The sequence below is a fragment of the Amblyomma americanum genome, chromosome 9, assembly GCF_052857255.1.
Source record: "Amblyomma americanum isolate KBUSLIRL-KWMA chromosome 9, ASM5285725v1, whole genome shotgun sequence".
In the NCBI taxonomy this organism is placed as follows: domain Eukaryota; kingdom Metazoa; phylum Arthropoda; class Arachnida; order Ixodida; family Ixodidae; genus Amblyomma; species Amblyomma americanum.
Genome location: NC_135505.1, coordinates 112336210 through 112407926, shown reverse-complemented (window position 1 = coordinate 112407926; position 71717 = coordinate 112336210). Strand labels below are relative to the sequence as shown.

Below are 71717 nucleotides of genomic sequence, written 5' to 3'. Positions count from 1 at the left end.
TCTTCGCTCAGTTAGAGAAAAAAACAACCGGGCAGATTTGTTGTGAAAAAAAAGCGAAAAGCGAAGTCTGGTTTTGGGCATTTGACAACGACACCGTCGCCGTTATCACTTGCGACATTGTGTGCGTCACAAGTGCTACCGCCACACTACTACATGCTTTGCTCAGGGCGGCTAGCACCAAGTTTTTTCTCCTACTGCACTCTGGATCCCACTAAAACAATACCCGTATAAAGCAGGAAGTGTAAGGAACAGGGGCCCTAATTCTTTTTCTGGGGGGAAGGTGGAAAAGGGGTGGGCTGTATCTCGGTGTTTTCTGCAGCAGTGAACGGGGGGAGGGGACTGGAGACGCCACTAACGAGAAAGAAGTTCGGCCGATTACATAGTTGCATAGTCCAGAAGTTCGTCATGCCGTAGCTTCCACCTCACTCTCGAAGCATTCGTCATGCTTTTGGCAGGCGTCCGCGCCGTTGCTTTTCGACCCAGCCGCCCTGGTTGGCCTCAAAAAGTGCTGACACATACCTACTTCGGGGGAGTGGCCAAGACACAGGCGGTTAATTGCTGTATACAGGAACGTTTTGACGGGAAAAGGAGTAGTTATAGTATGTAGGCTGGTAGATTGGGAGACGCAAGGACAGGGGTGCTGTTAACTTGGAGATCGAAGGCGGGACAATGACTTAATATGCATAATATTATACAATGCCTGTAATGTTTCAACTTCGTACTGACTGAGAGCGGGAAAAGAAATTAGAATGAGAGTCGCTGCGTATCTTAAAAGAAATTTTGCACCGCAGAGCTTACACTCATGTCGCTTGGTCCAAGCAAAGAAGTGTCAATGGAAAGAACAACCGCAGAGGACACAGACAAACCCAGTTGATGACACGAAATTTCCAAAAGACGCTTCCTCAAATGAAAGAAGCGGCGGCAGAACAGCAGGAAGTGATCCATTGTCTCAGGTTCGGCACAAAAAAGGCACAATGAGGAAGCCGGCAGGGCAGATCTGTGAAGGTAGAAATTTAGAAAGGGGTTGCGGCAACGCAAACGCATGAAAGAGACCTCTAGTCTGCGCGAGCGTCAGTCTTTGGTACTCTTATGGTGCGGAGGATGCTGATATTCGGGAGATGATGTAAGAGCCGAGACAGAAAACTCCTGAAATATTGTGTAGCTGCGAAACCTCGCCGCAGCTGTATATGCACAGGTTGGCAGAACAGCAATAATTGTGTCGCAGAGAGAGGCCCTTGCTAAGGAATCTGCAACCTCAATTTAGTGAAAGCCCATGTGCCACGAACCCAAAGCAACCTTACCGAACTTAGATGGAGCAGGACCAGGAACTTAAAGAGGCGTAATGGCCGAGACTCAGTGGGTGAGGATAAAGAAGAGCAAATGTACAGAGAGTCTGTCATAAGCACGACTTGGGAAACGGTAGTTTCTGATTTTCGTAAGGCTAAGATTACTGCTAATAATTCAGCCAGATAAATTTTAGTGAAGTCAGGAAGACGGAGAGAAAAAGACCAACCCAGTGAAGGCCAAAAAAATTCCCACACCTGGATTTTCGCGATGCTGCGAGGCATCGGTAGCAATAAGAATATGCGAGGGAAAGGACCCTAGGTAGTCCTGGAACAAACCCTGTAGAAGAGGAAAGGACTGCAGCTTTGCATTCAATGGGAAAATGTCATCGAATTCAATCTGAACAGAACATCAGTTCTTATACATTTGGCGGACATCTGTGAAATGAATGTTTAAGGCCGATTCACACCAAGATCCGCGCATCATGTGTTCATGCGCCACTAAAAACTGGCCTGCGATCCGACGACGTCAAGCGGTTGCGACGCGACAAAACAGCAGACGACGCGCTGGGTGTATCACTGTTGCCAGATTATTTCAGAGTGTTTGGCAACGCTGGTCAAACTGGTTTTTCCTCCCCACCCACGACTGCGATTGAATGGTGCAGGCGTGGCCCTTTGTCCGATTTTTCAATGTCCTGGGCCGTCTTGCTAGCCCAGTCGATCCCTTTGTCATGGTAGTGAACGCAGTGCAGCTTGTCAAAACAGCGTGCCAGCTCAGCGTCACTCAGCGAAATGCGGCAGCCGAAATATTAGCAAAAGCGGTGGTTGCCAGAGCTAGCGTGCGCATCTTCGCAGGTCGCCGCTAATTCCCGGGAGGGGAGAGGCACTTGAACTTCCTTGGTTATCCAGTCCGCGGGCCGACAGCACGCCTTTCAATTTGGTGACGCACGAACACGTGATGCGCGGGCCGCGGGCGAAAGGTGCGTCGTGTGAATCGGCCTTTAAGACATCAAGGAGGGACTGCAAGGGATGCAGACGAGACCAGGCGGCACCCAAAAAGACTGCAGGTTCACTAAGAAATACTATACTGGAGATGTGAAGAGGTTAGTCGCACAACTTTAAAAATGTTTGAATTCTTAAAAAGCGAAACCTAGCTGATAAAGATGGGATGATAAAGATAATAAAGATGAGCTGCGAATCATATCTATTATGATTGCGCACATAAGCCTGGCTTTGGTCACAAGTGTCGTAGTCGTCGGCGTTGTCGGCGTATTCGTCGCCGTATCTGATCCTCCAAGTAGATGAGCGAAGCGCAACCTATAAGGCGGCTGACGGGAAGATCCTAGTTGTGGCTAGCAGCGTAATACGCCACCTACCAGCAGTGAGGAGCTGCACTCATATTTCACATTACCGGCTATCGTAATAATCTATAAACCTTTTCTTTTATGTTAATGTCCACAGCGAACATATCTGTAACGAGTTTTTTGTCGGGAAGCGAAATGAAAAACTACCTTTAATGGATTTGTAATGTCGTTGCTGGAACAGGCCTGCACAGTAGAAACGGAATTGACCAGTCCTGAGTCTCAACTCAGAAAATTAATTGAGGAGACCCAGTTTATGTATGATGGGACCCGACCGCAAGAGGAATAGTTTAAACCCGGAATATTTGGAAAGAAGTAATAGAACATTATCGAAACCTATGAACGTTGGCTGTTCACTTTAGAAGGGGCATGACAGTAGAAATCGCCTGAGAATTCAGCATCTATCGCCTTCGGCCTGATTATTCCTAATCTCTTAAACGTGCTTCCTTAATCTGCACACTATGTTTTAGTGCTTTTAAATTTGATTTTGTTGCTGAAAGCTAGCATTGCTTACCTGGCCCCGAAGTATATTTCTCTCCGAAGGTCATTTTTTCGTCCTAACTTCCGACAGCATATAATCTCCAATCCGAGTTACTCTGTATCGGTCGCACAATTCTACCTCATTTTTCTTCGAAGCGATTACTGTTGCGCCTCATAGTGTACTTTATTCACGGAAGTTTCTGAACATCGATAACATTCCCTACATAAGAAAGCTTTCCCGTGATACGGAGGAGTTTTAACTCTGGTCTTTGGAATTTCGCCACACTTTCACAGATATTTCGAAACAGCATGGTAACAAGGTCAAAAAACGTCACAGGCTAGCGTTATTTCGAAGGTCCCGCGCCTTTTGTGTCGCTAATTTTTAGTCTTAAATGCTCGAGTACCATGCTGAATAAAATCAATGTATCGATACGATGGAATATATTACCAGACAGGTAGCAGGCGACGGACGGACAGAATTAATGTAGCCAATGTTATGATACGGGGTATCACGGCATCCTGTATCCAGCGAGATTTACGTCCTGTCTCTGGACTTGCGCTATGACAGAGGCTATAGTTGTAGACTTCGGAGAAACATGCGTCCCTCTGTGGTTTTGCATTCCAGCGCTTAGAGCAGCAGCTGCGACTTGAGATTACTTGGGCTTGCAGCCAGGGTTTGCACGAAAGACTACTGCGCTCTTCCCACAGTAATAGAATGACTACACTTGTGACAAAATATTTTTATTGCTAACTTTACATTCAGCATTGAATCGGAGCAATGAACATTCGTCAATAAAATATTTTTTTTCATAAAATCAGCGATACATAACTCACAGGAATGAGGTAGTCAGCGCATGTAAGCTTCAGTGTTCCAAAATTTCAGCTGTGTCCACTACATGCCTGAATCGACTCGACAGCTGCTGGTCATGACAAGTCGCTTCTATTTCCCCCTCACAAAAAAAAAACAATGTTTGTTCTCACGTGAATCATGGAAGGAGCTGGAACATTATTCGCAGCTGATCATTTTCCACGTAGCCCTCTCTGATAAGATGTTCGAGAGTAAGGGACCGCCGAGCAAAGGATGTGTTGCTGCGGTTGCTGCATGCTGTTGGTCTTTGAAAACAGCGCAAGAGAGGGTTTGCGATGACTTGAAACACAATGTCTGGGCCGTCTTTGGGATGCACCACACCAAACTCGATCTTGTGCCCGAATGGCCACTGCAAAAGATCATCCATGTTGCCCTTATACATTCGGAGCCGCGCGTACAGATTTAAAGATCCGCCCTCTTTCTCGATCGATACGCCCGGTGACAGGTTGTAACCGCGCAGGTAGACGAGCTCGCTCTCATACTTAGCCGCGCCTGTCTTGATCGCGGTCTCCTGCAGCGACTTAACACCTTTGACAAAAAACACGCAAATCGCCTTGGCTAGTTCCGTGTTCAGCAGAGCGCTTTTGATGTAGTCCATTGTATTGCTACCGAGATCGCCCTTTTCTTGGGATTCAGCTTTTACTGCTTTCAAAGCGGCTTCAGTCTGTGGCAAGTTGTGCCCAGTCTGACTGGCTACATCACCCATTTCAGCCTTCGGCGTTTCCTCTAAGTTGGGCACTCCTGCGGAAGGATTAGATGTGTCAGAACCAGTGGCCAAAAGCCCTAGCTCCTCATCGGAGGCGTCTATCTCTGACATGACTCCTGTGAAACTGTCCTCACGTTTCTCAACTTCAGCCACATCTTCGCGTTCGTTAGTTTCTTTGAAGTCCTTTATCTCCTGAGAAATCTTATTAAGTGTGTCACCATGGCACTTAATATCAACAAGTAACTGCGCAAGTTCTTCTTTGGCCTCGGCAACTTGTTCTTTGAATGTTCCTTTCGACGAAGAATCAAAAGCTCTTGTTTTCTTCTGTCCTGGATGCCCTTTGCCGTGGAGTGGAAGACGCGCTGCCAAGTTGCAAAAACAGACTTTCAGGTGCTGAATCATGCTACGCCATGGGACGGCGCCAGAGCACTTGGGACAGAGAACGTAGTGGAATCGACAATCGCCCTGGAAATGCTGGGCGATCCGTGACGCAGCAGCCACGTGATCGCATCCGTTCTCTTCATTCCAGCACTTCACCTGCAATGATAATACAGCGCGTTGAACTTACTATTAACAAAGTATGTACTTAAGCGAAGCAGTTTGCCGTAGATGCACTATCGGCCGCAACGGCAAATGGACCGCGGCTCCGGCGGCAGGAGCGGCGCTGCTGTCTGGGGCTGCTCGCTGTAGCGGCCAGAGTGCACCGACTGACAACCGATTTAGCCCCCGCTGTCGCACCGGTGCTTCTCACGTGGGTAAATGCCCAGTGTGGAGCTCGGATGCTCATCTGTTGACGGCGGGACGACGAAAAAACGCTTCGCCACTAGTCGAGCATATGGCGCTGTCGCGCAGTAGCGGAGCAAGCGGGTGGCAGCATGGCATCAGACCGCCTCCGAACTGTGACAAAACGAAGCCTCGTATTGTTTTGCTTTCCCGATTTATATTCCTCCTGATGTAAAAAAAGGGGGGCGTTTTGTTGTCTTCCCTCTTGAGATGCGAACTCGCTTCCTCATCACTCGAAAGCATAAGTGCTGAACGCGCATCTGAGTTCTTTCCAGCCACGCGCAACGAAAAGTTTTACACTTACAATTAAACGCCTTTCCTATTACCTTTTTTTTTTGCTCTCGTGTTGTGTTGATAGCCTTCCGACTTCATGGCTCTTGTCGCCTAAACACGGGTCGGTGGGCTGCGTACAACAACGGATCGGAAATGTTCGCAAATAAAAAAAACCTCATCGCCTATGAAGTTCTCACGTCTGGTACGTAAACATAATACTGTGCGCTTTGCAAAGAACGAACTTCGATGCGCCCTGGGCGTTTAAGCTTTAGGTCAATGAGGAAGCAATCTCGCATGTCAGGAGTGAAAGTAAAACACAGCACTAATTTTTAACATGGAGGGCGGGGGAGGACATAAAGCAGCAACGTAAAGCAAAGCGGCTTTATTTGTTCACACTGCAGCGTTTTAATGCCTATGGCCACCCGCCAGCTCGGCTAAAGCGCGACAGAGGCATGCGCTCGACCAGTGGAGACGCGCGCTCTTCATGGCAGCAGCCCTGAACAGCCGCTCCAGCCGCCGGAGCCGTGGGCCATATACTTTTCAGGCCGATATTTCAAGAAAAAAAAGTACATCTTTATAATTTAAAACAGTGACGTGAGTTTAACGTCGCCCTGTCTTCAAACATTACTTCGATATTAGTGCGGGACCGACAGGAAAAAAAAGATACGCCGCAGTGCCTTTGCTAACAAGCGAAGCGCAAAACGAGTCGCGGGGTTTCGTGCAAGCTCTTTAAACACGCAGGCTGCGATAGGTGTGAGCAGAAGTCTGCAGCGCACATCAAGCCGACGAGACCGTGCTGTCATCCCATATGCTGACTTGAATGGCGTGGGAAATTGGTGACTATTTGTTCACAGTCATTGAAGTACAACTTAAGCCGGACATGCTAATTTTGTCTGCGCTCGCACGTTTTACAATGCTACTAGATTAGTGAGGCATTCATTGCTCACATCCAGCATCATTTTGTACTTCTGGATGTATGTAATACCCGCAAATAATTTCGGCCTTAAAAGTATATTTAAAGCAAGTCACATCCTTTATCAAAAGATACTGGTATCATCATTTCTTTCGCTAAAATACATTGAACAAAGTACTCTTGCAACGCCTGTGCCAGTCTGAAGCACGTGACAACTTCCAGACATGGCTTTCTTTGGAAAGAGCACGAATGGAATTGTTAGCGTCAGTGGCGCAAGTAGCAGCAAAGATGGCCCTGATGTGAGAACACGGGGAGGGTGCGTTATTATTGAACTACTATATTTAAATTGTCACGCACAATGTCTTTAAGGACCCTCGAAGTCTTCCTGTTCACGGTGAAGTTTCTCGGCCTCTGCTCTTGGTAAGTCACGGCCGTTTGGAACCTTTCGTTCACAATAACTGGAATGTCAGTCAAATGACAGTAGACACTCGCAAGCGTTTTTCTTCCCGTTTGGAAGCAAGAAATTAACTACTACACTGCAACTATTTTTCTATCCCAATTAGCGCACGCTCGCTAATCCCGGCTGCTCCTTTGAAGACTATGCAGTCTGTGGCAAACATCCTTCTTTCCAGGGCAGGTCCTAATAAATAAGCACTCTTTTTCGGCACCTTGTGAGAATCACACTGACCTACAGCCTGCGTCGAAAGTACAGAGTCCGAGGAGTTTGCTTCTAAGCTGTTTAGCGTGGCTCCCTAGCACATCAAGCAGTCCGAACCTTTGGGGGATTGAGGACGCGAAGCCATTCTTCTTGCGAGAGGTTAGGGTCGCTGAGGACGCTTAATTAACGAGGCATGCTCCAGGCCTCAAAAGCAAACGCCTAGGGGGCTGTATAGTTTTGACGAGGGGGGGGGGGGGGGTGTATTGTGATATTGCTCAAGGAAGCCAGCTACATTCTTTCCGTACTCGCTCACCTTTCTCCTGAAGAGCTCTTCTACGCGGCACTCCGTCCAGTGGAGGTCTTCGTCCTGGCACTGATAGGCGTCGAGCGGACAGGCCTGTGGTCCTCCTTCAGGGCACCGCTCGTAGCAGGATTCGCACATCCTGTGGTCGCACGGAAGCAATACTGTCTTTGGGCACACCAATCCACAAGTACTGCAGACCATGTTCGGGGGAAGAGGCTTGAGGAAATTTAGACGCCTCCAGTCGAGCTCCGTGGAAAAGCCGGCCAGAGTGTAATGCATGGTTCCAAGAAGCAGCGTTCAACGCCCGCACAAAGTCAACTGAACTAGGTCGCGAAGGCGAAGCTGGTTGCTGCCTAAGATCAAGTGCCAGTGAAATCAGCTAGGAGCAGTGGAACTTCAGCATCAATGTGAAATCGGTGGACGAATATAGTACTGGAATGCTTCAGCATATATTTATGGCCGATAACGTATAGCACAGCAGAAGTGATTGCTATTTCGAAACTCATTAGTCACGTCAACTTGCTTCCAAAAAACACCGCTTTTCTTATCACAGATACATATATTTATTCTGCTGGCGCCCTCTATGAGCAACGGCGGTTATGCCACTAGCTGCCGGGCTTTGCCAGCTAGTGCACGCGAATTCGTTGCGATGGGCTGCCCGACTTTTATCAGCGTTAGATATAATACCTTGGTTATTTTTGTCCTCGTGTAACGTTAAGGTTGGCAAGGTGCACGCGCTTGTTCTTTTTTTTTGCGGTACTAGCCATAGTTGCAGTTATAAGATTTTATGCGGCTGCTCTCAGATATACGATGTGTTGCGAGTCCAAGAGCCCCACGGGACTCGAAGAACTTATGCTGAGCCTTAAAGTGACAAAGAGTGAACTGCTCTGCTAGAATTGCAGTGTGACAGTACGGGACAAGTGCAGTCACTTTGTACTGGTACGTCGTCTTCCCTAGGTGCCTGTAGACGGAATTTGATAACGCCTGATCGGGAATTGCCAGATGTGAATTTCGGATGATCTCCCGGTATTTTGCAAGAAGAAGGCTATGCCATTGTGAATTGTGCTCATTTCTTGGCACCTGCGATAGGACTGAATTAATAAGCGTGTTTTCAGTGCACCGGACGATGTAACGCAAAAATGCTCATGATGAAGTGACCGCCGCGGTGGCTCAGTGTTTATGGCGCTCAGCTACTGACTCGAAAAATGCGGGTTCCATCCAAACCCCGGCCTTCGCATTTTGATGGAAGGGAAATGCTAGAGGCCCGTGTACTGTGCGATGTCGGTGCACGTTAAAGAACCCCAGTTAGTCGAAATTTCCGGATTCCTTCACTATACGGCGTCTCTCATAGCCTGAGCCGCTTTCGAACGCTCCCATAAACAAAACCAATCATGATGAAGCAGTGCCATGACCAACGTAAAAATGGCAGTTCTTTAAATAAAAAATATGATGCACAGGTCTGGCGTGGTGCTGCAATTGGGTGAATCGAAGTGCAGTGCATATCTCTGTAAATGTGGGAAACAGTTTGGTTGAGCAGATAGTCCGATCTTTCCTAAACGCTAAGCGCATACGCTAGTCACAAGTGACTAAACACTGGAAACTGCGATTGAAAATATTTTTGCAAATATTCAGTGTTGAATATATTTTGTTTTCATGGCATCAGCCGTTGATACCGTCTTATTGTCGCAGAACAGGGAAGTGTGTGTTGCATGTCAGATTTCACTGTGTGCTCCGTTTGTAGAATCTAGATGCTAAGATTTTATTTCTAGTTCTGCGTTAGAAACAGAACATTCTTGTGGCTGCATCGTGCGAAAAGACACGCGCTTTCGAAAGCATGCAGGTAAAGGAGCCCCTCCCGTGCACGTAATCGTAGTCTAAAAAGCGAAATTTTGCCGAGCCACAGCGTCAAGGGTAATCATGTTTTCTATTGATAGTTATTAACGCCCGGCTACAAATCCCTACTAAACACTAGGCGCCGAACTCTACTAGTTAAAAGTTCATTATTAAAAATTAGCTAACTAGCTTACTACTAAGGACTATTCACCGGCTTTCTGGTGTCCGCCAACGCGGGTTGGAGCAAAGCCCATATTTTTACACCAAAAAAGCCAATTTTGGAAATTTTTCAAACTGTTCGCTGAAACACCCGGTATAGCCACACGTGAACAAGTAATAACATACATGCAGCTGTCCGCATGAACAAGTTGGCGATACTGAAACGCTGCGAGGATTTCTTGGCCTACACTGCCAAGTAAGTTACCCCATGACGTCATCTGACAGGTAAATGAGGTGCAGGCTTGCTCTGTGTATACACAGCTAAGCCAGATTGCATGAATGCGCTGTTTCTGTATAACCGCGACCAGAAAGCGACACCGCCTAGAACGCAGTAAAAAGCATGAACAACGGATACATTAAAGCGCAGACGGTCTTAAGTTTTTGTATCCAGAGATCAAAAGTAGAAATCCTCAGTTCATCTAAAAATGCCCCCGAAAGTGCTGCAGCTGCGTTAACGTTGAGAACTAGAACAGCCGTATTGCACAGAGTGTTGTGCATGTGCCAGATTACATAGCTGTGCAATGTCTTTTCCAAAAACTGCGTTCTGTGGTTCCACGCTGCAAGCAAAAGTGCAGAGAGCAGTTGCCACAACCGACTCTCTTCATTATGAGAAAAAGATAAATTTTTCAACCCGGGACCCAATCAAAATGTGAGGTCTAAACTCCTTGACTTCCACAAACATTCTTAACTTGCCATAACATCACGTCCTATGATATTGCCGTCTGATGGGGCAGCAACTTTCGAAGTTCGCCGCAATTTTGGCTTGGCAGTTTAATGGATGTTGTAACGGAAGAATGAAAATAATAAAATTGCTTTCAAGCAAAGTTTTTAATCCCAGAAACTACAAATTCCAGCTGTATACCTTCAGACTGGAGCAAGAGTTCCGACGGTTGAGTTCAATGGAAGCTGCAACGATCGCGAGGGTTAAGCGCCGCTCCTTCTGCGCATTTGAACGCCTGAGCGAAACGTTTCTCGTTCGACACAGGCTGGTTGCATCGCAGCACGACTGCAGGGTACAGTCCATTCTGTTCGTAACTGTACCCTTCATCGGTGCAGAACTCGAAGCAACCCGCGACAAAGAAAAGCTGCTCTTGGGTGTACCCCAAGATTCCCGGACCAGGAGGCAGGGACCCGAATGTGAGGCGCGCTTTCTCTGTGCCCGCTGAGTCGGCAAACGCTTCCGACAGGGCGCTCTTGGCGTGCTTGCGATCGCCGGTGTATGTGGCCAGCTGGTTCTCCAGGCATTCGAGTCGGGCAGCCAAGTTCTTGAACGACTCTTTGCTCCACCACGCCGCCACTTCACCTGTCCTGGTTAACTCGCTGAACAACGGGTCGAATGCGTGCGTCAACTCATGGCCGAGAACCTTACCGATTGCGCCGTGGTCCACTGCCCGGGGCATATTCGGCGAAACGAAAGGAGGGGCCATGATGGCCCCAGCTACTCCCATGATGTGGGTGAGGGGCACATAGAAGGCGTTAACGCCGATCGAGCTTGGAAAGAAGTCTTCGCGATGCACGATCACGTTGGGGTCTTCGCGCAGAAGCCGTTTGTACTTCTCCGATCGCTGATGGAACGCTTCTAACAGCCACTCAATGAATGACTTCGAAGACGGCGTTGGTAGGTAGTCGTGGAAGGCCTCGAGCGCGTCGCTGGTGTTGAGGTGTGCTGGAAGGGGCATGACGGGTATCACGCTGTCCACGTGATGCACGGAGCCCGCGACTGTTTTCTTGTCCATCCAGGAGAGCTGAGGAAAGCTCTCTTGCGTGGCGTTTCGCACAGCGTCCCAGGTGCTGTGGGTGGCTTGCACGGCCCTGGACAACTCCAAGGTGTCCAACAGAAGGCGGGCCATGGCAAAAACGCCGACCTGCGTTTTGAATCACATTTCGCTTCAGCACTTCACCAAACGTGCGTGTATTTGAACTGATCAACACTGCACTAATTGCTGTGTGAATTCTTTTGCATACATATACAATGTAAATATGTTAGTTATAGTATGCAATGCTGTTAGAATATATTATATGAGGTGTTGAAGACCGCCCCTAAGTTTAAAATATAGGCTTTTTAAGATATGAAGGCGCTTTGTGCACAACAAAATAATAACTCATTTCTGGTAATTAACAATTTAACAATTAAAGTTAGGTACCTCGTTGCAATGGAAGATAAGTAGCCGGTTGTTAGTAATCAGGAGGTCGGTTTTTAGATATTTGTAAACTCTCGTACCCTCAGCGCTGTGGCTTGACAAAATTAGGCTATTTCGACAAGGTACGTACACTGGAGGGGTTGCTTTGCTTCAGTGGTTTTCGAAAGCGCATATATTTTGGCGCGATGTAGCCAAAAATTGTTCGCCCACAGCGTAGAAGGTAATTTCGTTTTCGAAATTGTAAAAACTACATGGCTATTACTGACGACCAGCTACAAAACTCTAACTGCAACCTGTTCCCTTTGATAGCTGTAAACTTTTTTATCAAAATTTAGCGAACCGTCTAAGTGATCTTAATTCACGCCTTTTCTGATGTAGGGCGACGCCGGTATTGCTCTGCATCAGAAGACGTCTCATCTAAATAATACTAGTGATAAAAATTAGTTGCGGAGTTCCTTGACACACAGAGTATATTACGGGCTGAGTCACATAGCTTATTAGATCAGAACCTTTGGAAGTTTTTGAAGATAAAAGGCGCTTCCTAAAAGATATTCTTGATTTCAAAGCCTACTAACACGCCGATGACAATTCCTGTAACTCTGCATGGATTTATTCTACCCAGTTAACGTCCTATCCCAAGCAGCACAGGTAAATGGCCCAATGTTGGAAACACATTCGCAAATGCCGGTCCTACAAAGGACCAGTGTAAAACCATCCATCTGCAATACTGGGTCGATTACCTATGCTGCTTGGGATATTGGTGTGAAAGCACTTATACGATCGCCAGAGCCCAGCGAGAATCTTGCTTGCGAGTGGCCCGTTACCATGGAAACTGTGACGCCACGCGGCCAGAGTTTGGCATGGGCGACCCCCGAATTTGACCCTAGGCGCTTTGGACCACTATCGATGTCCGACCATAATTGACCCTGCCCGACTCGATGCCGCCCTCCAAATTTGACCCGTGTCATTTCCCAAAATTTGGTCTTGGCCACCGCCAAAAGTAGTTCACAGCTTTGGGATTTACGCGATCTCTTTGCTATGTTGTCGCTTGTGGCGTCAGCATTTGCGCCACCAGGCTTTCTCACGTCGCACATAGGTTTAACGGAGTTAAACGCCGGTTAATTTTTTAATGAATACATACGCGAGCTAATTATTGAACCCATTATCCTAAAGCTATAGCCCTGACGAATAGTAACGAGGCTGAAATTATGAAGTGGTTAGGCGAGCCCATTTTGCTTAGTGATTGTTCGGCTGAAGCACTTAACACGGTATTAGGAACGGTATACACAGGCCAGCTTCTCCGCTGAGTACAACAGGATAGCTGGAAAATGGAATGCAATGTGACGTAGCAACTTCAAATGCAGTGCCTCAAGACACACTAAGACCAGACCAGCGCGCATTCAGTGTACGGCGAGGCCGTCTTAAAGCGAGGTGCACTATCCTCCGCTACTTTCCGCAACCTTTCCGAACCAAGCATCACAGGTGATCGGCTATATTAAAATTGCATTCGCAAATGTCGGCTCTACAAAGGACCACAGTAAGACCACCTATTTCGAGTACTGGGCTGATACAAAAAAGCTAATTGAGAAGCTGACAAATACTTTTGTTAGGCTCCATCCTTGCGTTCCAGATAACAAGCACACAACATTTTCGGAAAACTAAGCTCTGATTAGGCGAAAAGACAAGAATTGAAGTACAGCATTGCCGCTACAGGCGGATTTAAAATGTGCACAGTACCTTAAGATAACCCCGGATTTGTCCATATCTTTGAGACTTCAAAACTGCATGATGGATATGCATCTTAGTACTTTGTTTAGCAAACCTTAATGCAGTTTTATGACACACTAAGGCGAACAAAAGAAAGTACGAATATTGGAAATTCAATTACGCCTCTGGCTGGTGGTGCCGCAGGTGGTCAACTCAGTTCCAAGGTTTGCTTACGTGCTTTTCGTGCTCGAATTTCTATCCTCCTTGCGTGCTCGATTTGCGCGCCCCAACTGAAAACAAGAAGGAGCCTAAAGGCATCTAAGCGCTGCTCAGACGAATATGTGCACTGCCACACGACTGCGACCCATTTTCTGCTGGTTTTGCACCGGAGCTGTTAACAGCACATTTTCACAATTCTGCTACGTGGTTTCCATCTGCGTTATAACTCAGTACCACTTTTATTGGTCAGCATACAGTGGCGTTGGCCATTACGCGCCAACGCCACTGCATTACGTCAGTGCAGAGCGCCAGAATTGCTGTTCTGCATACAGCTATGTCTCGCGTGGCATCACCCCAAGCAGCACAGGTAATTGACCCAACATTGAGAAGGGGTGGTTTCACATTCGTCGTTTGCAGGACCAGCGTTTGCCAATACTGTCCGAAACGTCGACTCAAATATATGGCTAAATGAAGCGTTTTCAACTTTGAATTATATATATATATATATATATATATATATATATATATATATATATATATATATATATATATATATATATATATATATATATATATATATATATATATATATATATATATATATATATATATATATATATATTCTGACGTTCCACGTCACACTCGCGGTAATACAGGACGTGCTACGTCCACCGCTATGGACGAGGGTGGCGCTGGTGAACACTCTCAAGTTTCGCTTAAACCCAATAAACATAAATACCCACGAGAGCAGCAGATTGGGCAGCCGTCGCCGTAGCTCAGTTGGTAAGAGCACCGGACGCGATATTCGGGGGTCGTGGGTTCGGATCCCACCGGCTGCATGGTTGTTTCTTCTGCTGCTTTATAAGCGATCTTCTTTAAGCGATAGATTAATCTAAGTATTGTCCCACTGATTAGCACTACACATTAAAAAATGTAAATAAATAAAAACATTCCCCTATGCACCTTGGTTTCGGTGACTGTCGGCTCCCTCACACACACACACATATATATATATACATATATATATATATATATATATATATATATATATATATATATATATATATATATATATATATATATATATATATATATATATATATATATATGTAAAAAGGAAAAATTGAACAGCACACACAGGACGAGGACACACGAAGAGAAACGACGAGACACCAGCGCCGGCTTAAAAGAGTTCATTTCGAACTTCGCCCAGAATATATGGGTATAACATGACCACACCACGCATGCGCGACAAGCGCAACATTCAGGCGCTACAATCGGAAAATTCAGGTGCTTCAAGCGCCTGAACGGTCCGCTTGTCGCGCATGCGTGATGTTGGCCAAGTTATACCTGTATATTCTGGGCAGAGGTTGGAAATTAACTGTTGCAAGTCGGCGCTGGTGCCTCATCGTTTCCCTGCTTGTGTCCTCGCCCTGCGTGCGCTGATAAATTCTGCCATGCAGTACCAACATGCCCAAACTACCACGTTAGTTTGTTTATTGAATAGGTTGGCATTTGAAGCATAAGAGTTGCAACAACACACAAAAAGTGATCACCTTTGAGAGTCGCGCGCTATAGTTTCGGATTACAAATGTCTTTTTCGAACGAACTTCCTACATCGGGTTGCTTTGCGCGGAGAGGCAGATTCAGGCACAGGCGTTAATGCATCTACCATGCCTATATCTGCTTTAAGCCTGCATTGTTAGGGCCAGGGCCAAGGATCGGACCAGGCTTCGCAAGTCAATGATACCACACAGAATGCGTGATCCGCCTGTTTTACGTGCGTATCTCACCTTGTCGATGAGATTGATGCAGGTGAACGCCGTATTAAAGGTGGCTAACACGCTGAGTGTGTTGAGACAATCTCCCAGCGCGTACGACACTCCAACGTGATATAAGCCGAGGATGTTCCAGCCAGCGAACAGCACCAGATCCACGTATCCTGAGTGTTCGGTTTTCGAAAGCGTTTCACGGATGAGGGGGCCAATATTATTGAAGGTCAGCAAGTCCTCGTCCTCTGTGATCTGCCGATCTTTGGGTAGATGGCTGTTGATGACCTTCAGCCAGGTCTCCAGCGTGGCAACTTTTCCGCTTTCATTGGCAACACTCTTAACGGTTGCATAAAGACGCGTAATCCGGTTGTCTTGAAACAAATTGGTAAAGGTCGTGTCAATGTCGCTGTAAACCTTGTTTATCCTTTCGACCACAGCAGCCACATCGCTACTTCCCAGAGATGGCGCCACGTTCGGAAGGCATCTCTCTATCGTCAAGTGGTCGAAGTAGGTCTCTATCTCGCTGTACACTTGAAAATCCAGCGATAGCCCGTATCGCTTATCTGTTTTGAGGTGTGGCTGTAGATGAACCAATAACGGTGTCGGCAAATTATACTCCAGGGAAAGACCAAGCAGGAAGTCCACGACGTTGAAGTCGGCGGGAAGACTCAGGGAAGGCCACTCGAATTTGAACTGCTTGAAGACGTCGAAGAGAACCTAGGGAAAGCAATAAAGTGCATTACTGTATAGCGCAGCAAACCAGAGGAACATCACTTACGGTTTGCGATGAAAATTAATTTTCAAACACTTTGTATCTGTTCCAAGGTTACAACAGTCGCTCTAAAAGCGCAACCAAGTACCAGACGGAGGGAGGGAGGGAGGGAGGGATGGCGTAGTGACTTCAAATATAAAATCACGGGTTGAAAAGAACATGTTCGTTATGGGCTAATTTGTTTCACTTTTCGGGTGACCGTTGTTCATTGTTCAACGATGCATACTTGACACTTGAGGCTGCGCTGCATGACCTCACAACAGTTCCTTCGGCCTTTATCTGCGTTTCCCGTGAACAGTATATTTAGGGCAGAGGGAACTAAATGATGATACCGTCAGTGTATGTTCCCTTGCCATCCTAGCTTTGTCCACAGTAGGAGCGGGGTGATACTTCAGAAATTTTACCTCTGCAAAACTTAGTGCATTTACTTTAAACATTTAGAAGTAATAATAATAATTGATTTTGGGGGGAAAGGAAATGGCGCAGTATCTGTCTCATATATCGTTGGACACCTGAACCGCGCCGTAAGGGAAGGGTAAAGGAGGGAGTGAAAGAAGAAAGGAAGAGAGAGGTGCCATAATGGAGGGCTCCGGAATAATTTCGACCACCTGGGGATCTTTAACGTGCACTGACATCGCCCAGCACACGGGCGCCTTAGCGTTTTTCCTCCATAAAAACGCAGCCGCCGCGGTCGGGTTCGAACCCGGGAACTCCGGATCAGTAGTCGAGCGCCCTAACCACTGAGCCACCGCGGCGGGGTAAACATTTAGAAGCCACTCGCTATTTGCGGAGAAAAAAAATTTCGTACAAACGTTCCATCGCCGCATAAAAATAGCTTCCTAGCCACTTTTGCAGTGAGACACCTCCACTACCCATTTTCTTCGGTTATGTATAGAAGTTTGTACAAACGCTTATTGCGCTGCATATTTTGTGACATGGGCCAATATAATATAATGTATAACGGCTGTATATGTACAAATTTATTTCGTAATATTCATCCTCTGCTCCTCCTGGCAAACCAAGGTTATAACAAGGCAGGTGAAGACCCTGAGCCAATGTCTGAGCGCGAATATTTAATACTAAAATAATAATTACTTTCGTGATGCTCTCAGCAAAAAAATGTGCACACAATGTTTTCTCTTGCATCAGACTGTCTCAACGCCGTGAAACCGATCGAATCTGTTTTGTTTTATCAATAATAGTCTACTGGTAGCAGCATATGGTTTTAGACATATCAGAGCGGGCAAAGTTTGAGGGTACTTTGTTGACTTCTGCGTAATTGTCTGTGACAAGCATCAAAATCATCATCATCCTCATTATCGTGAGCCTAACAACACCCACTGCAGGGCAAAGGCCTCTCCCATGTCCCTCCAATTAACCCTGTCGTTTGCCATCTGCGCCCACCCTATGCCCGCAAACTTCTTAATCTCATGCGCCCACCTAACTTTCTGCTGCCCCCTGCTACGCCTGCTTTCTCTTATCACATACACTCCGTTACCCTTAAGTACCAGCGGTTATCTTGCCTTCGTATTACATGCCCTGCCCAAGCCCATTTCTTCCCCTGGATTTCGACTAGGATGTCATTAACCCGCATTTTTTCCCTCACCCACTCTGCCCGCTTCCGGTCTCTTAACGTTACAACTACCCTTTTTTTATTTCCATGGCTCGCTGTGTTGTCCCTAACTTAAGCTGAACCCCTTTTCGTTAACCTCCACGTTTCTATTTTTATATTTTCTTACTAGTTTTTCACAAGGCACAGGACGTACAAAAATTCATTCTCAAATTTAGTGGCTAGACAACGAAAAAATTCAATATTTCGTGCAAAAAGTTCCTTCTTTCACATATTGCACAAGACTGTACTACGCTAATAATTCTTCATACGGCGGGGGTTTCATTCATTCTGCGCTGTCTTTTTCGTGTAGCAGCATTGGCCTAAATACAACTTTTCCTCTGCCTCCTCACTCACGTGTAAAACAGGGCATGAATGGCAATAGCAGAGTTCTAATTATTCGGTGTCTTCCTGTCCAGAGTCAACATGAGGAATGGTCCCCGATGTAGTCTATCGACATACTTTTACAGTGTACATTTTTTTCTAAATTATCCGTCTTAAGGGTTCCAGGCCATACCTTTCCCTTGAGTGACCTGGGGTCCTTTGCGGGTATCACACATAGCCTACCCAAGCAGAAGAGGTAGCCGGCCCAATATTGGAAATGTATTGGCAAAGGCTGGTCCTACAAACGACCAATGTGAAATCATCATTTCTCCAATATTCGGCTTATTATCTGTGCTGCTTGGGTAGGTTCTGCCTATGTGCTCATATATGCGGTTTGGTCAGTATCTGCATTCTTAGGTCGTGGGCAGTTGTTCTCTTACCACTTCGGGCGCAGTGATGCAGTGGCTAAGCGATGTACCACTGCTCCGCCAGGTGGCTATTTTATACACAGGCCCCTGTGCTTGAAAAGCCTGGGTTGCTCTTCTTTAGTAACCTCTCGCGAACAATCATTAAATTTATTCACTACCTGCCACGCTGGGTAGTTTTGCTCATAATTCGGGGGCAGGTTGTGACGACGTCACAAATTGCCGTTACCTATGTGGCACGAGCGCCAGCTGCTTTTAACTCGATTTCAATCCTGCGTAACTCGATAGTGTTAAGGCACCCGTGGTGCAGAAAATCTGGTGTCGTAGGCGTTGTGAGCGAAAATAGTGTGGAATAGGGTGGCCCATTTTGCCACCCTGTCCATCCGGGATAGCCACACTGTGGCCAGCCTGGGGTACAAGATTCTATACGGCCTCGCTTAGACCGCCATGATAGAAAAATGACCCTGACAACCAACATAGTTGAGCCACATAGGTCAGGTGACCTTGTGGCGTCAGCATATCCTCCCACCCATTTGTGACCAACCTAACTGCCATGGCAGGTGGCAGTTAAATTAATGGTTGATTATGAGAGGTTGCACGGAAAGAGCAACTTGGGCTACTCTACATAAAGAACTGTCGGGTACCGACCACCACGGCTCTTACAATTCAGACTACTCGCATTGGCATTGCCCTAAATATACTACGCAGCTTCCAGCATGTGTAATAAAAGGGCAGCTGCAGCTCCAACCTGGTGTCCTTCTAGCATGTTGGCCCACCACTCCATTAGTCTTAGCATGCATCTGCTCTCATGTCCAAGCATCACAGTGACAGCACTGATAAAACCGTCACAAAAACGCCACGAGACATAGCAGATTCTTAGGAAATGCGCTGCAGGTAGCAGTGGCATATAGTTTCATACAATCGGAAGGTTTTTCACTAACGCTGCTTGTTTTTACGAGAGAACTGGAAGGTCTTAAAGAATATCTGCCGAACAAATGTGTGCTTCGATGCTTCTTTGGGAAAGCCGTGCAGAGAGTCTTTTTCCCTAGTAATAATATGCCTAATACTCGCCGCTTCTAACGTCAGCTGCATCTTCATGAAAAATTTCGCAATCCCGCTAATGTTGTGAGCAGCTACAGTAAAGACTACCGTGCCGCAGGTATGCGCACTGCACTCACAAATTAGGCACATCCAAGTTCACAGGTGAATGCTTGTGAGTTGGTGTAACCGTGACCCCTGCCGATATCGTGCACATTTTTAGAGCTAGTGATAAAACTGTTTCCAGCCTTAGGCTACGTCTATCGGCTAGGAAATTTGAGGGCGGCGTCATCTCACCTTTGTGTCCTCGCGTCCTTCTTCGTAGACGCTGAGGCAAGCCTGGTAGGCCGACACACTTTTCCTAACCGCAGGCACAGAATGAGTTGGCGGACGTTCAATCTCGTGCAGGATGGCGCTCAGCACTCGCATCTGGAGTACCAAGAGCTGGCCAGTGCTCAACGCCAAAGGGTGGCTCCAACCCCAGCGGCCGCACACGTAGTCGAAGAAGTTGTCACACGGGTCGACGTCGGGGTCCATGCTGTCGGCTAGTTCCTGGGTGTAATCGAAACATTTTGTTGGGTGGTCGCACCATGGGAAGACCATGAGCGACGCCTGGTCGACGAGGTACTTTGCACCGCCGTACAGAATGGCCAGGAGGAAGACCAAACGCATGTCTGGGTTCCCCTTCATGATTGCGAAAAGAAGGCTTCGTGGCGAGGCTGCGTCAGAAGAGATGCGGTTACGCTGCTGCTTCTCGTGAGGCTCGAGGATATTGCGAAAGCGTGCAAGTGGCTCGCACGATCGTCTTCGTCCACCAGGAGAAAAGAAAAAGAGAATCATATTTCTAAAAGATAAACATTTGAAATTAAATGACTCTCTTCATAAGAGAAAAAATGCAATGAGGTGCAAACACAACTCCAGCCACAGCGAATTTAAAGAAGCATTAACTTTCTCTTGAATTCAATGACCATTTTGCACGAGGGACACTTCGGTCCTCATACAGGAGTATGCAAGATTATGAAGTGACTCTTGTATTGTGTTATAAATATACGGCTTCGGTAGATCAACAGTTACGATGAGGCCTGATCAAAGAGTACCTCACAAAGCGTGTGGGCGTTTCTTCTTGCTATGTCACACTCGGGCTGACACACACTGACATCAGTCTGGCATGACGCAACAAGAACGAACGCTTTATTGCGGGCTAGGTCTTTTATACCCAGCCACTGACGTGACATGATGACGATGTCATTGTCGATGAAGGTACGATGAAGATGACGATGAAGTTGTAGACATATAATCTCTCCCTCTCTTACAAGCCCGGGCCTACAGGCGGCCGTCGCTGTAGGGTCGATCTTCACAACGGTGGCAGGCTATCCATCCCGGGCCGCTTCCGGACTATCTCGCGACATGATCGGAGTACTGTCAGCAGGGGTCGAGCGAAACTCTGATTCAGTCCGACGTTTTACCTGGTCCAAGTGTCATCGCTGAATTCTTTACCCTGAATAAATAAAGACCATCCTGGACCCTAGTTGATATCTCACTGCACATGGTATCCATCTGTGACTAGTTAGAAAATCCCGCATCCTTACTGGGTCACCTGCCTCAAACGAAGACCCACCAACTCTTGATCGGATTTCTGCTGACTTCTCATCGGACGTGATGCAGTAAAGCTTTGTTGTTATTTGGTACCTCAATAAGTGTCCCAGCAGGGTCTTGCCATCCTTGAGGGTAATTCGGCGATATCAGCATAAAAACGGAGCTATGCGTACCTTGAGGTCTGTTCCTGGGTTTTTCTTCAGCCCTTCCTTGAGAGTACGCATAGCTCTCTCGGCTAACCCATTTCATTCTGGGTGATAAGGAGTTGTTGTGAGTCGTTGCCCTTTGCTCCGTGCCAGAAATTCGCGAGAAACCTTACCTACAAATTGGGGTACGTTATCAGAAACGGAGGCTTTTAGAAGGCCAAACCGTGGAAATATTGCTCTTAGCGCTTTTGCCGTTGTTTGCGAAGTGGTAATTTTCATTGGAATTGCTTCCATCAATTTAGTCTCTGAGTCTACGACGACGAAGACCATTTGTCTGTCCAGCGGCCCTGAGAAGTCTGCGTGCAGTCGGCTCCACTTTTCCCCGGTGGCTGGCCACGCCAAAGGTATCTGTGCTTGTGGCATCGCCGAGACCTGCACACATATAGAACATGAGTTCATCAGTCGCTCAATGGCGGAATCCAGTGCCACGTACCTAAACAGCGTTCTCGCTGTGCTTTTCATGGCTGTCATACCGGGGTGTGTCTCATGAATGATATGCAACATACGCTTTGCCGCCACCAGGAGTAGAACAATGTGGTGTCCCCAGTACACCAAATTGTAGCTCACGGTGAGCTGTTACTAACACGAACTGATGCCCACAAAAGTTGCCTTTAAACCGGGAGATGACAAACACCAGTGGTAATGCTTCTTTTTCTAGCTGCAAGTGATTACGCTCTCTCTTGGTGAGCGTCTTGGAGCGGAATCCGATGGGGTAGTCAATACCATTCACGTGGTGCGACAAAACGTCCCCAGTGCCTACTGGTGATGCATCGGACTCGAGCCGTAGTGGCTTATCAGGGTCGAAGTGAGCCAGAAACTTGGAAGCCACAATTGCCGGTTTGTTGTTGTTGTTGTTAGCCTATCAGCCTGTTTAACTTTCTGAAATGCTTTCTCTTCCTCCTGGTTCCATTGCAACTTGACTCCTTTGGATGAGAGAACTTATAGCGGAGCTAGCACGGTGGCAACATTGGGCCAGAACTTGCTATAATAATTTATAAGACCTAGAAAAGCTTTCAGCTCACTCACCGAAGTAGGCTTTGGGGCTTGAATAACGGCTTTGATATTGTCGTCCTTTGGTCTCAGACTCTTCGCGTCGAATTCACCCTGGCATCTTCAGCGACATCATCTTTGGAATTCGGTCTTGACAGCACGCATTCCTTATCAACCCTGACCCGGTCTGCCAACTATGGCTAGTCTTGAGGGCCGCTAGAGCTGCCTGAGCCAATGAAATACCGAAGTAGGAATTGCGCAGTAAAAGAAAGTTTTAATTATCGTCGTCATTATCATTATGCTCGCCGCCCACCACTGCGGAGAAGAAAAGGAAGTGTATGAGGCGCGAGATGACCCGCAGATCGTGCGTCGCGTGCCCCGGTAACGGCCACCCGTTCTACTACGTCCATTTCCTCAGGTCGGTTCTGGGCCCAGTGCTCGGGTTCCTAGGCTCTTCTGGACTGCCTTACAGCTCCCGGAGATCCCAACGTAAGCAGCTCACTCCAACTACCGCTTCGGTTTGCTTCGCAGGAGCCTTCTTGGTGCGAGAGTTCTGCGCCACCCCTGGTCCGTGTCAGCCGTCTCACTGAAGGTAAGGTTTCCCGTCTTCCTCCATAGTTTTGCGCGAGGATCCCATCTGAAATGAAAGATATGCTACGTTCTCCATGAAATATGTCGCCCATAGTTTCTTGGTTTCCAGCGTACTTATCTTCCCGTTCCGTGTTCTGTGCGATGTCAGTGCACGTTGAGGAACCCCAGGGGGTCGAGGTTTCCGGAGCCCTTCACTACAGCGTCCCTCATAGCATGACTCGCTTTGGGACGATAAACCCTCATAAACCATAAACCAAAAAACAAATATTCATCGCGTACTAAGGCAAGCATTTGAGCTTCCCTCGGTGTTAGTCTTCCCTCCTAGAAATAGGCTGACGCGCTAACTATCCATTCAGGGCTTGAGCTATCTTTTCGGGCTTCTTTGCTTCGAGAAATTGTGAAACAGGTTCATTCTGCTGTATTTGTTAATGGAAGTCATTCGATGGACGTTCACAGCTAAGCGTTCGGCATCAACAGCAAGCGATGATCGCCATCGCTGAGTACCCGCAGCGCTCACACGTTCCTCTGGTGAGCTTGGTGCGAGTGAAGTGCCCAATATTCTGCAAGAATATACTCGCCATGTCGTGTAGTGCATATGTGTTTCGTCCCCCAGCTGCACAAGAACGCGCAAAGACTATGCTGTAGACAGGTCCGGAATAATTTCAACGCCCGCGCGAGTCTTCAACGTGCGCCCACATCCCATAGAGCACGGGCGTTCGCCTCCGTCTACATGCGCCCTCCGCGGCCGGCGTTGGATACGAGCATCTTGAGCCCAGTGGCCGGACGCCTAGACTACTAAGACAGTGCGGCGGCGGCGGTTTGCGACACTCCGGTGACCTCATACCTGGAACGCAGCGGCGTTGGCTGTTGAGCCTTGTGTGAAGGACTGGGTGACTCCGACTTTTAGGCGTCCCTTGCATGCGGGAGGTGCGTGGTTCGAACCCCATTGCCATCGGGCACCCACCGGTGGTACAAAAGGTATAAGCTTTCCCCCGGCCTGGTGCTCAGCCTCATCATCATCATCAGCCTGACAACGCCCACTGCAGGGCTAAGGACTCTCCGATGTCTCTCCAATTAACCCTGTCCTATGCCAGCTGCGCCCGTGCACCCCATCCCCGCAAACTTATTCTCATCCGCCCACCTAACTTTCTGCCGCCCGCTGCTACGCTTGTCTTCTCTTGGAATCTACTCCTTTACCCTTAAGGACCAGCGGTTCAGCACTGCTAGGCTAACCTCACTGGATAAGGTTCTAGCGTTAAATGCTGCCAGATTCAGATTCCAATCGCAGCCTGGCCGGAGCCAGAAATTCTTAGCACGTTCTGCTGCGCCACAGGTCTGACCGCCGCCTTGATCAGTTGCTCCACAGCCGCTGGGAATTGAGGGCCGAGGGTTAATAGGTTTGCTCATAGAAGGTTGTGCTCAGCCTATCTTAAATGAAATGCTTCAGAAATTTGCTTGGACTGCCACCTTGCGTAAACAAAGGAAAACATATAGGTCTGGGCACTCCTTGGGCAAAGCTGCCCTCCCGCGATAAAAATTCTTACTCATCATATCGTTAAGCGCAATCTCTCTAACCAAAGAACACCTAACCTAGAAGGACAAATGGTCTACTTGTTCACACACTTTGCTCTACAACGCCATCTCGCGTTCGAATTGACCAACAATGCTTGATGCATGTCTCGGCCGCATTTTAAACTTCCATAGGAAAAGGATGGTGTATGGTTTATCTCAGATTATATCGTCCCAAAGCGGCTCAGGCTATTAGGGAGGCCGTAATGAAGGGCTCCGGAAATTTCGACCACATGGCGTTTTTAACGTGCACTGACATCGCACAGCACATGGGTCTCTAAAATTTCGCCTCCAAAGAAATTTCACCGCCGCGGCCGGGACCGATCCCGCGTCTTTCGGATCAGCAGCCGAGCGCCATAACCACTGAGCCACCGCGGCGGCGCGTTAACGTTTGTCAAAGACACGTCTCTCTGCAATGAAGGTCAAATTTACCAAAAAAGTTAACAGGCACTACACTATCACATAGCAACAGTGGGCGTGTAGAGCCTCATTTGATTTCTATACTTTGATCCGTTACATGTGTATCAGTATAGAGGCCATCGAAGTGGAACACCCCCCCCCCCCCCCCCCGTGGAAAAATTTGGGGGTCACCCGTTAGATTCAGAATGTTCGATGTGGTGTCAGGTCATTTGGCATGTTCCCGATAAAATTACTGAGATAAAGCCCAAAATATGTGTGGGATTCGCAACGGCGACTTTTCCACCCCGAAACTGTTTCAGGCGGTCATTACTGCCGAGCCGTTTGTCGCAGGGGTACCCGGATGGTGTCAAACGGTTCGTCGTGTTATAGTGCACGCTCTTATAAATTTATTAACTGATACAACGAGGAAATATACCGGATGCGCACCAGGCTGATCCGAGCACTAAAATTTTCATTAAATTTGTCGCTCGGTAATAAAGACTACGACACCCTTGCCACCATTAACTGAACTCGCGGTGACACGCGGCTTCGAATGCGCACATCCCTAGCAGCACAGCTAATGGTCCCAATATTGGAAATGTATTGACAAAGGCCGGTTCTACAAAGGGCCAGAGCGAAACCGTCCATTTGCAACGTGTGGTCGACTACCTGCGCTGCTTGGGATGTTTTGCGGATGTCTTTCACACCACTTGCTTTACTGCGACTGCTCCCCAGATATTGCTTTTCTCGTCATTTTTCTCTCAACAGAAAGCCTTCTGAACCACGTGACAGGCGGAGTGACGTTCTGGTCAGACCCTTCGGCTACAGACAAATCAAGTTCCGTTGAGCCAGTGTATTCTGTCACCAAAGTATTTTTCGCGGAAGCCAAGGCCACCTACCGACCGCAATCATGAGTAAGTGCTCACTTAATTGGTTGACAAGGTCATCCCGATGTCATATACCTGAATCGTGTGTCCATGCACATTCTTGGTCAAAAGTCTTAAGCCCAAAGGCCTTTTGCTTCAGCCGCATAACGGAAGAGCCATTATGGCACTATTAAAGACCGAATGACCTTAAAATGCTAGCAGAAGGTTTCTTCTTGAGGTAGAGAAGCTTCCTGCTTGACTTGTGTTTTGAATGTTTTGAAGCATTCTAGGAACATTCATTTCGCTGCGGCTGAACGGTGTGGCCTTAAGACTTTTGACAAAGACCTTACCTATCCTTAGGTCAGGCTGCTGGGAAATTGTTCTACCTGTTGAGATTCAGATAGGATACTGGGCATCAATAAAACTCGGGGACACCTAATTTCATAACGTGTCGACAATTCGATAGGATTTGAAGATTATTGGTGGCGTCCGGTAACATCTCGGGAAGAACAACCTTCGTCTCACAAGCCCTACCAGTCACTTCTGGCAAATGCATCTACAGCTTCGAATGCTGTCCACCTCCCATGGTTTGCTGACGGAGGCTTCACACACACGAACTTGCTCTGCTGACGTCACTTTCCTCAAGCCAAAGGGCATTCACCGGTCTCGTGACGTCACTGATGACATCAATGCCCGCTAGCCCATCCGGATGCCCGTCGGTGTGACAGCGCCAGCGGCCGGGTTTCGCTCCAACGAAGCTTGTTAGCTGTATATCGCAGGAAAAGTTATGGAAAAGACAATTTTAACCGACTTTTTTTTATTACCATAATTGTGACGGAGAAGTGATGGGGAAGTATTGGGGTGGAAAGGGAGGGAAGGTTGCACATTACGCTGATATTGCGTCTTGTGGACGGCGACTTCCTCCACCTAGTGTTTGTAAGGATCGGCCCCTTAAGGGCTGATCCAAACGTACTTCCTAAATAAATAAATAAATAGTTTCACCACCTTAGGACACTTGCTTCCTTCCACTGTGGTCCTAATTTCGCGGTCACGTTCGAGTTCGTTCCTTTCTTACCGCAATTTGCAAAGTCAGTATTAAAATAAAGGACTCGGTCGTGGTTTATACTAACGTAATCATTGAAAATTGTTTTTCAGTGGTTTATTAAAATAATAATAAAAATGAAGTATAAAATTTTTGCTAGCCCCAGCATCTGCAATCGATACTGACGCACCTGGCCTGGGGCAGCGGAAATAAAGGATAGCAGGCAGAATGGAGAAATGAAATGAAAGAGGGGAGGGGACAGGAAGGGAGGTTAGGGGGAGAGGTAATATACACAAACTATTTACACACAAAGAAATGTAATTGAAGATTGAAAATTGGTTTTTGGCGAAAGGAAATGGCGCAATGAGTCTCACATATAGGCGGACACCTGAACCACGCCGTATAAGGGAAGGGATAAAGGAGGGACTAAGTGAAGAAAGGAAAAAAGAGGTGCCGTAGTGGAGGGCTCCGGAATAATTTAGACCACCTGGGTATCTTTAACGTGTACTGACATCGCACAGCACACGGGCGCCTTTGCGTTTCGCCTCCATCGAAACGCGGCCGCAGCGGTCGGGTTCGAAACCGGGTACTCCGGATCAGTAGCCGAGCGCCCTAACGACTGAGCCACCGCGGCAGATAAAATTGTATTCTGTTTTATAGTTCGTAATAGGCGCTTTCACTCGTCTTGACGGCGAGTTTTCAGAGCCAGTGTGCTTTATTCCAATACACTGGAATTGCTGACTTTCAAAGGACATCATCTCTCAGCATAATTATGTTAACATGTGCATCTGAAAGAACCACAAGTCGAGGTAGTTGGTACGCACGTATCACGGAATCAACACCGTGCAATACCGACGCCGAATAAATAAAGAGTTCACTGTCTCTGCTGATTTTACGCGTCTGTATAATTTTAAATAAGTTAGACGTTTTAACTCTGGGAGCTGATGCAAGATGAGATCCCTAAGTACACTAGGCTGGAATTTAAAAATTAGGAGAATGCTTAAGCTTCGCCTTAACAGCAGGTGCGATAGCGCCTTTTCCTCCTTTTTTCGGCTTTTTTCTTTTTATTTTTAATTTCTGAGATTAACAGCACACAGTCACCCTACCGATCACGGTCATCGATTGCAACCACAATTACCGAACACATTGGTGGTTACCAATCACCATTCACTGTCAAGGTTACAATGCACGACACACTACGCCACGACATACTTGTACACATAAACACCATTTATTTCAGTAAGATGAATCGCCATAGCACTCCCTTTTCACTGCGAACAATTTTTGATGCCTAATTAGCATATTTATTTTCGGACATACTATTACTGTAATATCAGTGCACATCTCGGACACACGTTACTAAGTAATATACACCACAACGCGTTCAGTATGTGCCCCTCTAGAACGTGTAGGCCAACAATCCTTACTGGCCTACGCCAGGGTTTAAATTCGAACCGCAATGCCGGCTAATTTTTTTTTTCATTTGAAATTTCTGGGATTATTTTCTAACGACTTAAGACGACGGCCAGCTTTTCCAGTAGATCGAGCTCCTTACGTATTCGCGTAATAGCTCCACTCACGTTATGAACCAAAACTGGCAACGGTAAAGCTCACATTGACTTTGCTCTTTTACCCTTTTTCTTCCTGTTTTCAGCTGAAATGTCTGCTATGTCCTCCGAGATGTCCCGTAAGAAAATTTTTCTCCTTTTTTGTGCTTCTCATCTTGGCTCGAAATGATGCAACAGGTAGCTAATTATGCTTCATTGAAAATACTACCTTGTTGGTTAGTGACGTTTTTCGTTTATAACGCTGTAAAGTTGCAACATGAATGTAGCTGCATGGCTTCCACAAGAGGGTGCACCAGTATAATTTCCACCTGCTAGCGGTGTACCAAGGGCCTAGCTTTGCACTGCTCACTGAGTTTCCCTGAGCTCCAAATCACCCGAACTCAGAAAACCGCCAAACTGAACTAGTCCTATTAAAATTAAGCCCTCTAGGCTCATTTGTCACATCGCCTCAGGCTCACTGAGAGTCGCTAGCACTTAGCTTAACACGGGCCGAGACAAACCCAAATTAACTTTTCAAGCAGCACAAATTGGCCGAATATTGCAAATACATGGTTTCACATTGTTCGGTTGTTGGACGGGCCTTTGCCAGCATATTCCCAATATTGAGCCGGTTACCGGCGCTGCTTGGGTTGACCGCAGGCTCATTCTCCTACGAAGCCCTACTTAAAGTAAACGCCAGTGAGCCTGCCTGTCTATAATTGATGAAGGGGATTTCAAGCTGAAAGGAGAATGGTGCAAAATGGAAAAAGAGGATTTGTTAAAGAGGGAAAGGTACAGTGAGGACAGGATTCAGGGCACCCGTGGCTTTGTTCGTTCAGGGTTCTAGCTAATTCCGCTGAGTGATCCTGAAGAGCGATTCCGTCAACATTTTGCAGTCACTTTTGGTGACTTCAGCATGGATTTTATGTTTATGCTATAGTCGAATGTGAGTGGCGAACGACCCTAATGGCCCTAAATGTAGGTACTCCAGCCAATAGCGTCGGCCGAATTTCCTGACATCGTGCTTAATGTACTAGGACGCGCTAGGCTCACATAACAAGAGTTGACATACAGAAGACTATTAACCACGGCTTAATCGGAGTAACCGCGGCGTTTCGAATGTCAACACCCCTGACGGGAGAGCCTCATCTGAGGTACACCTGCCGCTTTGTTCTTGGGTTTTATTCAGCTGTAATTTAAGCACGGCTCGCCTTTTTTTTTGCCTTGAAGAAGCTCGTATCGGCTTTGGCACTTTCACGAATAACGACCATCCACGAGCCAATGTGAAATTATAAAACACGCACTCTCGTTACCAGCACCTGCAATGTATTTTTTTTTTCTGAAATTGGAACTTCATTTTTTTCAGAGATGTCCACCGCACAAGAGGCTCCTAAAAGCGGTGAGCTGTGTACTTCTGCATGATTACATAAAATTTTTGCTGTGCAAACTTGATTCAGTCCTGAGAAATTTAACTGAAATTTCGGGAAATTAAAGATGTTGCCACATGATTTCTTTCTGCGACACAGTGCCTCAGTAAGGAGAAACGATGTAGCGATACTGAACACCCTGCTTTCAGTGATTTTCACAGCCTTTGGAGCTGCATAACTAGGTCGATCTTGTGTGGTTCTATTGCAATTCAGATGCCCAAGTGTCGAAAGTACTGCAGGTTCAAGAAAACCGTTCCTTGCTTTCAGCGTCATAGCACGTGTTATCTATATCTTTTCCGGAGCGGTACAGTACCGGAAAAAAGGAATTTTAAGATAACTGGGTTTTCAAATCTCGTTCATAAATGAAGACTTGTGGTTTGTTCTCCGTGTTACGGCCTTCAACTGCTACTGCACTGAGCTTCCATCTTTCATGTAACAAATTTTTTTCTTCATTCCGACAAGTAGTTTTCACTTCCTCCGTCTTAGATAATTACTGCTCGCGTAAAGTGGCTTCCCAATTTGGTGGGATGAATATTTTCATTTCAAGGCTATGAAAGCCTTCTGTAGACAAATGTTCTTCGCTTTAGGTTTGAAAATTGTTCCTAATTGTGTAAAAGTATTGAGCATTACTGTATTGTAAGTATTGAGCAACGTATTGAGCTACACTAAACTGATACTTGTCTCTGGAATGACAACGTATTTGATCATAAGCATGCGCGATTATTGTAGAGAGAGATAGCCCTCGCTGAAGTCGATGGAAGCCTACCAACGCAATTTTTTTAAAGTAAGGCTGACAGCTATTCGGCTATTCCGCTTCCAGTTTTCTACATGAAAACATAATTGCTGCAGTGGAGGACTCCGGAATAATTTCGACCACCTGGGGATCTTTAATGTGAACTGCACGATGTCAGTACGCGTTAAAGATCCTCAGGTGGTCAAAATTATTCCGGAGCCCTCCACTACGGCACCTCTTTCTTCCTTCTTTCACTCCCTCCTTTATCGCTTCCCTTACGACGAGGTTCAGGTGTCCAACGGTATATGAGGAATATACTGCGCCATTTCCTTTCCCCCCAAGAAACCAAACCAACCAGTAAGCAATGTGTAGGGGTTGCTTTTTTTCGTGTGGTAGAATCTGCTGTGCATCTAGGTCGCGTATGTGTAGGACAAGCGCAAAGAACTCAGTTTTAAAAGGAGAGTTTCTAATTTTTTTACTTTCGAATGGTACTATTTATCAGTAGCAGTCGATAAATTTTTATGCCTGAAACCGCTTGTGAAGATATGTACACTTGGAACGAAGAAACAATTTAAAATACAATATAGCGTGAACGCGGCACTGTATATTATCTTCGTTACTAGAACAGCGTAACAGCCCAAGCAGCACAAGTAATCAGCCCAGTATTGTAATTGAGGATCGCTGACCCGTTCAGAGTTGCCGATAGGAGTGATGTAGCTTAGATACAAATAAGTGTCTGCTCATAGCCGAATAGCAGCGGCTGCCGACGCAGTGCCGATGATGATTTCATCTTGTACGCTAGCAACTCAGCTAAGGCATCGCTGAAATTAATCGAGTGTTCAATTAACCACGATAAAATGCGGTTGACAGTCAGGCAGTGCCGTGAGTAGGCCATTCAATATAGCGTTCACCAACTCTGTCGCTGTCCGCTCTGGCTTCGTTGCAAAACAAACTAAGCCTAGCAACGACCAATGAGTATCGCATTACCAGAGCACCGTCGCCCGCGGCGCTTGCAGACGGCACAGTTGTGTTTAGCTTGCGGCATACGGTGCTGTACGAAAGCCACGAACTGGTCGCCTGCTTTCATGATGCGGCAGGGACAGTAGTTTGTCGACGTTCCGCCTAACACTCCACGCAAGCCGCACTACAGAGAAATCGGAGGAATGGGCTTGGCGCCGAGAGCTGTTGTGTTCGAGCAGTTGGCTGCTTTTGCCAACCGGTGCGAAGTGCCTCATGAGGTCCGCTGGTTACATCTGCCTAGTTGCGAAGTCCTCAAGCCACTCCCGGTGCAGGAGCGGCAGTGTGTCACTGCCGGACGCCGCTGAATTGTATAGCTTGAGTACAGTGCCATAGGGTGCATTGGTTCGCTTCATCGAGGCAGCCTAACTGCCCTAATCGTGAGACCGTGCTGCAGAACGCTGTTTCTGCGTCGTTGGGGGGAACTCTAGATACCTATTACTTTAACGTGTTGCACTTAAACTGTGTTTTCGTGCGTTGTTCAAGCGGGTAAGCTCGTGCTCTTTTCTCCCCCTGGTGCTGACGTGCACCTTCCGTCTAGAGACGCCGCTGTTTTCTCGATTGACGACGAAAACCGAGGTCGCCAAGCCCTGTTCGCGTTGATTGTGGTTAGGGACGTAATCGAGCTTTGCTCGGCAGTGTAACATGGGCGAACCGTGGTTACATAACCCGGGGTTACCACTGTCCGGGTAAGAAGCATGTAAGTTACAAGTTCGCCGTTTGACGCAACGCTGCTGAAAAGCAAGCTTCTGGCTCGACATCAATCGAGCAGTATTTGCTGCATGAAAATGATGATCAAATGCATAGTTCTAGTCCGCTTTATTATTTTGTTTACAAAAGTGTGTTTTATCGAGGATCTCTTGCTCGAATGATGCTGTTTTCTTCCATAAGGGACACTGAGGATCAAAGCAGGGACTTATTGCTCTTAGTAAATATTGCTATCCTATTTCTGGATGCGTTAACGTTCTCCAGAGATGAAAACCCCAATTATGAGTCAGAAAGTCTGATCAAAACAAATTGTCTGCGACTCGATTCTAATTCATGACGTCATGACTGGTCGCCGTCGCTGTAAAGTGAATTGGGTGTAAGATATCCTCTGGGATTCACACTTAAAACTTCGGTACCGACGCATGTAGTTCACTTGTGAAAATGACCAGAGATGGCGCCACCTGTATTTAGTTTTCTTTTTGGTCTTTATGTAAAATATTTTTACAGAAAAATTTCTGTTTGTTCTGAAACCCCTTAAAGCTATAAATCTCTGTAGTATTAGCTAATTCATTTCATTTTTCTTATTTTTGCTGATTCTTCGTTTTCACCTCATCGCTGGCTTTTCGTTTCTCATTGCTCAAATTCGCTTCTTATTTTTCAGACGATGAGTAAGTATTTCTGGTATTTTTCGCTTTATTTCGCTTTACAACGGTTCCGATATCATTTACTATCAGCAAAGCAAGGATTCTAACTTTGTGGCCACAAGCGATAGTAGGCTGTTTCTTTTATAATAAACGCCGCATTCGCAGTAATAATTCGATTTCCTTAGCTAAATAGACCTCTTCTGTTTCCTAAATTTTGAAGGAACGAAACGAACTTGCCACAATAATTCCACATAGACACCGGAGACCGCAAGCCTAGTAAGGTTTTGGAGTGGACACCCAGGGAATTGTCTTTGCAGAAGGCCTCAGGCGGCCCGTTGTGATAATGACGACGGTGTTGAAGCCACTATCTAACAATGTTGAAAGCCTAACCATTTCGCTTGTTCGTCAATTTGCTGTTCAGCAGAGGAGTTGTGGACGCTTGGTTGCATCACTTAGAAGAGCAGACACCTGAATAGCCTAAAATCTCGAGTTCGAATTATATCGACCGATACATGAGGCACTCGCAACACTTTCCGCACTGCTTTGCATTATATTTGCCGGCTAAAGGGGTATTTTATACTTTGCTGATCTGACAGCCATACTTATCAGCAAGCCCATTACTTCTCTCAAACAATCTGCGCCTCTTAATCAATGCTTTAGTGCAGTTTGCCTTTCAAAATACTACTGCCATGCGCCTTAGCAAGCGAGGCGTTCTTTACTTATCCTTCTCAGCTAACCAGAGAAGTTAATGTTTTTCGTCGAAAACAACCCGATGTGCGGCGGCGTCAGGGTACGGTTAGAGTTGCGTATTAACTAGCAATAAACGCAGCACAAGAACCTTGTAGTACCTACCTCGGGAAGACGTAGGCGTTATATTCAGCGAGATCTATGCTGTGAACAGAATTCCATGCGATTCGAGTCATTCGATATTAGTGACCTTTCCGCGATCTGATCCGCAAGTCTGGAACGCGTAACGACAAGTATGTAGTGTGTGTATACGTATATGCTGCAGGAAACAGTGGTCTATAAATCACAAGTGGTACGCGGCCATTCACGCTGTACCGCAGAAAATCTCGATTTCTTGCGTGCATATACCAGGTATTTCAGGGAAGACCAAGTAATTTTCAAAATTAGGCTTTTTGACGTCAAAATATGGTTGTTGCGGCATAGAATTACCATTGTTGGCGGACGCCGAAATGCCGGTGAAATGTGTTATGTAGTGAGCTGCTTGACAGATTTCTGATAATGAACTTTTTAACTTTCACAGCTTTTCAGATTTCTAGTGTTGTCATTAGTAATAGCCATATGAGTGTTTAGAATTTCGATAACACGGTTATACTCGGCGCTGTGGATCGACAAAATTTGGCTACAACTTGCCAAAACACATGCGCTTTCGAAAAGCAAGCAAAGAAACAACCTTTCTAGTGCACGCAACTAGTCAAAAAATCCAAATTTTGTCGAGCCACAGGGCCAAGCGTAATCGTGTTTCTAAATTCTAAAAAATGATATGGCTGTTACTAACGGCTGGCTACAAATCTTTAATTTGAACTAGACGCCTAAGTCTACTAGTTAAAAAGTTAATTATCAAAAATTAGTGAACCATCTCACTACTTAAAACGATTCACCGGTTTTCTTGAGTGCACCAAGACTGATAATACTATGCTGAAAAATCCATAATTTTTCCTCAAAAACCTATTTTTGAGAATTACTTAGTCTTCCCTGAAACATCTGATATGACGCAAGATACAATGGTGTGCAAATCTTTTAGTGGTATTCAGTCATTTACGCTGCACGACAAAAAAAGGTTTGAATACTTGCATGCATTTATACGAGTATTGTACATGTCTATAAGCTTCACTTATATGCATGCATATAATGTACAGCTATATGATTCATGTTCATGTGTGCGATGTCCTACGTCTTCCGCTGGAAAAGAATAGTTTACTGACATTTTCGCGGTCAGGCATCCTGCACAGAACACTGAATATAATGACCTGCAATTCTTGAGCAGTAATTGGAGCCGGTCAATGGCTTGTCGAGTATCGGGGAGAGAGTTCTGCGCAGTGTGGTTCGCGTCAGAAGAAAAACCAATTAGGCTGCGAATTGGAAAGGCGGCGCCATCTGCCGGCTGAAGCCTCAGAAATCATCGTCCGCAGAATCGATAGATATTTGTTGCTGTTTGGGCCGGTTGCTCTTTTGCTCAACAGGTGGCGCTAGGATTTAAATTCGTCGTTCGACGGCCTTTTCTGTGGAGGGCACTCTCAGTGCGGAGCGCTTTTTCAATGGCGGTAAAAATCGAACGAACTGCCGATGTAAAAGCAGTACCCAAGATATGTATACCACGGTACGAAACTTTGCACCACACATCTATACGTTAATAGGCCAGCGTATTATTTTTCTGGACACGCTTGTGCAGATGAAATTAAGGTTCTTTCCATTGGAGTCGTTTTCTTGATGGAGACCAGTAATTTGTTTCCATCAGCGAAAGAGGGGAGATCTTGTATACAACAAACTGTGCTTCAGCACTATTGTGCCCGTTTCCACTGCGTACAGTCTATAAGGCAATAAATATTTCTAAATACTCGCTAAATGTTACACGGCTGCATATCAGAGAAACACGTTCTGTCTGTCACGCAATGAACGTGACAGCTTATTGCTCAATCAATGCGATAAACCGCGCAGAAAAAAAAGAGCATTTAGACACCTAGGTCGTGTTTTTAAGGAAAAAGTTATCGAAAAGCTGACGCCGAGGACAGTAGTTGAGGGTTGATTGAAAAATAGTACCCCTGCTAAACCCGCCGCGGTGGCTCAGTGGTTAGGGCGCTCGACTACTGATCCGGAGTTCCCGGGTTCGAACCCGACCGCGGCGGCTGTGTTTTTATGGAGGCAAAACGCTAAGGCGCCCGTGTGCTGCGCGATGTCAGTGCACGTTAAAGATCCCCAGGTGGCGAAATTATTCCGGAGCCCTCCACTACGGCACCTCTTTCTTCCTTTCTTCTTTCACTCCCTCCCTTATCCCTTGCCTTACGGCGTGGTTCAGTTGTCCAACGATATATGAGACAGATACTGCGCCATTTCCTTTCCCCAAAAACCAATTAATATTATTATTACCCCTGCTAATCATCGAAGCTCACCCTTCTACATCTCGATAGCAACACATTAGTCCAGCCCTCTCAGTCACATTACCTGCAGTATTTCAGTAGAACTTGGTGATGAGCTAATTGGTCATTCAATATTTAAAGACTGTATGTAGCGCCATTAGGCAGACCACAGAGGGCACGACACAACAAAGAAGAAAGCTACTAACCCTATTAACGCTAAGTGTTAATGGAAGTAGTTAAGTAAGCCCTGTTTGAAGTGATGTTCGACAATAACTCTACGCCTGTAGATACCTGCCATGCTGTTCTTTTCCTTTCTCGCCAGCATATTCACAAAGATCGGAATCCTCGTTATCCTGATTTTGCTCCTACTCATCGGCGTCGTTTATATCGGACGATGTGAGTTGCTTCTTTTTTTCTCTACTGCATAGGAACTTCTATAGCAAATTGCAGATGACTGTCTATTCGGCTTTTGTTCTAAAGAGAAACGTGAAACAGTGATGCCAACTAGAGCTTAACCATCCATCGCGTCCTGTCTGAGGCCCTTGGCGAAAGCCTACCTAAATGACTTAGTGGCCGAGGGTGTAATCTAACAGGTGCGGTGTATTCCAAAGATTGAATTTCCCATTTATTCATTGCGTCTATCAAGTCCAACATTCTGGGATAAAAACTGAGTATTAGAAAAACTTAATGTACTATAATATAGAAATATTGAAGATAATGGCCCATTCTTCAGACATGTAGCAAAATCTTTTTTTGATAGTGTTTTCATCGCTCGCATCGAGCAGTTAGGACTGTCATAAGAAACCAAAGGGAGACGCTTTTGACGATAGCAAAATTGTTAACAGCAAAAAAAAAAAAAATACGCAAGCCTGCCGACCGGAGATATGCGGGTATATTGATTGTTATAGTGAAATCTTACATATATGAAAAAAACTGCGTTGGTAACCTCCTGCTAAAAAATGCTTTTGTCCATAATTGTTCAGTACGATCTCTTGTAGGTGCCAGATGTGTAGTGGAACATTGGGGATCTCAAGCAAAGGTTCAAATGAATAGATATGTAAAGGAACGCTTGCAAAGTACAGACGCAGGTTTGCATTGTAATCAGGGAGACCGCACACTTGCATCGCATTAATCGATCAGGGTTAAGACAACCCAGTAAATATCAGTGCGCATCTGTTTTTACTTGCCTTTTGCGAATACTGGGAATTGCCAAATAGTGAAACGAACACCCTCCTATATCATTCGTGGAACGAATGAAATAGTGCGTGCAGAAATTTATTTGAAACGAATGGAACATAATGTCAAGTTCTGATATACTTTTGGAGTAATAGGAACAAACATTGAATAAGGCGCGCTGTATCTTTCTTGGACGAGTATTTATATAAAAAAGGAGTCCGCTTCTCCGAAGGAGAGTAGCACGCGACCAGCAGGTTGCGTGGACTTCACGATGGTCACACATGGTCGCCACGTTTGCACAACGCGATTTCTGCAGGCAGATTTCCGCAAACCCTGCGTTGAGGCCCAATATCGGAGGGCATGATTCGCTCATATCCTGAGATGTGGCACTAGATTCTTCACTGCAGTAATCAGTGGCAAGGCAATTTCCCTTTGCGTTTAACTTGACTGTCATTACGTCATTAACAGGCCCTTTTCGTTATCCTCTACTGCAGATGAGTGCTTCATATTTTGACAGCTATAGCTATAATTCGGTTATCAATTTACGCCGGGGCCGGGGGGGGGGGGGGGTATGAGGTTGAGAAGTTTGCGGAAATACGGTGGCCGCAGCGGCCAAATGGTAGGGTTAAGTGCAGAGACATGGGAGAGGCCTTTACCCTGCAGTGGGCGCAGTCAGGCTGATGATGTGCCTCACTATTTCGTGCGAATATTCGTCTTGTGCGAATATTCCTAAAAGTATTCGATTCGTATTCGATACTGTTTTTAGAAACACTATATGTATTCGATTCAGTTTCGAGAGTAAAACTCACGTGCCCGTAGTTTTGACGTCCATGCTTCGACAACGACTAGAACTATACTTCGAACTCCGACAAGTCCCCTTCATGGATTCACGGCTACATTACAACAGCTGCCCTGTTAAGCCCGTACCCACGTCCATTGGAGATGGGGTCCCTGCAACCGCATCTAGCCAATTGCAGTACGCAATACTCGCATCATATTTTTTTTGCAGCAGAAGCTTTTCGTGTCACTGGAGGTTGAGGGAACGTCAAGATAACCACGTCGTATTCTGTCCTCTTTGCAAAGTTCTTTCACTAGCGCATAGAACTTGAAGCTGACTAGGGCATTGGGCTAAGGCAAAGAAGGGACTGGTAAAATCAAAATTAGCGGTACACTACAGGTCATGCTTAAGGTAACGTTAACGCGACAGGGTTAACGGCTAGCTGCTACTTTATTAACTAGTACCTATTTCTAATCACACACACTCATTAGCATACATCAGCAGGCGTACTAGACCACGTGACAGACAAGACACACAAGGTCTCCCGTTAAGTCGAGCGAACGTGCGGGTTAGTGTAGCCCAGGGTTAGTGTAGCCGACTCGAAATCTGAGGTTCTTGGGTTCGATTCCCGAGTATTATCCAAAATTTTTTTTTCAGGATAATTAATATACTTTAAATCCTTAAATGTCAAAATCCTGGGGTGATGGTACGACCTTAGAGTCAAAATTTGAGTTCTGTTTTATCATTTCCTTACTACAGCTGAACGTTAGAAGTGGCAACCCTCTCGTTCAATCCTGAATTAGTGTGATGACGCTCACTGCTTCATGGCGGAACGTCCGCTCTGGCACAGTCGCGTTAAAAACGCACAATTTGCCGTAATTTCATGCTGATGTATCTATAGAACATCTATAGAACATAGACACGCGTGCACATAGAACATAGCAAGGAGCAAAACAATCTGCTTTCACTGAGCCCAAAACAAGTTGCAGTTTTTCTCAATTACCTTCAGAAATACTGCGCATTGACAGAGTTTTCGAGAGAGAATGCTTGAAAGCCAAAAAACTTTGAAGGGTTCTACTTTGGAATGAACTTTCAGGGCCAGGTGTACGAGTCAGGTATGTGACTGAGCCATGACTGTCATGTGTAACGGGGCCATGTTCATGCCTAAGTGTTGTAATTCCTTGCGTGGCTCGTTGCCAGTTATTAATCACTTGGCAATTTGTTCACGACTCGTGATTCATGTTACACGGCGTCATCTGCACGTGAGTGTGACTCACACGTCTCATGGCATGCGTTACATTGAGGCCAAAAAAGAAATAGCTCTGCCTTAATCGCATGAGGTGATAGAGTTGAAGGGTTAATGCCCATATATCCGAAATTTGTCATTGTCGACTTCACATTCATAGTTCTATGGGAATGCGCGTACCTCTCCTGGTACAGGCTGCAGCGGTTAAGCGATGCGCCACTGCCCCTGCGGTGGCAGCTGCTGCCACCGTTGGGTTCTGTGCGACGCTCGTTACTGTTACCGAACAACCTCTCGCGACAATTCATCAGTTAAACTCCCGCCGCTACGGTGGTCAGTTTGCCCACTATTCGGTGGACAGGTCGTGATGACGCCACAAGGTCACGTGATCAAGGTGGCCCACCTAGATTCCTTAACCAAGATTTGTCCCTCACAACGCCCACGACGACCACCCAAGCAGCACAGGTAATCAGCCCAATATTGAAAATGCATTGGCAAAAGTTGGCCCCACAAAGGGCCAATGTGAAACCTTCCTTTTCCAATATTGGGCGAATTACCTGTGCTGCTTGGGTACGACGAAGCCGTATTTTCTACCGAATGGGAGTCATAGCGCTATCGCGTTAATAATAGCCCCCTGCGCACACCGCATCAATAGTAGAACATTGTTAATTCACTGATGGTAATTCGAATGGTCAATGCACTGATGTCGGTCACGTAATGGTGTCATTTCATGCAAACGATCATGTCTCGATACGGTAAGCCTTTACTAATTGAACATTAGCCCTGTAATTTTCACTCCTGCTTCTACAGTGTATTTTACTGGTCATTCGATGATGATGCTGCCTGACAGTCGCGGTGGCGCCCTCTGTTGCCGTTTTTATAGCGAGCGAACACGACACGGTCAACGAGAACGCGGACGAAGACGGCAGCGGGGGTGGTGGGGGCGGTGGCGGTGGCTTAATCATCAAGGCTACCAAGCCCACACCTAAGGCGACACCTTTCACCCGCAAGAAAACCCGCGCTGATGTTACTACGTCGCCCACCCCGGATAATTTCGCCGGTAAGCCGATCTGTCAAATGTTGTTTTTTTATCTCCACAAGTATGATCTCTAGCCGCCAGCTATTAATGAAGCTGACGGCTTCATTTGAGGTATGCGTGATCCAAAGACTTTTCTTATCGACTGTACGCAACGGTGGCGGGAGATCCAGCCTTGGGGGACACCCACGAGCCATTGCAGTTGGTCTGTAATAATAGACAGCCGCGTTCCAATGCCAAAGGTGCTACTTTCATTGACAACAGAGCTTTTATTCGCTGTAGAGGTAAAAAGTAACGTATAATTGTCGAGACCATAGGCCGTCTATGCAAGCAAACAATGATGTGGAGAAACACCTATTCGCACGCCAAGCCTACGCTTCACGGTAGTTCACTTTGAAGCCCCGAACAACAAATTCTTATCGAAATTGACGTCACGAATTTGACGGAGTGGCGGAACACCATTTTTAATTTTCAGTCAGACTTACTCAGCACTAAATACTTCTTTTGTTGTAGGACTTACTTGTACAATAAAGATACATATTCATAGCCACAAAGATATGTATAATTGGCTTTACGCAGACCGCTGTTAAAGGCCAGTGCCCTGGGTGTGGTGTCGTTGTAGTAGTAGTAGTAGTTGTAGTAATATTGTAGTAGTAGTAATAGCAGTAATAGTAGTAGTAATGGTGGTAGTAGTTGTAGTACTAGGAGTAGTAGTAGTAGCAGCAGTAGTAGTAATAAAGTACTAGTAGTATCAGTAGTAGTGATAGCAGTAGTTGTAGTAGTAGTAGCAGCAGCAGTAGTAGTAGGAGTAATAGTAGTAGGTGTAGTAATATAGTAGTAGTAGTAGTAGTAGTAACAGTAGTAGCAGTAGTAGTAGTAGCAGCAGCAGGAGGAGTAGTAATATTAATAGTTCGCAGGTTCAAATAGTAGACGCGCGTTAGATCCCGGCCGTGGCGGTCTAATTTCGATGGAGGCGAAATGTTGAGGCTCGTGTACCGTGCGATGTCAGTGCACGTTAAAGAACCCCAGGTGCTCCAAATTTCCGGAGCCCTCCACTACGGATTCCCTCATAGCCTGAGCCGCTTTCGGACGTTAAATCCCTGTAAACCGTAAACCAGTATTAATAGTAATAGTAGTAGTAGTAGTAGTGGTGGTGGTGGCAGTAATAGTAGTAGTAATAGTAGTAGTAGTAGTAATGCGTAACTGGAGGGTTATTGCCTCGGTAATCACTCGGAGGTTAGTTAACATTGAAGGAGGAGTATATGACGAGAGCGGAGAAACGCAGAACTAGGGAGTGGTTACCACGAGAACCACTTGACGGGTCGTAACAGTGGAGAGGCGACGTCGTAGCGAGCACCAAGAATGCGCAACCACACGGTGCCTGCCACGGGAACCACCCCTCGAGAGGTAACCATGAAAAGAGGGAGAAAGCGGCGTTTTTCCATGCAATGTGGATGGTATGGCGAGAGAATAGGGATGCGTAACTTCGGGGGGGGGGGGGGGGGGGTACTATGGCAGAGATAGAGAAAGTATGCGAGAGCAGAAAAATTACCATCCGAAGGAGGAGCTCAGTGGCGGAGCCATCGCGCGCCTGGAGCGGCGGACTAGAGACAACCGCTAGTCAAAGAACGAGTATCGGTGGAAAAGTAAAAAATTGGTAGAGGTTTAACTTAGTTAAACCGAGCAGACGCGCGAAAGCAGGTGGTTATTTTTCACTTGCGTGAGGCACCCGAGCTCCGCCTCAAGGGCATGACGCGATGTATTTTGTGGTTTAACGTCCGTATATGCAGAATTGCTCATTCTCTACTCAACATTCATAAATGGCGGCATGTCCTCATACCACAACCAGCGCAGTGGGGCCGCGGTTGAGTGATGCGCCTCTGCACAGGCAGGTGGCTGCTCCTATCACAGACACCCGTAGGGATTGTGCGATCCAAGTTGTTCAAGGATGCACTGACGGTACCCTATTGAAAACCAGGGGTAGTAAAGCTTTCACTTCAAAAGATCGGTTTATTTTGTATATGCAAGTCGCTCTAAACTTTTTCTACCTCAGTGCATAGCGAAGCAAAAAAATCACGGCCGATTTAGCTTGGAGCAAATCACGAATCATTGTGCGCTGGCACGGTTAGGCCTAGTTTTGCATGGTTGTCTTGGCTATTCAATGATTTTGCTTGATTCGAACTGGCTTACCCTGGTTGATGTATCATATGATGTAAGTTTGCGTGATATTGCATCATTTTAGACTTGCTGTAGTAGAATCTTTCATTCTCTACATTCAGAAATGCCTTGGAGTCCTCATACCACTCATGGTGACTGGTGCGGCGGTTAAGCGACGCGCCATGGCCCTGCGATGACAGGTGCTGCCATTGGTAGGGCTTGTGAGATACAGGTTGCTCTTCCCGATGGGCAGGCTGAGGTGCAGTTACAAGGTCACGTGACCTAGGTTCCCACCAGCCACCCAGGTGATTGGCACCCAGTTCGTTCGGGTCGCGAAGGGACCCAACTGACTGACAACGGCTTCTCGGTGGGGTGGAAGCTCTAGTGCTAGTGCACTCAAATAATCCACTCTCTAAACACAAATACGTCTATATGGGAGTAAGAAGGGAGTTAACTGTCCTCTAATGCACTCTTTTAAAAAGGAAGTGCGCTAAAGGTCACCTTACTCCCTTTTCACTCTTCTCTGTTCAGAGTGCAAATGCGGTCGCTCAATCTCGCTCAATCTTTTTCTGCCTTCATCCGAGGCTAAACTACCGCATTGTGGTGTGAATGCTGGTTTCAGTACAGCACTGCGAAAACCTGCCCCGTAATCTGCGAAGCTCGATCGAGTTATATGTGAACTATACATCTTCGCATGGCTGTTGCCTTTCTTTCGCCTCAAAATGGGCCATATTACAGCTGAATTCATTTCTGACAAGCGGGAGGCATAACCGAAATACACCGCTTCTTTAGAACTCTAACTTGAAACCTCAAAACATGGCTTGATATATTTATTAGCCCAATGTTTAAATACTGGATATTCTGGATATTCTGGAAGAGCTGGATATTCTTGGGTACAACGTAGTTAAAGTCTAAGCTATAGCAACTTAACATAAATATGATTATCAGCCCAGTGTTTAATTACTGAGGTAAGTTTTATTACCTTTATCCACGGTGATTATGTTTGATACATAAATTTTGCAGCCTCACATTCCTAACAAGTCGCTTTTTGATGTTTGTCTCATAAAAATTGTCCTTGTAGTCATGTAGTCTTTCAGTAAGATTAGGTTGATCAAGGTGTGTACTGTTCCACATTTGGCGTGCTCGAAACTACAGAGCATGTTTTAGCGGCGTGCCCAGCATATGCACGAGAAAGACTCATGTTAGCATCTACTTTGAAGTCTTTTGAGAGGAGACCCCTCTCGGAGGATTTGATCCTAGGCGCTTGGACAGAGTTCTAAAACTCTACAGGCAACGTGGGCGCTGTCACGCTTCTTTAGTCACACAGGCCTTGACTCGCGTTTGTGATGTCAGAAAATGTGTCTTGTCTTTTCTCATCTGCCTTCTCCCATCATCAGCTCATGACCCTCTTTTTTCTCCTCTTCCCCTTCCCCAGTGCCGAGTAGCAGGCCAGATATTCTCTTCCGGCCAACCTCTCTGCCTTTCCCGTCAATAAATCCTCTCTCTCTTGACGCAGAGCCACCAACGACTGCTCGCCTGAAACCCAAGCCTGTCGTGGACTCTCACTTGGATATCATTTTCTGCACGGTGAGCCACCGGGCCCTCTATGAGCACCAGATGCCTCCGGACGGCGTCTGCGACTTCCTGGCCTACATGGACGTCTGGGTCGAAGCTGCGGCGGTGCGCAGCCAATACGATCCCGCTAGCCTGGACGAGTTCAAAAGTCACGCCAAGGCCGCGCAGAAGACAAGGCATGGCGTCTCCTTCAGCTACCAGTGAGCAAGAGTTGAGGCCTCTTTTCGGCGCCATAGCGTCAGGTGGTCTGAAGGAAAAGCGTCTCCTCCTTTCAGGGTTGCTCCCTCCGCAGACTAACCCTTTACCCCAGCGAACAGTGATTCTCAGTGATTAGTCCCGTCGAGCGCAGAGCCTCTAATTTTAAGAGCGTTACATCTCATTCATCATGTTTCTTGATTTCTTGAGGATGCTACTACCCCCCTTCGGCGTGAAATTTTCCATGTCCGAGAAATGCAAGATGACGGCCGCCGTAGCAAATCAATATGGCAACCCAATTGGTGATTGATTGTGACGTAATTAGTATATCGAATCGGTGATTGATTGGTGACGCCACTGCTTTTGGTGACGTCATAATAATCACGTCACTGTATTTAATCGCTTATAGCTCAGTAATTAATGAGGTCATCATAAAGAAAATTATATATTTGTATTCCTCTAGATGAGCAGAACACGTTAAAGACCAGAACTAACTAATGAAATTAATATTTTGTTGTGGTAGGCTTGTACTTAATTGCTTATAATTAAATAACCGATATCACTGTGATCTAACTAATTGCATATTTGTAACGGGCTCGATGTGTAGAACATGTTAACACCAACATCGCCTAATTAGGTTAATGTTTAGTTATGGTTAGGCTTAACATGGCGGCCAGGCCAAGTCAGCAGTCGACAGCTCAATCACGTGGTAACACATCGCATGACGATAGATTACACTACCAAACAGCTAACGCTCGTTACTTCAACGTCTTCTAGACGGTGGCGGCATATTTTTTCCCTATATGATTCTTCTTCTGCAGTAACCCTTGTGACAACCGCGTGGTTTCTGCGCTGTGGCGCGGGTTTTACAGCGGAAGCTCTACTGCGCTAGTGCGACCCAAAGTTTCGGCGAGTGTTTCGGGAGCCTCGAGTAGAGGCTTTTCGTCTTACACAGCATTAACAACTAGCCCGCACCCGCACCTTACTAAACCTCGAATAGAGCAGCATTAGGTTAGCGACGGCCTCCCTGGCTACCGGTCCTGCGCTCAGACACAGGTGGTCGCTGCGCCGAGCTCCGTGCTTCGCCACGGCGGTGCTCCGCTGGATCGCTAGACTAAGATAGAATATAGGAGAATATAGGCGTGTACTAGTTGATGTGGTTAACCATGATGATGTCATAGTATAGTAATGAGCATACTGAGCAGTAAACATAAGAATGCTCACATGTAATACATCACTGCAAAGAGGAAGTTTAGCCTAAGTAACACTACTTACAGATTAATTACCATAATTAACCAGTGCTAAACACGTGACGTGATCTTCAGCTTGACCTTGAAAAAGATTGCAGCGAAATGTAAGAACAATGGGTGAACGGTTGACGTCATATACGGTATAGTGCCATGTAAGTCACGTGACTTAGTATGACGTCAATCGGCGGGTTGAAAAGGCACCTAGCGAGGCTGCTCTCGCCACAGACGGCAGTAACATGGACGGGAAAGAAGACGCAGTCGCTTAGGCGAGCTCCGGTGCTGGCAGCTGTCCGCAACGCACTCAATGGTTTGGTTTGGTTTGGTTTGGTTTATGGGGGCTCAACGTACCAAAGTGACTCAAGCTATGAGGGAAGCCCTAGCCAAGGGCTCCCAAAATTTCGACCACCTGGGATTCTTTAACGTGCACTGACATCGCACAGTACACGGGCCTCTACAATTTCGCCTCCATCGAAATTCGACCGCCGCGGCCGGGATCAAACCCGCGTCCTTTGGGTCAGCAGCCGAGCGCCATTACCACTGCGCCACACGCACTCAATGTTATAGACGCCAAGCCCCGTCCAGTTGCCCGATGCGACAGAGCTTTCGCTTTAATTTTACTTTCCATTAGATATCTAAGAGTCAGTATGACTGTTATTGAGTCTGACTGTCTTCTTACGGCAATTCCTGTACAAAGGATTTTCTCTGGTGCATATTGTGACGGCCTTTCTTCTTGCTGTTAACACTAATTGTTTTCCCAGAAAAAAAAGAAAGGAACAAAATGGCTCTTTTATGCTCTCCAGCGGTCACTACTTGGAAGGGCGAGTGCTGACCTGGTTTTTCTAATCCCTTAGTGCCGTTAGAGCAAGGCATTGGGTGTTTTCAGTGGTGGCGGGGCTCCTCATAGATATTGCTGTGACTACTTTCCCCCACTCACAAAGCGGAAAGTGTCCGAGTTTTTTTAAGCCTAATCAGTGAGATAGTCCTGATGCGTGCTAAATGGGACTGCTGTCTGCATATCTGCATGTTTTGATCAAATTCCACCAGTGAGCATACCACACACTTTGCCCCTTCGCCTTTGCCCCTTCAACGCATGGTCCGGAAATGCTGTGTCGCAGGTACGCGGCTGAGAGTTCGGCGCAGCTCGCCAAGAACAGCCAACTGCTAAAGCCGCTCTGGGACTCAAAGATTGAGGATTTCGGAATCCTGCTGGCGTACGACACCGTTACTTCGCTGTTATACTCGGCACACTCCAAACTGAACCTGCTAAAAGTAAGTACAGTACCACTACACTGCGCTCATTCATTATGCCATAGAATTTTATGAAAATATAAAGTTCGAACCGTTCAACTAGGACTTACCGTGAATGTGTTATCAGTCCTTTCAGGCCATGATTATTATTCAGGAGGAGGGAGGAGCCAATTAAACATTTTCAGACAAACCTGCCATAATAATAATAATAATAATAATAATAATAATAATAATAATAATAATAATAATAATAATAATAATAATAATAATAATAATAATAATAATAATAATAATAATAATAATAATTGGTTTTGGGGAAAGGAAACGGCGCAGTATCTGTCTTATATTGTAACAGTTGTTACACTGAAAAAGAACTGCAGCGGCTGAACGAGGGCACCAGAGAAACGGACCTACACTTCAGCGTCGTCTACTTCTAGAGGCTGCGATCCCTTTCTTCTTCTACTTCCAATCCTCGTGTCACTGCCCCCTCTTCAGGAGCATCGCCCCGATGCGGTGTTACCGTCAGACCGAATAGCGGGGAGAAAAAGTGTTCAAGAGGTACACCACGAGTCTGACATCACGGAATATGACTACATGCAGCCGGAAAGTCACTAGGGGGGCCGCTCGTAGTACGGCTTCATTCGCACCACATGCACAACGTCGCTGCGCTTGCCGTTGTGCGATGAACGAGCTGGCGAGGCTGGTGCAACTTCGCACGTTACGTCGCTGAGGCGGCGGACAACAACGTAAGGGCCGAAGTAGCGGCGCAGTAACTTTTCGGACAGCCCGCGACGACGAACGGGCGTCCAAACCCACACATAGTCGCCTGGGTGGTAGGTAACGTAGCGGCGTCCAAGGTTGTAGCGGTCAGCATCGATCTGCTGCTGACGGTGAATGCGGTGTCTGGCCAGTTGCCGTGCTTCTTCCGCGCGCTGAACATAGGTAGCGACGTCGACAACAAGTTCACTCTCACTGTCAGGGGGGTCCACGGGTAGCATAGCATCGAGGGGGGTGGTAACCTGTCGACCGAAGACTAATTCGAACGGAGTGAACTGCGTCGTCTCTTGCTGCGCGGTATTATGCGCTAATGTTGAGTATGGGAGAATTTCGTCCCATGTCTTGTGCTCGATATCAATATACATGGAAAGCATGTCGGTCAAGGTCCTGTTGAGGCGTTCTACCAAGCCATTTGTTTGCGGGTGGTAGGCTGTTGTACGTCAATGGCTGGTGTGCGTGAGCTTGAGTACAGCCTGAGTGAAGCGGGCCGTAAATGCAGCTCCACGGTCAGTAATGATAGCTGCAGGAGCGCCATGACGCAGAACGATGTTGTGGAAGAAGAAGTCGGCGACTTCAGCAGCAGTACCGTTTGCAAGTGACGTGGTCTCAGCGTATCGGGTCAAATAATCTGTCGCGACCGCAATCCACCGGTTTCCTCTGGCCGACTTCGGAAAAGGGCCGAGGAGGTCTATGCCAATTTGCTGAAAAGGGGTCTTTGGTGGTGCTATGGGCTGCAGAAAGCCGGCCGGCTTCAGAGGAGGAGATTTGCGCCGTTGGCAATCCCGACATGTTGTTACGTATCTACGCACGGATGGGAGTAAATTGGGCCAGTAATACTTAAGCCGAATCTTTTCCAGTGTGCGACTAACCCCCAAGTGGCCGGCGGATGGTTCATCATGACAAGCGCTTAAGATTTCGGAGCGTAACTGGGATGGCACAACAAGCAGAAACGTCTCTTTGTTGCTGTCAAAGTTGCGCTTGTAGAGGACTTCACGCCTCAGAATGAAGGTCTGTAGTCCACGGCGAAACACACGAGGTACATGAGAATTCAAACCCTCCAGATACTTTACGAGTGGCGCCAACTCAGAATCTGCTCGTTGAAGCTGCGCCATACGGGAGATGCTAATGGCACAAAGAACAGGGCAATCTTCGGGGATGTCTTGCGTAGCCGGTGCTGCCGACCCGATTTATAGACCACCGTAACGTCGTACTCCTGTAAACGGAGGCTCCATCTGGCCAACCGGCCAGAAGGGTCTTGAATGCTGGCCAGCCAGCATAGCGAGTGATGATCGCTGACAACACGAAACGGTCGGCCGTAGATGTAAGGTCGAAACTTACTCAGAGCCCAGATGACGGCAAGGCACTCTTTTTCGGTCGTTGAATAGTTCCGTTCCGATCGAGAAAGTGTGCGGCTCACGTAGGCGATTACTCGCTCTGCGCCGTCCTGCCACTGTACGAGGATCGCTCCGAGGCCGACATTGCTGGCGTCAGTGCACATGTGGACATCAGTCTGCATTCTCGTCAAAATGAGCTAGTATTGGTGGACTTTGAAGGCGGCAGCGGAGTTCCTCGAAGGCTGCGTCTTGGGCACTTCCCCATACGAAGGGTGTGTCATCTCGAGTCAAGGCAGTCAATGGCTCAGCTAGGCGAGAAAAATCTTTAACAAAGCGGCGGTAATACGAGCAGAGGCCCAAAAAACGTCGGAGGGCCTTCTTGTCGGTTGGACGTAGGAAACTGGAGACAGCGGAAGTCTTGTCGGGGTCTTGAAGAACACTTTGTGCGCTGACATGTCCTAAGAAACGGAGCTCCTCGAAGGCGAAATGGCATTTCTCTGGCTTGATCGTTAGTTGTGCAGACTGAAGAGCTTGAAGGAAAATGCGCAATCACTGCAAGTGTTGTTCGAAGCTAGACGAAAAGATGACTACGTCGTCCAGGTACACAAGGCACGTCTGCCACTTCAAACCAGCTAAAACAGTGTCCATCATGCGTTGAAATGTGGCCGGAGCGGAGCAAAGTCCAAACGGGAGCACCTTAAATTCGTACAGACCGTCGGGTGTCACGAAAGCCGTTTTCTCGCGGTCCCGCTCGTCCACCTCGATCTGCCAATATCCGCTTTTCAGATCTAAGGAAGAGAAGGACCTGGCGTCCCGGAGTCGGTCAAGGGCATCATCGATCCTCGGGAGTGGGTATACGTCCTTTTTGGTAACATTATTCAGTTTCCTGTAATCAACACAGAATCGCAACGTGTTGTCTTTCTTTTTCACCAGGACCACCGGCGACGCCCACGGACTTGTTGACGGCTGTATAACGTCGTCTGCAAGCATTTCATCGACTTGCGTCCTAATAGCTTCGCGCTCTTTAGGCGAAACGCGGTATGAACGCTGACAAACTGGTGGCGTGGCCGAATCGTTGACAATGCGATGCTTGGCTACCGGCGTACGTCCGACCTTGGAGCTCGCCGCGAAGCAATCTTTAAAATCAAGTAGCAGCGACGACAGAAGGTTCTTCTGATGAGGTGACAACTACGGGTTGATTTTAACCTTCTGAAGGGCGTTACTTGGTGCGGCGTCGTCGTGAAGATTCACCTGTATGGGGCACAGATTCGGCAACCTATCCACGTCGTCGAGGAAGGCGACGGCCGCTCCCTTGGCGAGGTGCTGGATTTCGTTCGTGAAATTCGTCAGAAAAACTGTCGCACAGCCGTCATTCAGTTCAACAAGACCGCGCGCAATAGCCACATCCTTCTCGAGCAACAGCGAAGGGTGACTGTCCGCAATACCTTCGTAGTCGTGAAACGAGTCGTTCCTCACTAACACCAGCACACTGGACCGTGGTGGCAGCACTACGTCGTCTTCGACTATACGCAGAGCGTTGACTCCTGGGCCTTCTGTGTTACTGTGCGCCACGGCTTGCTTCGTCGAAAATGTGACTCGCGCCTCGTGTAGATCGATCACAGCACCGTTTGCCTGTAGAAAGTCGAGGCCCAAGATCAAATCTCTCGAACACTCGCTCAACACGACGAATTCACCCACGTAGACGAAACCGCGGATGCCGACTCGGGCTGTGCACCTTCCGGCCGGGCTAATGAGGTGACCTCCAGCCGTGCGAATGCTAGGGCCCAACCATGGTGTCAAAACTTTGCTCAATTCCTGGGCGAGGGTGTGGCTCATCACGGAATAGTCAGCCCCAATATCAAGTAAAGCGATGGTGTCAGTTCCGTCAATCGTCACACGCAAATCAGAAGTAGCGCGTCGGATGCTGTCGCTACCCTGCCCCGGTGAGGAATCGGCGTATCGGTATATCGGCGGCGGAGGATCTTCAGTTTTCCCGACAGCAGCGGCCTTGCCTCCGGAGACCGATGGAATTAGTTTTCCCGGCGTGGACTGGGAGAACGCCGCTCAGGGTAGCCGGCGTCTCGGCGAGGGCTTGGGGAACGGTAACGCAGCGGAGATGACGACCTAGGATCGTAGCGACCGTATGTACCAGGCCTCTGACGGGCCGACAGATGAGCTTCAGTTTCGAAAGGTCGTTCGCCATTCAAGGGGGAAAGGGTCGTCGGGCGCGAAACCACGCAGACCCACTCGGCGCTACGGGCAGGCCCTGTAAAGATGTCCCGCCTCACCACAGTGGTAGCAAAGGGGCCGCCGGTCCGGTGCATGCCACACTTCACACTTCCGTGGCCGCTGATAAGCTGGTCGAGCAGGCACACGGGAAAGACCAGACTGCTGCGCTGCGTGAGTCGCGGTATTCACGTCGTAGCCTGGCGTTGGGGCCCGGCAGAGGACAGATGCATAGGTTGGTCTGACCTCAGTCTGTCTTGGGATCTCAGGCAGTTGTTGCTGCTGTGCTGCTAGGCGCACCTCGTCCCGGACGACTTCAGACAGCGATGTAACAGACGGCGCGCTGGGAGGCAGCTGGAGGGCTTGTAATTCCTCCCTGACGATCGACCTGATTAGGTCCCGTAAAACGGCCGCATCACTCCCTAGCGGCATCGAAGAAACAGCGGGCCCAAGCGTGCTTACATCCCGATTGTATTGCCGGGCTCGTTGCAGGAGCGTCGTCTCCATGGTAGTCGCTTCCGTGAGGAATTCGGCAACAGTACGCGGTGGACTGCGCACGAGACCGGCGAAAAGTTCCTGCTTGACCCCGCGCATGAGGTGGCGAAGCTTCGTCTCCTCCGCCATGGATGGGTCAGCACGCTTGAAGAGGCGCGTCATGTCCTCTACATACATGCGGACGCTTTCGTTAGTCCGCTGGTTACGGGAGCGAAGCGCAGCTTCAGCTTTCTCCCGGTGGTCTGCGTTGGGGAATGTAGCTATGAGATTTTGGCGAAATGTCTCCCAGGTGGACAGGTTGCTCTCGTGGTTCTCGTACCATGTCCTAGCGGAGTGATACTTTTATTGGCTCCTTCCGTAGAATACAAATTAAGTTTGTAAAACTTGGTATGTAAAACTTGGTCGTCGCTCCAACCGTTGTAGCGGGCGACCCGCTCGAAGATGTCCAGCCAGTCTTCCGCATCTTCGTACACGTCGCCGTGAAAAGATGGCGGTGTTCGCGGCGTGTGGTAGAGGATGGGCGCCGGGAACCTATTATCTGTGGCCATTTCCGGTTGGACCGTCGGTCGAGGCTCCGTCTTCCTCGTCGGGTTGTCAAGAGGCCCGAACTCAGGTGTCTCACCGCGGAGGCGGCGGCTTGGGCGCTGATGGACCGGTGTGAGTGCCGTATTTATCTCGTAGGCGTACGCAGGTCGGGAAGCGTACCCAGCACTACTCCACCAGATGTGTAACAGTTGTTACACTGAAAAGGAACTGCAGCGGCTGAACGAGGGCACCAGAGAAACGGACCTACACTTCAGCGTCGTCTACTTCTAGAGGCTGCGATCCCTTTCTTCTTCTACTTCCAATCCTCGTGTCAATATATCGTTGGACACCTGAACCGCGCCGTAAGGAAAGATATAAAGGAGGGAGTGAAAGAAGAAAGGAAGAAAGAGGTGCCGTAGTGGAGGTATCCGGAAATAATTTCGATCACCTGGGGATCTTTAACGTGCACTCACATCGCACAGCACACGGGCCCCTTAGCGTGTGCTGTGCGATGTCAGTGCACGTTAAAGTTTCCAAAATTCGTACTATCCAAAATGAATAACTATGTCATTCTTGAATGCCCTCATTAATACCATTCGTGGATGAACATTGCTGCTATGTCCCCAGTGATACTTTTATTGGCTCCTTCCGTAGAATACAAATTAAGTTTGTAAAACTTGGTATGCCAGACCTTTCAAGAATTGATTACGGCAACACACGCAAGAAAGAAGATTACCATCGGAGTCGTAAAAGAGCTGCCCTTAATGTTAGTACTGTCTTATTAGAAACTAGTTTTGGGGTTTTTTGCTGATTGAACGGTTTTATTGAAAAAAAAAAGAAGTGCAGGTTAGACGTAAGGAGGTCCCAAAGTAGAAACTGTCAGGGGGGCCTCCTGTTATTAATTGCATATATGAAATACAGGTTCCAAATGGAGCTATACATTTTTTTTCATGTATTCGCAATAAGCAGGTCTGGTGGTGGTAGTGGTTTTTTTAATTAAAATAATAGTAAAAAGGAAGGAAAAGATTTTTGCTAGCCCCGGCATCTGCCATCGATACTGAAGCACCTGAGCTGGGGCAGCGGAAATAAAGGATAGCAGGCAGAATGGAGAAATGAAATTAAAGACGCGCACAAGGCCGATCCCTGAGGTAGTGAAATACCGGGTCAACCGGTGGCGGGAGTGAAGCATCGTTCAAACTCTGCGCCACATTTCCAAAAATAAGTCCAATCGGACCCGTAACAGATACTCTACGGGGTCCGGACATTCTGGACAATCAGATTTGAATACGAGGATATGATAGTGTTACGTTTCGCCCAGAACTGTCGCTAGGTCCCGTTAGTACTCTTAGTTCGAAGACGCTAGAGTTAATGCCGTAGTTTGCCGGAATCTTGGGCATTCTTTTTGATACAACTGATTTCACATGGAATTCATTCAGTCATCGATGACTGGTGCAGACTACCCGGGGAAGTAACAACGCATCGCTTACTTGCATAGACACGCCCCTGCCACTCTCTAATTTGGCGTTATATTTCTTATTATCCAAAGTGCGTAATCGTATAATTATAAACATGTTTTCATTTATCATAACTACTGCTCATCGTAAGCACATTCGCAGCCTAGTTAATATAAACACACTAAGGTGACAGCTTTGCCGTGGTTATGCAAACGCGCCTGGCGTTGTTCACCGTGGCCTGCGCCACCTGTAAATTGGTTCAAGAAAGGACCAGATAAATGCGTAATGAAACGAACTGCTATGATAACCGGAGCCTGCTCATAACCGCAGCCGTGCACTGCTGAGCGCTGAGCTCTTCTGAGCGCAGAATCCGCTAACCGTTCCGTGCCTCATTTGGTCTTGGTTTAACATTGAGAAGCGCAGCATAACAACAGATTTACTTACAGATTGACCGTCTGACCTTGGTCGATTTGGACCAAAATCGATGTGCAGCCATAATTGACCATGTTCTACAAGATGGCGACATCCAAATTTGTCCTCGTCTGCCCAAAAACTTGACCTTGGCCGATTGCAAACGATGTGGAATAATAATTCAGCGTGCTAAACACGATCGCGACTTCCAAATGTGGGCCGGGTCATTCCAAATTAGACCCGAGCCACTCCCGAAGATTGACCTCGAGCAATTTGTACCAAAATGGATGTCGAATCATCAGTTACAGATTTGAACACAATGGCGGCCTCGAGGTTTGGTCCGGGCCAGCCCCGAAATTTGACCTTGGTCGATTAAGGCCAAAATCGATGCCCAACATTCACTGAGACTACCCGACACGATGGCGACGTCCAAATTTGGCACGGGCCATTCTAAATAGCTATCGCTCCGCCTTTGGATAACTTTGGAACCCTAGCTAACTTTCTTCTTTGAATCCGAACTATCCAGGCACGTTCTCATGTTTAACTATCACAAACCTTAGGCCATCATAAGCTACCTTTTGGTGGGTGATCGAGCCCAAATAGGCAGTAGTTTTAGCAAGTGAATTTTTTACTTCCCGAAACAATAAATACAACACGCTCGCTATAAACACGCATGATTACTTCACTGTTTGCAGCAACTAAGCGCAGACCAGAAAAAGCTCGCCGGCAGTAAAAAAACCCACATTTTTCTCGGCATGATCAACCAAGATTTCAATCGCTCGGACAAGAAGACGATAGATATGCTGGAACACGCCATAAAGTGAGTATCTGAGCTCAGTTTCTCCAGGTTTTGGTGTAATTTATTCATATTTTGGAAGTCGCTGTTGTCGGATACAGCTCAAGAACGCAGCGGCTTTTCACTGTCAAAGGACCACCTTCCATCTAATGGCGTCGGGCGATTCTCAGTACTCTCCTAGCGTGACAATGCAAGGAACGGCACCGCAATGGAGAGAGGAGACTATCCTCGACCATAGAGCGAAGGGATCATCCCCTTTCATCAGCCACTCCTTGCTTTGTCACACTAGCAGTGTCATGAGAATCGCCCGACGGCATTGGCTGGAAGTGGGGTCTTTGACGAGGAAAAGCCGCTACGTTCTTAATTTGTATCCGACTATAATACAGCCGTTCCACGTAAATACAACCCCCACTACTATGGACGACTCGATTTGCGGACAGTTTTTCTGCGGACTATATTTATTACACGTATTTGGCCTTTTTAATACGGAAACTATGTCCGAATGAACGTTGCGAAAATGCACAGAGGCCGTTGGTGTCCATGTATTTCTGCCGAGTTAACATGGACTGCTGTAAGAACTTATGATTACCACAATCAAATGTTTACTTTTAGGAAACAGAACAAGTACTAGTGAAGGTCGGGCAAATGTGCGAATTCCTTAGTCTCCTATTTTCCTGTGCATGTTTTACGAGCTGACTACGCAGCGGGCCTCAAAATTTGCCGCATTGCATAAATTGATGTGAATAAAACTCTCTTTGCAACTTTTGCTATGTTGAAAGCCGCATTAATCAGCTTTCAGGGACTTAGTGCACGTATACAGTACACAACTGTTCATGCGATATGAACAGTCGTGCGATGTACGACGCCATCACGGTCTAACACACCACAAGACTCTCCAAAGATTATCACATTATATAACAGATAATGGTGAAGAGTTTAATACATTTAGGACACACAAGAGACTGCCTGTTCCCAACGGTGGACAGTATTGAATATTTATTTAATCAATGAATGTGCAAGCCTCAGCTGTCTAGTCAGCTAGAAATGCTTGTTCTTTCCATATGAGGCGTTGCTCAACATAAAAAGGTGCGAAGAACGGCCTCAAGCACAGCATATACGTAGGAGATTGCAGCTTTAGTGACAGCCGCACAGGGTACGAGAGATCTGAGGCTATAAATGCAATGACCAAGAAATAAGCACCCACAAGAAACTTGCCGAAAAGAATGTACCTAGTCATTAGCTGCACACTTGTTCTGGGAGATACATTCAGTCTGGCACTGGACCTAATTCGGGAGTTGCATGGTGACTGTCGTGAATATGATGAAAATAGTGTGCACTTCCCAACCTCTCTAAGGTGCGTTCGGTGTTAATGGTCACTTGCTTGCTTACTGCATGAACTCCCGCAACAAAAACTTCATATGCGTTATTCTTTAGCACAAATGCCTCAAGGCGCTGAATCTTGCTCCCGTGTATCCGTGAAAGGACACCGATTCAGGTTGATAGCTTTGATTAGCAGGAAAATGGGCACGCTTATGTCAAGTAACACTTGTTGCTGGGCTAGTTGGTGCATAGTTCTATGTACAAACGTTAGCGCAAAATAAGACACATTCACAAGGAAAGTGGACAAGACAACGCGCTACTGACAACTGACTTTTTATTGAAAGAAACACATAATATATAGGCTCATGATGTGACGGTGAGCCTATATATTATGTGTTTCTCTCAATAAAAATCAGTTGTCAGTAGCGCGTGGTCTTGTCCACCTTACTTGTGAATGTGTCTTATTTTGCACTAACGTTTGTACATAGAACGCTTATGTCACCTTAAGAGTGGAATAAGATTGCATTATATTTCACATTTTTCGCAGCCACCACCTTCAAATCATGTGTATTTGTTTCTAGCATGCCTTGAGGTATTTACGCAGGTCTTCTTTCGCGGTTACTCATGGCAGCAATTTCGCGGTGACCTTTACTCATTGACTCCCTCATTGACTATTATTTGCTTCTTTTTTCTACTGCTAATCGTCCTTAATCAGTATACTAATCCATTTTAATTCGTTTACTAATCCACCCTAATCCTTCTACTAATCCCCGAGAATACACATTGTATCAGTTATCGATCTTCGAAATTGGTTTATCTGGATGGCTACCTGTAATTGGTTCCTTTGGGGTCACGTTGCGATATCTGTTTTGGCATCACGTGAACTTGTGACGTCATGCTCATCTCAACCAATCGGCGAATGACATGCCACTGGATGGCTCCAGGTTGCTCCTGACGTGAACTACAATATTATCTAGGTTCCTGATAATTAGCTTGCACTCAACCATATGGGCAAGTTGTGATAACATCACAGTGTCGCATGGCCCCTCTCGGCGTATTCTTTAATTTCCTCTTGCCACAGTAGGCTGATTGCTCACAATCCGGTCACCACGTTGCCACCTGGCGCGGTGGGCATATTGTGATGGTGTCGTAAGGTCACGTGACTTTCGGTCAGGGCAGGTTGTGATGAAGTCGCGAGGTAACCTGACCTCTCTCAATCAGTCAGCGAATTCCATGACACACGGCGATGGCAGATATTGCTGCTGACGTGAACGCTAATGATATCGCATTAAAAACTCCATTTACATAATTCAGTACGAAAAAGTGTGAGGCAGTCTTGCTGTTGCAGTTAGTATGCATTAAGGATATGGTGTCAATTAAATATGATCTGCATGTGACAATTTATGACAGCAACGTTCTTGAATTCATCATTTCGTGAATTATATGTGTTGATACACACTATAGCTTCTGTACATTGTGTGTAATTCATAACTCTGAATGGAATATGTATTTGTGGAGTAGAACGATTCTGTATCATCTGGTTATTATGTGCAAATCTTCCGTTCAAGGGAAGCCAATCGGCGCTAAGGCAGAGGACGATGGCACCTGGCTTGACTCTCCGACACTCGTGCACGCCCTGATGGTGTATACATTACCATTGCATTTGATAGCCCCCGCACTATTTCACGAAGGCAGACAATGCACTAAGTACACCCGGATGGTAAACTGATGGGGACCGCTCAGCACACTTGACCTAACCTAGCCTAACCAAACCTTCCGCTGGACCAGTGCTTGCTCCTCTTCCTCCGCGTCGAGTCTTCAGATGATTCACCAACGTGTAGCCTTCGCCTAAATGGAGTTTCCTAGGCTAATGCATCAAAATTGTGCGGGCGTTCGGTCTACTGTCGCAGAGACTAATCCGCCCTAATCCTTCTATTAATCACTGAAAGGACGCAAAGCATCAGTTATCGATTTTTGAGTTTGGCTCATCTGTATAGCTACCTGTAATTGGTTACTTTGGGGTCACCTGACCTCCTGATGTCATATCTGTTTTCGGGTCACGTGAACTTGTGATGTCATACCCACCTTGACCAACCATACCCTAATCCTTCTACCAATCACTGAAAGTACACAATGTACCAGTTGTCGATTTTTGAATTTTGCTCATATGGATAGCTACCTGTAATTGGTTCATTTGAGGTCACCTGACCTTCTGATGTCATATCTGTTTTGTGGTCACGTGAACTTGTGACGTCGTACCCATCCCGACCAATCAGCGAATGACGTGACACCGACGTGTGACGCTGTACTTTCGCCATTTATTTTCAGGCACTACCCGATTACCATCCTAATAGCCATCACCCACTTCTACATATACGATGCTTTATATCAGCCAAGACCACCTGGCGTCTGGTCAAATACTGTGAGGATGCCAGCTGATATGGTGAGTGCACGATAAAATGCCTGCCTTCTGTAATTTAAGAACGCTCTTGCCACGAGATTCTATGATAAAAAGATTTCAATCAAATTAAACTGCTGTGAAGGAGTCACATCTGACATTATAATAGGTAGTACAAATGGCCGCGCTGGACTTACGTGAAGTAGGTCGTGCTAACATACACAAAAGAAATACTAACGCATTGGATGTGCCACATTTTCTCACTAATTGTAAATTACAAATGTCTCATAACCTGCCTCGTATTCTAAACACATATAAAGATATAACGGGATGCACCAAGCCTGAGCTGGGAAAATATTTTGTGAAAATGTGATTTTATGTGTCCGCTTGTAGATAGCGTGATGGCGATAGATTGTCACTAATATTTATACAAAACATATGTATGGCTGTTTCATTGTGTTTGCTTATTTGCTACTTTTAGTGAAAAGATTATTAGTGTCAGTATTCCAATGTGTACAAATCCTTTTTTCAATCTAACTACTTGATTCGGCGCTGGTTTGAAAAATTTACCACTCGTTGCTAATGCATGCCGGGGATTCCTGGCCACAGACAAGCTGCACAGTCCAACTTTTCTCCAGGAAACTCTACAGCTGAACCTGGAAATCTAACTGGTTGACAATTGACTAAGTTTTTTATATAGAAGAAAAACCTTGAAGGAAAAATCAGCTCAGTACCGAGATTTGTTCCCTCGGCCAGGGTGTCCGATATGTAAACACAAGGACATTGAAGCCGACATACATCACTTACTGTGGGACTGCCCAGCTCTCAAGCCTACAAGGATCCACCACCTGATGATAGCAGGTCTTTCACCAAGCAACCCTGCTTCATACATTGCCTGGACGCAGGGGCCGTACCATCGTTCTCTACTGGACTTCATCAAATCAGCTAACCTTTTTTCATTCATTTAATCTCTACTACATCATTCATCACACCTTCAACAATCATTGATACCTTGGAGCAATAAATTTCGCTTCAAAAAACAAAAAATCAGATGTGGCAAGAATGGCCCATGATGCATAAGGTGAATTATTTTCCTGCTTCCTAGTAGCTGCAGGAAGCAAAATGAACGTTGTAATGTTGCACTCTTACAAGTCGGAGATATCGAAATTCTTCCGCTACTAATTTCATCTCGTTAGTGTATTTTTTTGGGGTCACAAGAAAACATTGCTTTTGGGGTTTGCCGTCCCAAAGCGACTCAGGCTATGAGGGAGGCCGTAGTGAAGGGCTCCGAAAATTTCGACCACCCTGGGCTCTTTAACGTGCACTGACATCGCACAGAGAGGAGTACCTGTGCAGGAGGGATCTCTAGTACTATCGCAACTTAAAGGTAGGTTATGCATTATGTGACGGTTAAAGTAAAATGCGACCATGTCTGCGAAGTGATACGTAAACAGCACCCCAGGCCGCTGAGGAAGCCATTAGCGCTATCCAATCATACTCTTAAGGCGGAGTCGAGGCGTCCCTGGAAGAATTTTGCATTTCACTTCATGTTGTTTTAGATAAGATAAAATTAGTATTCTCACTTGACGATCGCCTCAAGCACGTGCTTCATAAAATTGGAGCAAATTGTCTGCAAAAAGATTTCTGCACGCTTAATTCAAACTACAGGTAGAGAGCCGGGTATTCATAGCTAATCGCATGCTGATTGCATCGAACAAGATAACGTGGTGAAATTTCAGCAATCGCTCATCATGTCTGACATGCTTCGGCTTGGGAGCAGTCGAGCTTGGTGGGCTTTGGAAAAACATGACGCCACAAGGAAGTAAAAAATACGTGTGCGATGCATAACACTGCTGACTAGCGTATCTTCGGTACGCGAGAAAGTTTTCAATTCATCTTTGCCGCCGCTTTCGCTTGTCTTCCGGCACAGGTCAGAATCTGTCGAACCAAACCCTCCGAGTCACTGTTTATTGATGGTTACACCAACGCGACAATGACGCCAAGCCAAGTGTACGTTAATTATCGATTCCCCCCAAATCCAGGCCATCGCAGCTTGCATTCTTTTTCATTTTAAATACAGTTTGAATTCCGTCACACTTTCTGCTCCTGAGAAAAAGAAATAAGAATATTAACACAGCATCGTTCATCTTTACGATTACACACCCCTTTAATACTGCGTCCTAAAATGTCTCAGATTAGGACGGCAACATGCTAACCTATTCACTATGTAGCGATGCCCAGCACTGTGTAATGTAACGTACACAAATTACCGTCTGCTAAGCTAATTTTTCGGCTGTCCAGAGCGTGTTGCGGCTTGCGTGCACGTGGCAAGGCATATCCATAGAAAAATGAAATCGGTTTTGAGGACCTTAAAGGCGTACTAACTACATCAATTTTCGACGGACGCCTCAACCAAACCTTAAGAAAATTGAGTCGGGTGAAAGTGAAAGAAAAGGTGCCGTAGTGGAGGGTTCCGGAGTAATTTCAACCACCTGGGGATCTTTAATGTGCAATGACATCGGGTCAAAGCCTTCGCAAACACTGTTCCGATTTGTCTCATGCACATCTGTGTAGATGGTTCCAGATTCTTTAGCCGTGTATCCTGCATACGCCCGGGTCCCAGACGAATACGCCTTCACGGCATCAAAGCCAGTGACTGACCAAGCGTCGAACTCAGGCGCGTTATTCGTAAAGATTTGCGGTAGTGCGCCGCTTGGAACGCTTCGGACAGCTATAGCTTCGGACGATCGACAGAGGTAGGCAAACTGAGCGGCAACACCTTATATTCAAGGCCGGGGCGCAGCCCCCAACCTGTTCTTATTATTTTTATGGCGCTTTGGAGCGTTCGATGAGGTGGGTTAGAAGGGCTGAATTTTTAATCCCTGTTTGTTCGGTGTTATTGCAGCTTAATAATAATAATAATAATTGGTTTTTGGGGAAAGGAAATGGCGCAGCATCTGTCTCGTATATCGTTGGACACCTGAACCGCGCCGTAAGGGAAGGGATAAGGGAGGGAGTGAAAGGATAAAGGAATAAATAGGTGCTGTAGTGGAGGGCTCCGGAATAATTTCGACCACCTGGGGATCTTTAACGTGCACTGACATCGCACAGCACACGGGCCTTAGCGTTTTTCCTCCATAAAAACTCAGCCGCCGCGGTTGGGTTCGAACCCGGGAACTCCGGATGAGTAGTCAAGCGCCCTAACCACTGAGCCACCACGGTGGGTTGCAGCTTGCTCAAAGCCTCGTTTGGTGGGGCGACGAGCAGTGGAACACGTCCAAGAAGCACAAGTAATCGGTCCATTATTTGAAATGTATTGACAAAGGCCGGTCCTACAAAATACCAGAGTAAAAAAAAATTCAGGGGGGAGGGGGGTACTTTGTTGACCTAAAGTGCGGTGAGGCGAAAGCCTTTAGCGCAGTGTTCCTGCTTGTGTCCCGGATGTGTGATTAAGATGTTAATTAGTTCACAATTGCTTGCGAATATTAATTACTGGAGACACTGGAGGGCATTTTGGAGGCATCCGTCGGATTCGATGCCTTTCCGCAAACACTCTACAGCGTCCTAGACAAAAAGAACTACTCATGCGTTCGCAGGAAGCAGCGTAGTCGTTATCACGCTCGGCTGCGTATCGGAACGATGGTGGTTCGAATCCCATCGTGCACAAAGATTTTTTTCTTATCTAGTTGAAGAGCGTAACTGACGGACGGATAGGGTCGCGGGCATGAGCTATTATAGGCCGTCGCCTTAAAACCATTCAATTACAATGTTAAACCGATCACCTCTGATGCTTAGGCCCGCGCACTCTTCTTTAACCTTGATAAATGCGTTTCAGATTGTCTTAAGGCCACGCGATGATCCTTCAACCTCTATGCTGCCTACGCAGTCGGTGCTTGCTAAAAACTTCACCAAGCTGGCCCTCCACCCCAACGTCCTGTTCCTGACGTCCTACACCATGGCCGTGTGCAAGTACTTGATGGCCAGCGGCTATGGAGGCGGCACCGCTGGAACCGTCGTGTCGTTCTCCCCGGTGCGGTACTCAGAGGTGAGCTTCGCCTCGTGTGCGGCAGGTTCGAACCTGCCTCATGGTTTCCTCTTGAAGTAAAACACGATAGTTGTCTTTTGCTGCTTCGTACAAGTCCGCCTGGTGAGAAAAGACGCACTTATGACTGCATATTTTAAAGCTGAAGCTGTTGACTGTGATGATGGAATCCAGTGCACACCGGGCTCCGCAATCGCCATTGGAGAGTGACTAGCTGTGGGGTCCAGCCTCAGAGACAGGGGGTGCTCGCAAGTGTATCTCGTCTGCGGTGACGTGGTCCGGATGTGGTTGTGAAAGGGTGCACTTGTGGTGGTTGCCTGTGATACGGTTTTCGTTGTCGGTCTTCACAGGTGGACTGAGTAAAACGTCTGGAACCTTTTTGAGTGGAAGCCGTCATACTTTCTTATAACCGTCCTCCGTAGTATTCGCCAGATAGCCGGGTACCTTCGGGACCCAGAGGGTGTCCTATATTCTCTGCGATCCCTTCGGGGCGATCGGTGTGCCTCCCACCCACAGCCAGCTTCGATCTGTGCTATGACACACACACATAGACCACGACTTGTTCCCCGATGGGGCGGACTTTGAACTGCCATCTCGAAGAGGTCGTGTTAAGAAGGCAGTGCAGAGCAGTTAGAGTACAAGCATCAGCTATAAGCAGCCGCCGCCTCCGTGTCAGATATGCGACCAATGACGCCTTCCGTCGAATCTTTTAATTGAGCTGTACCCTAGTTTTTCCGATAAATTTGTCTTCTTTCTCGACCCCGAAGGGTAGCAACATTGAGGCGTGTAGCGTAAGGAGAATGGTGCTTTTCATCTTTGAGAAATACTAGCCGAATGCTAGCAGCTGGCATGAACTAAACAAAGGTAAAGAATAAAAGGAGTGTTCATCGTGAACAGCGGGGGCGTTCCACGTCTGTTCCTCTAGGCGGGAGGGAGCGAATAGGGGAAGAGGGTACCGGTAAGAACTCTCAAGGATGAACCAGGCCCAACGAAGGTGGTCTAAAGTATAACGTCAGACATCCACCATGTCCCGGAGAACAACATGTGAAGGTCGTGAGTTCAGATCCCGACATCGCTATTTGGTGCTTTATTGCGAATGCACTACTTAATTGGGTCAAACCGAATCAACAATCTTGTGTGAGAACTTGGAGTAACTCGGGTGAGCCCGAGTTCTGAGGAGCATCGCGCAAGCTGCAGGCGACGCGAGGAAGCAAGGGTAAGTTCGGAGCAGCCTCGCACCAGCTGTAGCCAATGAGAGGAGAGCGTCGCGCCAGCTGCCGTCGAGTGGAGAGAGGGTGGGAAGATGAAGAGCGAGCAACGCGGTTGTGCGTACATGCACATGACGGAAAGGTGAAGAATGAAGACAAGCTTTCCCACGTGTACATTGTTTTACTGCGTTAAAACCCTATACCACTTTTTTGCTTTCTCTACTGTCTGTAAAACTGCCTCTAAGGTGAATAGACTGCGCGACAACCTTCCCACCTTGATGCCACAACCATGAATAAAAAGCCCCCTGCATGCCCCCTTATTTTTCTAATGTATATAAGAATCAGCTAATTTTATTACAATATCCTGTCTACAATAAAATGCCAGCGACCTACAGAAATTTCGTGCTTTGGTGCAGACATGCTTCCAGAAGAACAACATCGACACGAGCCCCAAGGATTACGTCTACATTGCCAACAAGAACAAGCGGGCGCTCCTGATGTTTGAAACCTTCGAGACGCTTCTCTACAAGGTCAGTTTTTCCTCAAAATGTATGATTTATTTTATTAAAACACCCATTATCGTATGAAGTCTCTGGCGTTGGCATTGGCTTCTAATGCTCCGGTTGACAGGAGGCCAACTGTAGAGAACGATGTTCTCGCTTCTATTTTTTAGGACAGAGGAAACAGAGAACAAAAGTTGCAAAAGGAGTAGGTGAGGCGGGGAGGGGCTACAGTTGTCGACAGGGACACCACGGTCGGCAATCAGGGTCGAAGGCTGCGGAGAGTAGAGAGGAGGTACAACGTGTCCCACTGTGATTGGTGGATTGGATCGGGAGAGGGAAGCTAGGGTACGCTGTATAACATGGTGACTCAGTAGATAACACTACACTCTCACAAGGTCTCAACCCCTTAGAGGAAGCGGCTGGTCCATCCTGGGAAACACTAATCCTAACGCATGCTTTGTCGCTTGAATCTCATTAATCTGTTGTGGATTTTTAAATCAGTGTATTGATTTTAGACAAGTCATGAGGACTCTGTTTACTCCTAACGTCTCAAAAACAGCAAGTTCAATTTCCAGTGCTGTCCACCACTAGAAATCGCGGCCAGCTCGAACAGTCAGCTGAACGTAGTGGGTTTCACGGCACTGTCGCTTGGAAACCTATGAGTGCATACCAGACGCTGCGCAGAGCAAGCTCCAGCCGTAAGACATGCGTTGTCTTTAGCGCTGGAGCTGATCGCCTTTGCAGCTGTTTTTTCGTGGTATAGACGGCAAGACTCTTGTCTAGAACTCCTATGTGCTCTGGACGAGATCTAGCCTGCACATGCGACAGCTAACCGTAATACCTGATTCTAAACGAGCTGCATGTTGGCATGCCCAAGTACACTCATGGGATTCCACTGCATTTTCTCGTCTTGCTGCTCCCCCCGTTTTTCGCAGCTGTCTTCGCCTTTTAACTACTGTACAAAGCAGACGTCCAATAGCGAGTAAGGCTAGCCGGGGCGGTCTCAAGTCATAAATGGTTTGGTTTGGTTTATAGGGGTTTAACGTCCCAAAGCAACTCAGGCTATGAGAGACGCCGTAGTGAAGGGCTCCGGAAATTTCCACCACCTGGGGTTCTTTAACGTGCACTGACATCGCATAGTACATGGGCCTCTAGAATTTCGCCTCCATCGAAATTCGACCGCCGCGGCCGGGATCGAACTCGTCATAATTGATAGCTCACATCGTCATCGTCGTCTAGCGTCAGTCGTAGGCTTCGAACGCGCGACAAATTTAATTTTCGGTCGAGCCAAGACTGCCTCGCGCCTGGGCACCAGCTTCCTTACGATGGTTAGGTTGAGGTTGAAGTCTATGGCATCAATTCTTCCAACTTGCCGTTAACCTGGCTGAGTTCAAGGCAGAGTGGTAGCTACTGAAAACAAATGATCAAGAGAACGGATCCTGATAAGATTATGGTTTGTGGGGATTTAACGTCCCGAAGCGACTCAGGCTATGAGAGACGCCGTAGTGAAGGGCTCCGAAAATTTTGACCACCTGGGGTTCTTTAACGTGCACTGACATCGCATAGTACATGTGCCTCTAGAATTTCGCCTCCATCGAAATTAGACCGCCACGGCCGGGATCGAACCCACGCCTTTAGGGTCAGCAGCCGACCGCAATAACCCAGCCACCGCTGCCGGTTGGTCCTGATAAGAGGGCTCGAACTAACGAATGTGTGAAGGAAGGGGTAAGAGCGTCCCCTTTAGAACGGGGTTGTGGGGGACACCACGTTGCGCGGTATAATTTGAATATTGTCGTTAATCTTTATACTGTTTGTTCATTCTTCAAAGCAGCCGGCACGCGATTTTATCAACCCTCTCACCCAAGGTTTGGTGTTTCCCGCAACAGACTCTGTAGTAGGCGCTCTTTCTATCCATCCTATAAGCCGCCGCGGTGGCAGAGTGGTTACGGCGCTCGGCTGCTGGCCAAAAAAACGCGGGCTCGATCCCGGCCGCGGCGGTCGAGTTTCGATGGAGGCGAAAATCTAGAAGCCCGTGTACTGTGCGATGTCAGTGCACGTTAAATAACCCCTGGTGGTCGAAATTTCCGGAGCCCTTCACTACGGCGTCTCTCATAGCCTGAGTCACTTTGGGACGTTAAACCCATATAAACCAAACCAAATCCCCATAAACCATATCCACCCTATATTTCCTGTGTCCAACTCTTTTGCGCCGTTCAAATTTATAACCAACTAGCTCTGCAGCAAGTACTACTGCTTTATCGCTTTGATTGTGGTGCAATACGCGAACATATTTATCTCGATTGACCGCATCAAGATCGAGCCGATTCTGCGCTGTTCAGACTGTTGTGGTTTCTCTCGGAAGTTCGCTATCAGCTTTATACTGAGCTCGGCCGAGAGCGGCACTCTGTTGGACGACCGCCGAGCACGCTTGTTGCTACGCCACCGCCGAGTCATTCAGTGCTTTGCGGGCGCAAGTCAGCGTAAATAGTTTTGTTTAGAAGCCATTTTCTCCCCACTCTTGCTCGCCGGTCTGCAGTCACGACTGAGTGACAATATTATATTAATCTTTCGAGCATAGAGAAACGATGTGGTCAACTTCATTCAATATCGGTTTCCAGCAAAAAATCGGTCCTTTATCTCTTTCAGGGTATATTGATGTTTGTCCGTTGGAGAAATACGTATTCAGAGGAAATTGCATTTAAACGCTTTCTAGTCACTAAATTCAAAGTAATTAGGTCTACATCAAAAGAGACCCTGCGATCATTTTTAGTGAATTTCGGTGTACCGTGGTCTGTTGGGTCGGCGCGCAAAAAGAACTGTCACAATATTTTTACAAGTAATGAAAGTGTGGTACTGCATTACTGTCTGTTCAATATTCGGTTCATGTTTTACTGTGATGCGTGTGAAGTTGTTGAATTTTTATTTTTCTTTCTCTACCAAAGGACATTGTCTTTGAACCTGTTTCTTGCTATCAATTTCTGGAGTATACGGTATGCACTGCTGTAAAAGCTTAGATGCCGCCTGGCTCCCGTCAAGCTGCTTATTTAGCTTTTAGCCCATGAGGCCGTCCAGTTTTTCTGGAAAATAAAGTATGAATGAATGAAAGAATGAATGAACGTAACGAACGAACGCACGAACGCACGAACGCACGAACGCACGAACGCACGAACGAACGGACGCACGAACGAACGAACGAACGAACGAACGAACGAACGAACGAACGAACGAACGAACGAACGAACGAACGAGCGAACGAACGAACGAACGAACGAACGAACGAACGAACGAACGAACGAACGAACGAACGAACGAACGAACGAACGAACGAACGAACTGTGTCGAATCACCGCGTTTTACTTGCCAAATAGGTCGGTGATAGGAAACACTTGCATTTAGCTAGTTTTCCTTCGCTACCTTATACGAGTTCCTTTTCCAGAGAAAAATTTTGTTTTCACCTTTGGAATCCTGTAATCTGTCGATAGAGGCCAGCTTCAATTTCTCTGCAGTAAACGTTCAAAAAAAAGGTTATCTTGCTATAGGACCTCTTTACGCACGGGGAGCCAGAAAGATAGGTGTGGGAATGAGATTAAGAAGTTTCCAGGGATAAAGCGACCGCGGCTGGCATAGCCCTGGGAATTAATGGGAGAGGCGTTTGTCCTGCACTGGGCGTAGTCACACTGCTGATGTGCGGATTCAGCTGGAATTCACCGTATACTGACACTAAAGCTGTTTTTTGTCAAAAGAAAGACTGTTCCTGCAATGGTGCCCACATCTATTTTTTGAAGCGTCTGCTTTCCGCTACCAGCTAGAGGAGCTACCTCGCATGTGCTTTACTGACTGTACTTCGAAAGCGCGCACGGTGTCAAGATTCCACTATCCAAGTCGTCGCCGATATCACCGACCGATCCTTAACCGCCGTTGCGGCAATCTGCTTTGTGCATTCGCTGTCTGTTTAGTAAAAATAGAGGTTATCATCCAGAAAAACTAACAGCTTCAATGAGAAATATCTATAGCATTCTCTATTCTGCTCCCTCTATAGGTCAAGCAGTTCTACGCCCTCTATGCCCACCCAAAGCACGGCGTGGCCCTCTACGATGTAGACTATGACGACAATACGAACGGCTGTGGCAGCGAGACCTTCCGCCGGGTGAGGCAGATGAAGCGGTACCTCCACTTTTAGAAGAGGGGAGGAGGCATTCTTGTGACTGTTTTATTTCTTCTGTACATCTTGTATAAATGCTTCTTTTGTGTGCTTTCATGTGCATTCGGTAAGCTATCAGCGTCCTCTATTTTTTCACGTCCCTTAATGTTAATTCTGCTCTGTTTGCTACGGACTTCGAGCTGCTACACCACTGGAACCGTCACTCTTGACACTGCCCTGCGCCTGTGAACATGTGCTACCAAACATGTCTGAACTCACAGCATTGTGCAAAAATTCAACAGCGGAAGAAGGAGTGCTGCACTTCGAATCTGAGTCAGTTGGGAATCCCGAGGCAAAACTCTGTGTATCCTCCTCCTGAGATGCCTGAGATGTCTTTTGAGGACAAACCTGTGGTAGTGTCTGGAGGGCGTCTACGCCAGGAACACTGACATTTTGCTGCTTGAGCCGTGGGATGCTGCCGATAACGCTGACTTCAAGGACCGAATTCCCTGCAAAGCTTACAGTTTGATAGACGCCACATCCCTTCGCCATCATGGGTGGCGAATGGCTGGTCAGTATTCCTCCGCCACCGAGTCCTCCCTCCAGAAACCAGCTGCTGCCAAAGTGATGACCGCAAGTAGGCCGTATGTCGTTGCCCGCTGCTTTGCGGAAGATGTTTCCCGTGTCTCTAGAGTTCGCCACAGCAGCCTCAGCAAACAGACCCGGATGCGTTCAAAACTGACGTAAGTTCCGAAGAGAAGCAGAGGGCCAGGTGCGCTCTAGAGTGAATGACAGCCAGGTTTAGCCTGAAACAATGTGTTATTGAAGTCATGTCCTACTCAGCCAATCCTTTCTCTCACTCTCTCTCTCTCTGTGTGCTTGCGCGCGTGCGCGCGCGCGCGCGTGTGTGTGTGTGTGTGTGTGTGTGTGTGTGTGTGTGTGTGTGTGTGTGTGTGTGTGTGTGTGTGTGTGTGTGTGTGTGTGTGTGTGTGTGTGTGTGTGTGTGTGTGTGTGTGTGTGCGTGTGCGTGTGCGTGTGCGTGTGCGTGTGTTTCTTGATCTGTAAGATTAGTCATAAATTGTTTCTGCAGAATTTTCTAATTGTCAAATGAAGTTTTGGTCTAATGTCGACTTTTGTCGAACAGAATGCAGGCTCCCATTCGGCTGAGTCGAGTCGCCTCTGTACGTTCAGTACATGACTGTGTGACGAGTTGGCAGGAAATTTTTATGCACGAAATAGTTCAGTTTAGTATAGTTTAGTTTATAGGGCTTAACGTCCCAAAGCGACACAGGCTATGAGGGACGCCGTAGTGAAGGGCTCCGGAAATTTCGATCACCTGGAGTTCTTTAACGTGCACTGACATCGCACAGTACACGGGCCTATAGAATTTCGCCTCCATCGATATTCGACCGTCGCGGCCGGGATCGAACCCGCGTCTTTCGGGCCAGCAGCCGAGCGCCGTAATAACTCAGCCACCGCGGCGGCTTTATGCACGAAATAGATGGCGTTGCAGTGGTAGTTTATATCACTTCTTAGACAAATTTCAGGTACTAAAGCTGCAGCGCAGACTAAATGTTGCCGTTATCTTAGATTTTGAAAATGATATACTGTTCAGCAAAATGTTCATGCGCGATTATTTTTTTGCATCTGCAGGAAGTGTGCCCCAGCAGGTTCGTTCGCAAACGTGACGAAATTTCGTTCTCCACAAGCCGGCTTGTGGTTAGCAATATGCGCGAAACTACTCTTAAGCACATGATCAATATTTATTGTAAGGGCCAGAGATTTACTTACTGGTCGGGCAGGGAAGCTGCTGCCATTTAGATTCCGAAAGAAGGCGCTGCATCCCGAAAGGTGATAATTTTAAAGCTTTCGTTTCTCCCGCCCGGTTCCCCTTATAGGCACATATCAACAAAACTTAAGAGGAAAGGAGCTGCACACGCTAATTGTCGGTTCACTAACTTAGGTGCAGCATCACTCGAGCACACCGCTGCAACTTCATGAAATGCCCCGGAATAGCAACAGCCATAACCTGTATGTTACTGAACTGAAAACCGCTCCAAGAAGTTATGCGTATTTTCTCGCTAACGCGTGTTGCGTTGTGGTTAATTCTGCTTTTTTTTTAAGTTCGTCACAGCAACCACTAAGAGCAGTCTTAATTTTTTTGTGGACCACTGGTAAACAGTTCAACACTAAGGCGATGGCAGACGACGGATGAAGGGAGGACGAGACACACAGCGCGCTGTGTGTGTCGTCTTCCCTTCGTCCGCTCCCCCCCCCCCCCTCCTGCTCAAGTAAACTAACCGTTGTCTTCGAGTTGAGGCGTTTGTTTTTGGGTGTACTCTGCAAGTTTCTTAGTCATTTGAAAATTTCTCGTCAACTACATGTATTTACAATCTTGTAGTGTAGTTTTAAATTATTGCGTTATTGTGAGCAACGCCAAATGAGGGCTTCCGCCCTGACGGGCGGAGAAGTCTTGGAGTACCAACAATCTCCATGCGTTCCAAACAAGACTGTGATGCGTCGCCAAGAAACTTCCAACGAGGGAAGAAATGACGGAGTAGCGAGCGAGTACAGCGAGTAGTCAGACACTTTTTTTTATCTTGCAGTGATAGCTGTTAAGGGCCCGTTTCCAGGGTTATGCGTCGTAGTAGCAGTAGCAGTGTTTTATTGCTATACGACAGATAAGCTGTAGGCGCAGGCTATAAATGTTTCCGCATCGAACATTTCGTGAACAATATGCTGTGCGTGGAAATATTGGTACAGTTATTTTTAATGAGAGAGGCTTTAATGAGAGATACAATGAGAGATGCTTTCTCCAGTTGCATTCCCATAATTTTCCAACTCGTAAGCCAGCTCGGGGCTAACAAAATATGCATATATATATATATATATATATATATATATATATATATATATATATATATATATATATATATATATATATATATATATATATATATATATATATATATATATATATATATATATATATATATATATATATATATATATATTCTGTTAAAAAACTAGTGTGCCTCGAACGTTGTGAAATAAAGAATTATCTCTCCCCCTTTTTTCTACCTATATTAGCTCTCTATTGGTGCCCACAACTGTCCTTTTTGGTTGAGACCAGCACTTCCTTTTCCGCATTCTGAATGTCTGTCAATGCTTGTGCAGCGAAAGCTGTTCCAGCTTTGGCAGCAGGCTAAGTGAGGATATACTCCTCTCCAAGTTTACGAAGAAGGAGGTAGGAGTTGACAGGTGGTCTGCGCATGCAGTGCAGGTAATCGGACGAATATTTGAAA

The 71717-nt window shown here is 46.9% G+C and overlaps 2 protein-coding genes and 1 long non-coding RNA gene across 4 annotated transcripts; 2 read left to right on the top strand and 1 right to left on the bottom strand.

Annotated features, from left to right (window-relative positions):
• Positions 1 to 10447: 10447 nt before the first annotated feature.
• LOC144105360 (neprilysin-1-like) lies at positions 10448 to 21223 on the bottom strand. The gene is made up of 3 exons (XM_077638501.1): positions 19986 to 21223; positions 15542 to 16237; positions 10448 to 11546 (listed from the first exon to the last, which is right to left on the bottom strand). The coding sequence occupies exons 1-3, from the start codon at positions 20526 to 20528 to the stop codon at positions 10578 to 10580; spliced, it is 2208 nt and encodes a 735-aa protein (XP_077494627.1). The 5' UTR covers positions 20529 to 21223; the 3' UTR covers positions 10448 to 10577.
• Positions 21224 to 22583: 1360 nt separating this feature from the next.
• On the top strand, positions 22584 to 28634 carry LOC144105464 (uncharacterized). Of its 2 annotated transcripts, XR_013308801.1 has the most exons (4): positions 22584 to 22898; positions 23012 to 23072; positions 25808 to 25953; positions 28602 to 28634. It is a non-coding gene; the product is annotated as an uncharacterized LOC144105464 (long non-coding RNA). The 2 variants fall into 2 exon arrangements; XR_013308800.1 differs by having other exon boundaries at positions 22584 to 23072.
• A 7786-nt stretch (positions 28635 to 36420) lies between these two features.
• LOC144103596 (uncharacterized) lies at positions 36421 to 69189 on the top strand. Its single transcript, XM_077636270.1, has 9 exons — positions 36421 to 36520; positions 40205 to 40381; positions 44031 to 44289; positions 46650 to 46803; positions 54700 to 54824; positions 58449 to 58563; positions 62405 to 62563; positions 64185 to 64298; positions 68311 to 69189. The coding sequence occupies exons 1-9, from the start codon at positions 36421 to 36423 to the stop codon at positions 68449 to 68451; spliced, it is 1344 nt and encodes a 447-aa protein (XP_077492396.1). The 3' UTR covers positions 68452 to 69189.
• The last annotated feature ends 2528 nt before the right edge of the window (positions 69190 to 71717 follow it).

Bases quoted from the DNA above. Each gene is read 5' to 3' on its own strand.
- LOC144103596 (XM_077636270.1), top strand. From the start codon at position 36,421: ATGCTGTTCTTTTCCTTTCTCGCCAGCATATTCACAAAGATCGGAATC. The intron at 46,804-54,699 runs GTAAGTACAGTA...CACTGTTTGCAG, and splicing joins CCAAACTGAACCTGCTAAAA to CAACTAAGCGCAGACCAGAA. The intron at 54,825-58,448 runs GTGAGTATCTGA...ATTTATTTTCAG, and splicing joins ATGCTGGAACACGCCATAAA to GCACTACCCGATTACCATCC.
- LOC144105360 (XM_077638501.1), bottom strand. From the start codon at position 20,528: ATGATTCTCTTTTTCTTTTCTCCTGGTGGACGAAGACGATCGTGCGAG. The intron at 16,238-19,985 runs GTGAGATGACGC...TGCTTTCCCTAG, and splicing joins AAGGACGCGAGGACACAAAG to GTTCTCTTCGACGTCTTCAA. The intron at 11,547-15,541 runs GTGAGATACGCA...TTCAAAACGCAG, and splicing joins GCATCAATCTCATCGACAAG to GTCGGCGTTTTTGCCATGGC.